Source organism: Triturus cristatus, chromosome 2_2 (genome assembly GCF_964204655.1).
Source record: "Triturus cristatus chromosome 2_2, aTriCri1.1, whole genome shotgun sequence".
Classification (NCBI taxonomy): domain Eukaryota; kingdom Metazoa; phylum Chordata; class Amphibia; order Caudata; family Salamandridae; genus Triturus; species Triturus cristatus.
Window position 1 is genome coordinate 249054895 of NC_140582.1, and position 72089 is coordinate 249126983.

The following is a 72089-nucleotide window of genomic DNA, read 5'->3' on the forward strand; positions in this document are numbered from 1 at the left end:
AACGTTGCAATTAGGGTTGAAGTGGAAAAGGGTCAATTTGATGAACGTCTCTATGTACAATGCACAGATTTAAACATGATGCACTCACTAATGAGGAGCCAATGCAGAGAATCAAAAGCTGCCATGGCAGAAGAGTATCAAGACAATGAAGCTGTGCGTTTTGCTGTTGCTGTTTGAATACGCTGTAGACATTGAATAAGATAGTTAGGACCACCCATGAACAAAGTATTTCCATGATCCAGTATAATTAAAATGGTACATTGGACTACCAGAGAATGGCTGCGAGTGGGCAACAGATGTAGTATTTTGCACTATGCCTTCATTAGTCCAAAGCAAAAAGAAGATAATTTTGTTAAATGTGAAGTAAAAGATAAGTTGTTATCAATATAAATGCCCAGATTCTGGACTGACCCAGCTGTGATGGGGTCAAAATATGTTCAGGAGACCAATAATCTCCTGGTATGTTCGCCCAGGGGATCCCAAGAAGCAACTCCTCACTTCAATCTTGTGCCTGTTAAACTTGAGAGAATTAAATTTGAGCCATTGAGAAATATCTCTCATTCAACTATGAAAGGAGGTCATTGGATCTGCAGAGGTACAACCTAGAGTTAAACTTAGCATAGTTTACAAATTTAAGGGCGCAAGATCCAATTTAACTAGCAAAAGGTGTTGGGGTTAGAGAGGAGCCCTGAGATACTCTTGGTTTAACTGTTCTATTGGATGAACGAAAGGAGGAAAGGCAGACTGCTTGCATTCCTTCCTCCAAACAGAAGACCAAACATTTCAGCGCTCTTTCTTTTATGTCTACTTCTGACAGGCTTGAGAGTAAAATGCCGTGATCTACCATTTCAAATGCTGCTGATAGGTCAAGCAGCACCATCACTTTGTGATGACCTTCACCTGCTGCCATACATAGGTCGTACATAGTCATGACCAAGGCACATTCCATACCATGGAGCGGGTGAAAACCAAATTGGTCCTCATCAAAAGTTTTTTATTGACAACATTTTTTTAATTTGCAAAGAGCAAAAGAGAAATGGACCTAAAGTTACTAAGAACTACAGGATCAGCATAGGGCTTCTTTAGAATTGAGTGCACTAGATCCAGCACCAATTCTGCCTGCAGCGATCGGTTGCATATAGTTGCTAGTAGTCATAGTTGCACATAGTCAGCCAGCTGCCTCCCTAGGAGATAATGGATTCAATGGTCAGCCAGATGTAATTGAGCCAGAGAAAGCAAGAAGTTCACTCTGTAAGAGTTCACCAAATTCTTCTAGCACACCTGCCATAGAATCTGTGTTTGAACTTGTTCCGAATTCTGGGTCTCTTAAATCTATTGTGATGTGTCAGGCTTGATTAGCTGGGAACCTTCCCTCTCAGGTCCCCCCCAGGCATGATGAAGATGATAGCCTGGGTTCCAGAATATCCACCCTTGGCTCAAGTAAAGTTGAGACTCTTGTAACTCTGCCATATTCCTCTCTGAGAGGGAAAGGGGAGTAATTTGAGGGGATGGGGATGCAACTTTTCTAAATGAATTACCCCTGAAATGCTTACCAACACATTATTTAATAGAGTTTACCAAGGGTGATGCCTTTGAGGCTAATGATCCATCTGTCACTAGTGCCCTCCCCATCACAGAGTGACCATCTAATGGGATTGACTGGTCATGCCTGCCCCTTATTGGGCTCACTATACGAGCTTTGCTGTGCCCTTGTTTTCCTCACTTTCTTTGGTCCGAAGGTTCTAGAGGCCATATTGTAGGAACAATATGCCAAAAAACCACGGTTGAGTATTGAAGCCTTTTCTCGCAGAGGTGGAGAGAGAAAAATGTTTTGCCATTTTATATATAATGAGAAGTAGGAATTTCCTTTACAGCTGCTCACAACCTCAACAGGATGTAGTCTGGGGGGGTGCTGGTAAGATCCTGGGTTTTCCACAGTGACTGCTGCCTCCATCATAGGACTGCCAATAATGATAAATGCACAATGAAATACATGATTCTTCAGTGTTATTCAATGCTATTCAGTGTATAATTGCAACCCCACTCTCGTGGGCCTGAGATGGACAGCAAAGTACTGCAGGTTCTTACCCCTAGTGAGAAGCAATCAAGGTGCCATCTCGGGCTATAGCCACATGGCACTCCACGGGGGCCAATTGACAACTGGGGATTTGGGGAGACCATGGCCTGCACCACCCACATCGCGCCCTATCTTGGCTTCCTGAGGCAGGCTGACACAGTTACAGCCAATCGTCCCAGAGACTTACCCCGATGCCTTGCCCACAGATTTTTCTCACCATATTTGCTTTGGTTCTGGGCGCATCCTCTGCCTTACAATGAAATGCTGGCTTCGTGGGGTCCTGCTATACTCTGTGGGTACACTGCAGGTACATCTACCCCTCCCCCTCAAGTGAAGGGTGGCCAATAGAGATGCTCTGAAACCTGTGTTTTGTTGTCCATAACTGTGGTAGCTTCAAAACTGCGATCTGTGGCCTAAACACTCTACGATTTTCCACACTGCACTTCCTGCTCCTTCTTGTGGTGTTCTGGTGTTCTGTGGCTGGCACGAGCATGGTCAGATTCTGTCCATTCCGAACTATCTTTCTTTTGCTCACCATGTCACCTCAGCTTGGACCCAGCCATGTGCAAATTATTCTTGATCCTGTTCCAATAGGACCTTGAGTGTTTATGGGCATACTCTTGCCACTTAGGGTGGTACATTACACACATAAAAGGTGATGGGAGGAATTCTTGCAATAAGTCTAACCACTGGAAATTGCTTGGGTTATCCTCCCAACATATCGTTCATTTTCCCGCCATGCCACCTTAGGTTGGACCCAGCCATGTGCAAAATATACTTGACCCTATTCCAATAGGAGCAGTATAGCCTGAACTGCCATGCTAGGTCCTCTGTGAATCAGGATACAAGCATCCTAAAACCAGTTTTGCCCTGATTGGCACTTGTCAGTTCGATGTAGTTTGTCTCCAGTGGCTAATTAGACTCATTAGACTTCTTGAGGATTAGGCAGACAATGTGTAACTTTTCAATAGTTACTTTTCCAAAATATTGATGAGAAATCTGACATCATCAGTAAAGTAGGCTTTAAAAAACATTCTAAACCATGGTTGAATAATTCCGGTAGTTTCTCCCAAACCAAGGATAGCTGAATTATTATTTTTGCTTACTTATTTACTTTATTTTTCCTCATAAGAGCAGCTATCACTTTACATGGTGAAGATAGATTTTGGGAGTTAGTCACAGTAGTTACATGCCAACAATAAATTCTTGCATGTGCCACTTTTAAATACTAGCCACCCTGCCTTGTAAATTATTAGGTCTATTTAGCAGTGATTTATATAATATTTAAAAATAGTGACTTATTTAATATTATTTAGCAGTGACTTAATTAATATTTATAAATACGTTTCTTTCCTGTCAAAAAGGGTTATCTTGAGAGGTGTGTCAGCATGTTCAAAAGCTGCAGCATTCAGGTTACACTTGTAGTACTGGAGACGTGTTTTTCCTTTTTAGTCTAGTGGATAATACAATAGATGCTGCAGTCCACATGTAACAATTACCTTTCCATGTCATTTGCTATTCTTCTGCATCATATATTATGGCCTTACTGGAAATCTAAATATGCCAATTACAAGTTAGCCTATTCTGTTATGTTTATAGGGCCAGAGTACAAATAAAAGACAGATCTTAATCACAATCACGAATAAAAAAAACAGCAGCATCATTCTACAAAATGGGAGTGACCATGCTGAAAACAATGCATTTTCTCACAGCGGAGCATCCCATTGGCTGAGGATATGCATTGAGTTTCACTTTATTCAGACAACATATTATTTATCAAAGAAGTGTGATTTAACCTATAACCAAACACTGGCACCTCGAGTGTATTTGAAGCGTGTCTGAGTTAGGAGTCAACTGAGCAGAGTCTTGTTTCTTTCCTACTAGCCCATGGCTGGCCCATGACAAGGCTGATCATGGGGGTGAGGAGATTATATCAGATTTGACTATCTTCCCGTACCTCGAAGTAAGGATATATTCAGAGCTAGATTTACTGGAAGGCAACCAGGGGATTGCCCTGAAAGCTTTGACATCACAGTCCTCTTTCTGGAAGATACTGCCTCTGGAAGTGATGAGGCGGATAGCATTGGCCAAAGTGGCATTGCTCCCCATCTCTATTATTATTTTGCCATTCTCCCAAAGGTTAGTGGCAAGCATTTTAGAGAGCTAGATATATTGCTAAGGGGCCTGATCTGGGGTGTGAGCAGGTGCAGAGGGCCTTCAAGAGACTTAGGGCCTGATTTAATGTTCGTAGGATGGGTTACTCCATCACAAAAGTGACAGATATTGCATCCAGAGTATGACAAGTGCATTATATCTAATGGCACTTGTAATAAAGTGGACGGGATAACTGTCATGTTTATGATGGAGTAACCAATCCGCTAAAACTCGAAATCAGGCCCTTAAACTCCTTATGAACCGTGGTAAATTGAGGGGGGGTGACGATTTTTTTATTATCGTATCTGGTGTCCCAGAAGCCCCAACTTGTTTGAGGTGTGAAATATGGGGAACCCTAACAATAGTGTGCAGCTTTACACTCCACTCCAGCCTAATGCCTGAATATTGTAGTCGCAACTCCAGTTGATACGAGTCACCTTAGATGCTACCACACAGGGTTATGTAGGACAAACTGGAACAAACCATATCCCCCGATGATTCTACTACTATCGCTCCCTAAGCAACAGGGGTTCCACTTTGTGAGAGAACTGTCATACTGGGAAACAGCAGGACTTACAATAGTGGGAAGATGACTCATTTATAGAACCCTGCCCACATTTGAGACACTGACAGGTGAGCTTGGGTTCCCTAGTAGACAATTTCTTCAACATGAGGCACTATTGCAAGTGTGTGCAAGGGGTTGGGAATTACAAACCTGGGACCATCAGCTCACAACTTTGTACATTCACTATATACGACAGGAAATTGGAGGAGATTGATAACCTGTCTGTATAGGCCCTCCAGGACTCCACTATGGGAAACAAGAGAAAAATGGAAGACAAATCTTGGTGGGGGCTCTACGACAATGAGTGGGATCAAATTTTGCAATACCCCATATCGTTTCATTACCTGCATAAGACCTAAAAAACGCAAAGCAGAAGCTAAATTCTTGGATCTTGCATTCTTGTTAGCTAGGAGGGCCATAATGATGAATTAAATGTCACTGTGGACCACAGCTGAGAGCCAAACATTGCACAGAGAGGAAACAAGGCAGCTAAGAATACACCACTTGCATGAAAATGAAATATCAAGTGCATAATGGGGCAGACACCTACAAAATTAGTTTGGGGAGACATTTATATAATTTGTGTTTGTATGTGTGATTAATACACCCATTAAGGTTTACCAAGGCAGAGACGGAGTGATGAGTATGTAAAGTTAGACACACAAAAGCATATGAGAGAGTACAGTTAGAATAATAACTTGAAAAACACTAAAAAGGGTAAACCTGTTATATCCGCTTCACGGCTAATGTAAATTAAGAATTACATTTTAAATACTCGAATACACCTATTGGTTGAGCTCCTGAATAAATGTATATAACTAAAGGAGCGTACATGCATAATGGGATTGCATTCTTGCAGTTCAGCAGTTCTGTTTTGTTCTTGAGATCCGGAGGCAGAGAGTTCCAGAGCTTGGCTGTGGAAGCAAAGCTGGTGTACATCAGAAATGTGAAGGTATACCTTGTCAATACTTACGACACATTTTAATGAAGTTGTTAAAAAAATGATGAGGCCTAATTTACGAAAAGATGTAGCCAGAAGCTATAGTTGCTATGAGTCACATCACTTTCTCAACTGGACTCTGGGGTGACCCTTTCTTTGCCAATTCATTAGACCCAGCACAGGTATCCCCTATGATCAAAATGCCACAATAAATAAATAAATATATAAAGACCTTCAGAGGTAAAATGCAGATTTCCTGTTGCCACTTTGCTACAGCCAAATGCTCTGCTACCCATTTATTTTATGTAGGTTGACACTTATTTCGTTCACATTGATATGCGAGGTAGTGTACTCTGCACACTGCAGTCTATTAAGAAATCCCTGAAGTGTTTAAGCGCCTACAATAAATCCCTGCAATGCTTGTCTTCTAAATATGATCAAATGATGCAAGCTACCATGCAGAATCATAGTGTGAAACACTAGGGTAAAATCAATTAGGCAAATGAATAACTCCAGGTTACACTACAGTGAGTCTATTAATTTGTTTTCTCTCTCAAAAAACATTAATATTTTGAAGATGACAGACTGTTGTGAATTTTGCTATTTATATGCCTGCAGAGGTAATGGGATTCATTTGTTGCACATTTCATATCTTCAATCTTGCAGAAAGATTAAAAAAAGTTTATTTAAAGAGAAAAAGGCAGGTGTATGAAATGACAGTGGTGAAGGGGTCTTGGTCCAAGGATATACAATAGTCCATCGCACGCGGGTATGGATTAGAATAGTTTTTAGTTTCCAATAAGTAATGAGAAAATATTGTATCTCTCAGTTCATCTCATTGCATGATTGTACTTCCGTGTTGTTTGCACCACCCGATCTGAGCCTTGTGGCTGCTTTTGCATGTGACAGCATCTTCAAAGGGTGAAGGGTAACAAGGCCTCATTTGTAGCAAGAGAAAAAGTGCTCTATGCTGCAGAGGCAAGGATACTTAGCCCAAGATAATTATTTAAAAAAAAATGCAATTCTGTTTAAAAACCTTCAGGGTCTCATTTGTGAGAAAATGCTACCATATAGGCAAGTCAAGGTCATGGCAGCCAGTCCTGCTCTGGATCCAGCCGGAGCCGGCAGCATATATGGCAAATGCCCAAGTGAAATAACTGATAGGTCCGGCTCTGAATTCTATGCACTAGATACTAAGGGCCTCATTTATGAGAGGCTTCCATCATGTTTCCACCATACAACGTGGTACATGTGACGCAAGCTTCTAAGTCAGATTTTTTAAGCCACGCAAAGAGTAACGCAACCTATGCATTGAATTACTCTGCCCTGGGTAGGCATTCCATGGGCCCTGTATAGGTGTTCTCACACAACTCCCATGGATTTTGATGCATCCCCGGATTTACAAAAACGTATAAACCTAGGGATCTGCCAAACAAGTGTACCTTCCTATGGGAGGTGTAACAAGGAGAAATATCTCTATTTCTCCTCATTTCTTTCCCTTTATATATGTGCTAAATTCTGCAGCCCACCAAGAAAGATAAATTAGCCCCCCAGCATTGTTTTTGTGCCGGAAGGTGCCCATTCCTGCACAACAACAATCCTGTATGCAACACAGGCACCCTTGCACCATGGTGCAAGGGGAACTGCGTTGCCACTAGGCTGCTAAACGGACGCAAGCACAAGGGAAAGGACAGGAATGTGTTGTATTGCCTTAAATACAGTACGCCCCCATGATAGCAGAATAAAGTTTAAAAAACAGCACCTCCAGGCAAAAGGGCTATATTTATTGGACGCATGGGTGTTATTGAACACTTCATCCTCAATGTAAATGGAATCTGTACTGAAGGGTTTATCTATTTGAGTTTAAAAATGAAAATTCTAGCACCCACTTTCAATTTTAGGGGAAGGAATGGCATGTACATTAGGTGAAAAATAGCACACAATTTCTCCAATAAATCAGAACATTCTAACCACCTAACTTAGAGTCACATTCTAGTTCAAAGGCTTCACAGGCTTCAATCACTTTTGGATAGGTCTTCTGAGTGCTTGTAATCATTTATTACATTGACATAAAATAGGGAATAATGTTGGTAAATAGCTTTAGCACATTTGCAGAACCAGCCGCTAAGTGATGTTGAGAGAGTGAAACAGGCCGGGGGAACATCCCATTTCCTTAATGTGATTTAAGATAAGGAAGGTGCTCGCCTAGAAAGTTGTTTTCCAAGAGGCAAAAGTAAAGCAAATGTAAAAGTGAAATTTCGCATTCATGCTAATTGAAGGCCTGCAGATTTCCTATGACGCAAGCATAGTGACCACACCGTCATCCGCTTCAGTCAACACGCATACACAGACATCACCCAAAGATTACACTGACACTTTATTTGTGGGTGAAGAACTGCTGCAGGTTTATTTCATACAACACAGTATGATAATAAAATTGGGTTATCTTACGGGCGATCCAGGGCAGGCAGCCCCTTGCTGCCCGCCCGCCTGGTGAGCCAGCACACACGGTGGGTCGATGCCCGGCAGTGTGGCACATAAATATCTGCAGATCATCCACTGGGTCACGTGATCTGCCTCCTACTCCCGCCCCTTCGGACAGGGGCGGAGCGTGTTGTGGCCACCCCCGGTTGGTCAGGCCCCCCAACCGCCCGAAGGACTAACGGGGCGCCGTCGCGGTCTTCCCAGAACCCCCTTCGGCTCCTGGACCTTGGCTCGGGCACCCTTACTGTGCCGGACAGGGGTACCCTTACTGTACCGCCTGTCGCAGGGGTACCCTTACTGTACCAGTCTGCATCCAGATCGCCCTGTAACTCCGCCTGCAACGCAAAAAAGAAACATTAAACATTCTAATAACGCGCTGAGCCTGACACGCGGGGTAAGAGGAAAGGGTGGGTGAACGCGTGTCCAGGCTGGGTGCGGCGCGCAGGAGACAGAGGAGGAACTGGGCGAGAGACCCCACTAAGTAGGGAGTAAGCCGCGCCCCCCGCCCCCCCAGCCTGCCCCCAGCTCCACGCGATAGGGGGTTTTTCCCAAGTGGGCGTAGGCCTCGCGCGCGAGGCAGCAAGGGGGGAAGGCTCCGACGGGCCGCCACTAGAATGCTGCCCTGCTGATGTCCCACTGCTTGGGACGCGGGCAGCGGCATAGTGACCACACCGTCATCCGCTTCAGTCAACACGCATACACAGACATCACCCAAAGATTACACTGACACTTTATTTGTGGGTGAAGAACTGCTGCAGGTTTATTTCATACAACACAGTATGATAATAAAATTGGGTTATCTTACGGGCGATCCAGGGCAGGCAGCCCCTTGCTGCCCGCCCGCCTGGTGAGCCAGCACACACGGTGGGTCGATGCCCGGCAGTGTGGCACATAAATATCTGCAGATCATCCACTGGGTCACGTGATCTGCCTCCTACTCCCGCCCCTTCGGACAGGGGCGGAGCGTGTTGGGGCCACCCCCGGTTGGTCAGGCCCCCCAACCGCCCGAAGGACTAACGGGGCGCCGTCGCGGTCTTCCCAGAACCCCCTTCGGCTCCTGGACCTTGGCTCGGGCACCCTTACTGTGCCGGACAGGGGTACCCTTACTGTACCGCCTGTCGCAGGGGTACCCTTACTGTACCAGTCTGCATCCAGATCGCCCTGTAACTCCGCCTGCAACGCAAAAAAGAAACATTAAACATTCTAATAACGCGCTGAGCCTGACACGCGGGGTAAGAGGAAAGGGTGGGTGAACGCGTGTCCAGGCTGGGTGCGGCGCGCAGGAGACAGAGGAGGAACTGGGCGAGAGACCCCACTAAGTAGGGAGTAAGCCGCGCCCCCCGCCCCCCCAGCCCGCCCCCAGCTCCACGCGATAGGGGGTTTTTCCCAAGTGGGCGTAGGCCTCGCGCGCGAGGCAGCAAGGGGGGAAGGCTCCGACGGGCGGCCACTAGAATGCTGCCCTGCTGATGTCCCACTGCTTGGGACGCGGGCAGCGGCATAGTGACCACACCGTCATCCGCTTCAGTCAACACGCATACACAGACATCACCCAAAGATTACACTGACACTTTATTTGTGGGTGAAGAACTGCTGCAGGTTTATTTCATACAACACAGTATGATAATAAAATTGGGTTATCTTACGGGCGATCCAGGGCAGGCAGCCCCTTGCTGCCCGCCCGCCTGGTGAGCCAGCACACACGGTGGGTCGATGCCCGGCAGTGTGGCACATAAATATCTGCAGATCATCCACTGGGTCACGTGATCTGCCTCCTACTCCCGCCCCTTCGGACAGGGGCGGAGCGTGTTGTGGCCACCCCCGGTTGGTCAGGCCCCCCAACCGCCCGAAGGACTAACGGGGCGCCGTCGCGGTCTTCCCAGAACCCCCTTCGGCTCCTGGACCTTGGCTCGGGCACCCTTACTGTGCCGGACAGGGGTACCCTTACTGTACCGCCTGTCGCAGGGGTACCCTTACTGTACCAGTCTGCATCCAGATCGCCCTGTAACTCCGCCACAGCTCTGGGGAGGCTACCGTCGCTGCCAGAGCCCCCCTCTCCTAACAAGTGCTACTGATGTCCCTTGCCAGCCAATGCCTCTTGCACATCCAGCAGGAACATGTCCATGCCTACCCTGGACAGGTGCACCCCGTCAGCCTCATAATACCCTTCCACCTTCTCTTGGATCAAAGCATGTCTGATGAAGCCCATGCCCCTGCGCTCCAAGAATTTCTGCATGGACCTATTAAGCCTCCTACGGGACCGCTCTACCGCCGCCGGGGACCTAGCCCCTCTCCAAACCCTGCGGGGGACGATTTCAGACCACCAAACCTCGCATGACCCCACGGCTTGGCTGATGGCCTGTAAGTCAGATTGCATTGACAGTAGCAGAGCCCTCCTCCCCCTGGCAACCAGGTCATTACCCCCCAAGTGCAAGATGATAACAGTGGGCTGGACCCCTGCAACTGCCAAGCGCTGCTCAATCATGCCGCGAGCTTCACTCCATTTCATGCCCGGGGAACCCACCCACACAAGCTGTGTAGTGGCAAAGTTCTGCGACCAGTTCCTGTGGGCTGCCCAGCGTTCCATCCTCGAGATGTAGGAATGGCCTACCAACCATACCCGGGAACCTGCCAATAAAGCGATGAAACGGCTTTTAGGTAAGCGTATCTTTATTGCACACACAAAACGATGCGTTCATGACAATGGACAAAACAAAACTTGGAGCGGGAACAACGCTCCGGGTTGTGCCACAGCATTACGGACGGACATACTTCTTGAAACAGTCCGATTCCCAGCGGCCTACCCCTTTTACTCCCTCTGAGCCCAATCCGGCCTTGGCCGCGGAAGTGGCAGCACCAATCCTAAAGGAGTGCGAGGAAAACCTGCGCCCGCACCCCGCTAGACCGGCTCTTGCCAGTGAAGCTCCTAGTAGACGCTCAAACTGAAATTTAGTGAGGGGGGACCCGTCCGCGTGAATCAGAAAGGGACCAGGAGATTCTGGACGCAAAGCAAGGTATTCCCTGACCCAGTGAACCGGGCAGTACCTGTTATCCCCTAGGGTCTGTAACACCACTGTCTTCCCCTTCCCCAACTGGTCTGTTTTGGATCTGCGGATACGTAGCTCCAGTGCTGTGTTGAGGGTCACGTCCGCAATCCCCAGTGCGCAATCAGACTGGTCTTCCTTAGATTTGGCCACCAGCTCGCTGACCCTGAAGGCGCCAAAGAATGCCAAGCAGAAGGCTGTGGAAAACAAGCTGGCCTCAAACGGTGAGAAAGTCACCAGGGGCAACACATCTAAGAGGAGTTGGAGGTCTCTGTATTCAATGGGTGCCCTAGTGTCCGGTTGTCTGACCTCCTCCCTGGCCCAGCCCTTCAGGGCCGCCCTGATCTTGGATGATCCCGCGGGGTCGCCCCTCCCATCTAGCTTAGCATCGTGGCGCACCGCTGCCAAGTGACCGCTGACCCAAGAGTGCGATCTGCCGGTCTCCTTGGCCCATACCACAAAGGCCTCCACTTGATCTTCCGCCCCTAAGGCTGAGGCACCCAGCGCCTCTCTCACAGCTCTGAAAGTCGCTAGCTGCGAGTCGTATTTCCGCCGTGTCGCCGGCGCCAGGGACCTCTCCCCCATCTTCCTCAGTCTTTCTCCCACTGAAGCAAGCGCCAGAGGTGGGCCGGGAATGGTGTCATCTCCGCCCTCGCCCGCGGCCAGGCCTCCCGGAACCGGAGCCACTGAAAGCGAGAAAGAGCATCAGCTGCCACATTCCGCACCCCCGCGATGTGCCGTGCCCTACACTCGACATTGCTGCGCAGGCCCTCCCTGACTAATTCCCTCAGTAGGCTCAGGACCAGCGGGCAGGAGGCAGTCAGGCCGTTGATGGCGTGGACAACCGCCATGTTGTCCGACCAGAAGACAACCTTCCTATTGCTCAGAGCCGCCCGCCAGAGGTGCAGTGCTACCACAATTGGGAAAAGCTCCAACACTGCCACATTCTGCGTCACCTTCTTCTTCCGCCAAGCATTGGGCCATCGCATCGCGCACCATTCATCCCCCAGAATCACACCAAAGCCTTCCCTTCCAGACGCATCCGAAAACAAGCAGAGCTCCTGACTGGCTATCCAAGGGGCCCTCCAGATCACCGTCCCGTTAAAGTCCCTAAGAAATTCCGCCCACATGGCGAGATCAGCCTTCAAACCGGCGGTCAAAGTGGTGCTTCAGGGTCACCTTTGCCGTGGCCCCTGCCAGTCTCCTTGAAAACACTCTGCCAGCTGGAATCACTCTCGCTGCAAAATTCAACTTGCCAATCAAGCTCTGGACAGCCCCGAGGGTCGCTTGTCCTTGCCCAGCAGCGCCTGGATGTCCTGTAACAAGCCCAGTACCTTCTCGGCGGGGAGCCTCGATTCGCCCTTTACCGTGTCCAGCTCCACTCCGAGGAAGGTCAGTACCTGCGCAGGGCCCTCGGTCTTACCTGGGGCAAGGGGAACACCCAGGAACTCTGCCAGCTCTTCAAACCGACTCAGACCCACTGCACACTCATCCGACCCACTCGCACCAAAAAATAGGAAGTCATCCAGATAGTGGGTCACCTGCGTGATCCCGTGTAGTTCCCCCAAGGCCCACTGAAGGAACGAACTGAAGGCCTCGAAGTAGGCGCAGGACACGGCACAGCCCATCGGCATGCAGCGATCATAAAAGAACTGCCCTGCCCACTTGAAGCCTAGCAGATGTTGACTAGCTGGATGAACCGGCAGCAGGCGGAATGCGGATTCAATGTCCGCCTTCGCAAGCCACGCCCCCTGCCCCACTCTCCTGACCATGTCAATGGCCATGTCCAGGGAGCAGTACACTACAGAACAAAGACCCTCGTCCAGCCAGTGGTTCACCGAATTACCTTCAGGGTAGGACAAGTGGTGGATCAAACGGTAGGTGCCCGGTTGTTTTTTCGGCACCACCCCCAGAGGAGACACTAAAAAGTTGTCCAGGGGCGGGCCGCTAAAAGGACCCGCTATCCTACCCGCTAACAACTCTTTCCCCACCTTTTGGTCCACCACTCCGGGCAAGTCCCTAGCTGATTTAAGGTTCCTAGCATCTCTAGACTCCATCGGCCCATTGTAGGGAATCCTGAACCCATCGATAAACCCCCCCGCCAGGAGCGGTCTGTCCCTGAGCAGTGGATACCTCCTAATGAGTGGAAGGATATTCCCCAGGATGATGGGTGAAGGACCTTTGACAGGGGCCATGGCGCTCTGTGGTGGGCCTTGGAAAGCGGGGTGCATGACTGGTGTGGGAGGGAGGGGTGCTGCCAGGGAGGGAGGGGGCCCGGGTGTGATCTCAGATACGGGCGTCAGTCCTGGTCGCTGCTGTGGGCTGCGGGGCACTCTGGCTGGATGAGCAGGAAGAAGCGGGGTGCTGCGCGCCGCACTTGCTGCAGTTGTGTGTGAACTTACATGACCTGCCCCAGGTGCAATTGCCCCCATTGTAAAGGCGGCACGTCCCAGAATTGAACCTCTTGCCCTGCCGCTGGCCCCGCCCCCTGCCACCCCGAAAAGGCTGCCTAAAGGAGCGCTTGGGGAAGTAGTCTTTCCTTTTGTCAGCTGCCTCACCCTGCCCTTTATAACCCTGGTCCTTCTTCTCCCTGGTGGGGCGGCACATGTGTTCTACCCAAAGCTGAATTTCTTTCTGGTCCCACCCCAGGTCTGGGCATATGGCCATTCTTTTCCTGAAATCCTGGTCATAGTAGAACCACCCTAACCCCACCGAGAGCCTCGCCTCCTCTTGTATGGTGCTGGCGTACTGCATTAGGGCCTCACTCTGATCGGGGAATTTTTGCACTATAACCGCTGCCAATATATTGAATGCAGATGTCCAGTTTTCGATGGTCTTGTCCGGCCACCGCTGGTACCTGACCCTCTCCTCCTCCTTGCGGCCCATCTTCCTCGTGTCCACCCCAGCTGACCCATGCATAAGTAATGTCAGGATGTCTATATATTCCCTCCTCCAGATCCCTTCTTTTGCGGCCTGCGGCACCAACCACGCCAGGGAGCAACGGCCCGATGCCAGCGGTGCTTGGGTAACGAGGGGCTTCAGGACCTGGGTTACACCCTCCTCGCCGGACGCCGCCACAACCGTTGATGCACCGGGCGCAGGCTCCGCGGCAGCGGGGGTGGGTGGTATGGTAACCGCCTGTGCGGGCGGGGGGGGTGCCGCCGCGCAGACCGGGGGGGTGCCTGCCGCCAGGCTTGTGGAAGGGCCGGCCTCCCCTGGTGTTGACAACCCCAGCGCTCCCCCCCGCTCACCATTGCGTCGTTCAGTGGTTGTGTTCTGCCCAGCCCAAACTTGTAGGACGGGCGCCTGAGCCGGTGAGAGGGCCGGAGCTGGCGGTGCGGCCAGCGCATCGAGGCGGCTCTGAAAAACAGACATGAGGCCAAGCATCTGGTCCATGGCTTTACCCATCTGGGCCAAGTCAGTTATTCCTGTGGCAGAATCGTGTAGCGGTGTTGTTGCGACCACCGGGAGGCCGGAGCGTGGTGCGGTCGCCTGCCGTTTCCTGGCCGGCTGAGCCTCCGGCATGTCCTTTGATGTGGGCTTACGCACCCGGGTGGACCTCCAGGGCTCAGACCCGGATAAGCTTGGGGCGCCCTCGGAGGGGGGGGGAGTGACGACAACGCCCGAATCCTCCACCCTGCGGCCCTCCAGAAAACCTTGGGCCCACGCTGTGCCCTTCTCTCGGGCGAACGCCATAAAGTCCGCCCAAACCCCTTCCTGTGGTGCACTCGACTGCGTCTCCTCGACCGACGTTTCTTGTGAGAACAGTGGACCCGGTGTCCCGATGTTCTCCATGGCGATGCTCCGACAGTACAGCTATGTGCGTCCCTTAGCGCCGTCGCCTCAGATCCTAGCCCTATACTCGCGGGCGTTCCCTCACCGATCTGTAATTTGGAAAAAGGAACGGAGATTAGTACAATGGCAAGCATCTGACGTACACACAGCATCATGGCAGCTACCAGGATAGGCCTCCAACACGGAAAAAGGTGAAGTAGTTAAATCTCAACCCCCTTCGCAAGCACCCAATGCGCCGGCTTGCCCTGCGGCCACCTCCAGGGCGGGGGCGATCCTGCATGTGCTTCCCCCCTGCCCCTGGGGTCACCTGAGCATGTGACCCGCCGAGCCAGCATGTCTGCTGGCCTCACCGGACTGCACCGCGTGAAACATTTGATGTCCCGCCCCCCGCTAAGATACAATTCCGACAGGGAGGAGTCGGGCAGCGGCAATCCTGGGCTCCCTTTGAATGCCAACCCTCCTCTACAGAATACCGGTCTGAAGGCCAGAATAATGGGGAATTTGCTGAGCAATCTGACGCCTCTAACCGCAACACAGGTTATTGGTGGCACCACCATCTGGTAGTAGAACGTCCCCGTTGTCGTTAGTGAGTTCGTACCCCAATACTTGGTGTACCGAATGGGAGGGATGCTCTAATAATGTTTGCTCAGAAATAATTTGTCATTAGTCAGCCCCATGAGTTTCTAGTTTATCGTTGGTGCAAACGTAGAAGAGCAGTAAAGCCCCAGGTCAAATTCAAACAGTGGCATTGTTTTAAATGGCAATCAGTAATACCCGCACTTCAGCAATTTGAAAGGGAGGGTACCATCGCTGGTGCAGATAATGGAAGCGTACTAGCAGCCCTCAGAAGCAAGCAAATACCCTGGAATAGTGAGTGATTGCATTTCTGTATTCGCATTCGTAAATTGTCCGTACAGGGTCGGTAGCAGAAGAGCGCGGGGCTGGCTATACGTGGCAGGGAGCCCACAGCAATGCAATACAGTACTGTCGATAACGCCTGGTCTGGTGAGTAATTGTATCATACTGCGGAAGAGAATGGGAGACTGACAGAGTAACCACCCCAAGACAGTGTGGCATGTGTGCAGCACATGTGGTTTTGTGGTTCTCGGCTATAGTGCATTTCTGACATGCGCCCAGTGCCCCCTTTAAAAGCCCCTCGCCCGAAAAGAGGCCCCCCCCCTCCCTCGCAATGCGTCCTACCCGCTCAGGCTATGCCTGCCCTGCCTTACAGGATTCTAGGGGCGAAGAAATTGGAAGCCGCCGTGCTCGGTGGCGAGAACTTATGACGCGCACCTGCCGTGGCCCAGGGCGTCGGCGGCCCGCCACAGCATCCGGGCTCTACCAAAACAATATCTATTTTATAGCAGGGTTATAAATGGCGTGGACTAGCCCCGAATCCAATCGGGTATCAGAGCGAATACATAGCACCAGTTACATTACTTGAGAACACACATTCCTGTATTTTCGTTGGGTGCGGGGAGATTAAGTGATTAGCCCATAACCACATGGGGTTTGGCGTCGTTACCGAAACCCAAAACCAGTTCCCCCCATGTCCGCGGTCTAGCGCCCTGACCGTTAGGCCGTTCCAGCCACCCCGCTACGGGTTCCCGCGCCTGCTGAAGGCCTGCCCTATGGTGGCTGCTGTCCGAAAGTCCCGCTTCCCCAGCTCCGCGGGTGGGGTGTTTAAATCGGCAGTTTACTTGCCCTTCCCCACTCCTATCAAACGGGTAAAATCTTTTCCCGTGCTACGCACACGCACCCTGCGAACCCTGTGCCCCGTCCCACTAAGGGCCCCCAGTAGCCGACTAGGTCCAACACCACGCGCGCGTCAGCGTACCGGCCCACATATCAACCTGCAGGCCGGAAGCATAAGCATACGCCCGGGGGCACGAGAGACGGAGCCGGGGCCACCCGATTGTGCGAATTAATGTACCGCCGTCATGTGGTGCTGCTGGGGCTGAACGCGCAACATGACCCGTGCATAAAACCGGGGCCCTGCGCGATCCATTCTCTCTCCCCCTACCTCACCAACGCGACGACTGACCCCCAATTACGCTTCGACTTCGCCAGAGCGCCGCCCGCTCCCCACAATCGATCAGCTTCACAATGTTTTTTCCCGTTACGCACAACTCTTGAATTGGGAAGGTGGTCTCAAAGTACCCCGCACAACACGCGCACACGGGCGCTCAGCTCTGCTCAACGATGCCTACTCACACTCCCCGGTCCCCCGCTCGGAACGGCCGCACTATGCAAGGCAGGAATGCCGGGGGACGGAAGGCGGAGGGGGGGGGGGTACACGCACCGATACCGGGAGGCACGGCCCGCACGACGACATCGGGGCCACGTGTCCGGGCCCAGCCGCAACCACTCGAAATATCCTGCACTCAGCCGGTCCCAGACTGGCCCTCCACTCGCTCTGCCCCCCCGCAGTCGCGTCGCGACACCCACCCATCCCCGTATTGCCCGCAGGGACACGGGCCACTGCTTGCGCCCCCCACACCCATGGCCATCCAGGCCACAGGGCCCCGTCAACCTGGTCATGCCCAGGGACAGGGCCGGGGTGGGGGAGGGTTAGCAAGACTCACCGGCGTAGAAGATCTCCCGGAACGCACGACGACGCCGAGGGGGGAAGCCGATCCGAATAACGACGAGAACGCATGTCCAGGCTGGGTGCGGCGCGCAGGAGACAGAGGAGGAACTGGGCGAGAGACCCCACTAAGTAGGGAGTAAGCCGCGCCCCCCGCCCCCCCAGCCCCACGCGGTAGGGGGTTTTTCCCAAGTGGGCGTAGGCCTCGCGCGCGAGGCAGCAAGGGGGGAAGGCTCCGACGGGCGGCCACTAGAATGCTGCCCTGCTGATGTCCCACTGCTTGGGACGCGGGCAGCGGCATTCCACACTCATATGGTTAGGGAATACAGGTGTAGACCAAGTGACACTATTACAATCATACATTTACCTTGTACATGCTGCACCTATGCCTGTGGGGATTTTTTGACTTCTTCCCAAATCCTGCTCTTCAGACCTGGAGGCGGGCTGCCATGTTGCATTGATCCTGTGATTTCCGTTGTGCCAAGCCAAGAAGGTGGAGTCTTTTGACAAAACTATCAAGATTGGCTGAGTTAGATAAACTGTAGCTGCCATGCTATATCTGATGAAGGTGAGTAATAGTGAAAACATGCCCTAATAACTTATTTTAAAATGTAAAGAGGAATGGCTCCTAAGTGGAATGGTTCATAAGAGTAGCCAGTTTATAAACAGGGCCAACCTAGCTTCGGATCTTAGATCGATCAGGGCAAAAGGTGTGCCTGGTGACACACGAACTTGCCGAGGTTTCCAAGCTACAACAACCGAGAATGTTTCTGTGATTTTTAGTGGTTTCAACTACTGCCTCTGAGACTAGATTAAGGTAAACTGTATGGCTATTTTTGGAAAAAACTATTACTAACGCCAACTCCTATGAGTAACTTTAAAGTAATTGGCTGGTTTTTGATAAATAATCAAACATGCGGAATTTCAAGAAATAAATGTAAATCCAGTATTTGTAAAGCGCGAACAGCTACCCGAAGGAATCCCGGCGCTGGGGTCCGTCGGGAAGATTAAGCAAGCTTTTGCCCAGAGTCACATGGTGCTCAGGTGACCTGCCTCCGATGCCGGGGATCGAACCTTGAGCCCCAGGTTCCAAAGTCAGTTGCCTTGGCCGCGGCGCCGCACCTCTTCCCGCTATTCCTTGGGTATATACAAATATGTAAACAATTGTTGTGATTTGTGAAATGCTTTATTGGACCCAGTATGTTGGCGATGTCACAACACTTATATCCCACATACAGCAGAGACAGAGCTATTTGCATCACTCCTCCATTCATTTTGAAGTGGGAGGGATCAAATCTCTGATGCAGTGTGAAGCCAACGTGGGGCATTGAGGGAACGGGCAGAGGGAGAGGCTTGCTGATATGCAATACAGAGATCACAAGATTAAAAAATAACAAATGCCCACTTAAGTGCCAGCACACACACAAACCTAACGCTGATCTGGGAATCCATGCCAGAGAAACGAGCAGTGAGCTCGCGCCCTTGGCATGCTTTATTGTGAAATGTTAGTTAGGGTGTGCGTTGGCAGTGTATCTGTAACAAAGAGTAAGACTGGGATTGTGGGCATGAATGAGTCATAAACGTAGAGCACAAAAGCACAATTCATGGGAAAACAAATGGCCGGGGCGACCTAATCAAAGAACTTAATGATTTAATTTGCCATTCTGGGCGCTTCCGTTTCTGTGCTCGCGTAACTTTCTGATTTGGTTCAGGAGGGTCCCGTTATCTAACCTTCTGCCCCTGCACTGAGGTCTTCGACCCTCACAGACAAATCACTACTTTGCATGTCTAAAGGAGAAGGTGGGGCCAGTAGTGTAGACGGGAGACCCTTGTTCTAGCATTGAGGTCTCTTCTTGTTTCCATGTCCTTTTGCTTTGTTTCGATTACAAGTTATTGCTGTATTCTTTATATTATGCCAAGAAAATACACACATTCTCGAATTAGATTACTAACAATCAGCAATATTCTAATGGTACATACAAGCAATATAAGACGAGCTGCCCGAGTGTAAAGGCATTGAAATACCCAGTCGCGGCTCATGCGGGGTGGGGGGGTCGCGCGGGGGTGGGGGACAGTGAAATAAATATAAAACAGAAAACTTACCTCACAGCCGGTCCGCGCCACCTCTGCTCCCCATGGCGCCTTCACGAATGGCACTGGAGTGGACTGGCAACCCCTCTCAGCCAGTCCTGGTGCTGCCAGCAGCACCAGGATTGGCTTAGGGCATGGTTACTACTCGCCCACCTGCCCATTAGGAGACCGAGGTTTGAGCCTTTGCTCAACCCTCGCTCTCCTAATGGGCATGCGCCAGCCAGAGCAGACACTAGTGCGCATGACTGGGCACGGCTGAAAAATTCACCGACCTTCCCCACTCATGCGCACTTGTGCTGCTGCCTGCTGCCCCTGGTCTGACAATCATGTCAGTCAACTTGACGCCGGACCGCCCACCCCCTTCAGACTCTGAAGGGGGTGGGCGGTCCGACGTCATGCTGACTGACATGAATGTCAGTTCTCCTTCGGTGTCTTTGAACTTAAGTAAACTGATTCAGTTTACTTAAGTTCAGAGACCCTGAGGGAGCTGCGGGCAGGGGGGCTACGCCCCAACGCCCCAATGGACGCACCGCGCCTGTTAGAGTTATGGAGTAAGTTCAGAGATCATGGGCCAGGTTTTCAAAAATATAGAATTGTGAACTCCTAATTGGCATTCTTAACAAATCACAGTTAGGAAATCCCAATTTCTCAGGTAAAAAAGAAAAATCTCTTGAATACTGATTCCTTGTGGGTTGCAAATTGACCTACCTCATAAATATTAATGATGTAGCTCCCAATTTGCAACCAATTAGGAATCGCAGCTCACCACATCTGTGATTGCTTTTTAAAAAAGCAAACTCTTTTTAAAAAAAAAAAGTCTGCCCTTTTTCAGTAAAGGAAAACAGGATGCATTTAAAAAGGAAAAAATTAAACCTTGATATTTGTTTTTTACATTCTCAAGTGGAGGGGGCCCATTTGTGAAAGGTTATAACAATATTTTTGTAGTCCTTAACAAACGATGCTTAGCGACCCTAATTCTGTCGCAAAACATTCATACATACCACTGCAATTCTGTATTTGGAAGGGATGCTCTTAATACGCTGCTTCCAAATACCAAATCAGTATGCATGTGCAAATCCAAATTGCAATTTGGTAATATGTTACTAAATTACGAGTTGTTCTTTGGGCATGAAAAAAACAATTTTTGCATTCAGAAACGGCCCAATCAGCCTGTTTCCGGCCGCAATAATGGTTTGTACATATGGCCCCATATCTCCAAAATCAATGCTTAATGCTTTAGGTCAATGGAAAGCATTTCTTAGTTATTTTCATAGAATCACAATTCCTGTATACTTAATATTTTATCAATAGGCAGAAGCTTGAAACAGAGAGAAAATAGATTTACAGGCCTGGAAGTTTTTGTGTAAAGTTACCACATGGTGCAAACTTCCACAGGATGAAAATATATGCAGTTTTCGATAATAGCACACTTGTACAAGTTTAATAGTAGAATTTTTAAACAATGTCACCAGTGTACTAATGGGAATGTGGAAGAGTGGTGTTGCAAGTTCTGGTTTAATTTAAACATGTGGTTACAGCTGGGGCCCACCTGCACTCATTTTTGGATCCCGGGTCTTATTTTCCATCATCAGACCTAGGCCATGATTAAAAGTTGGTCAGAATTTTCAGACTTTTGCATAATCCCCTGTTTGACAGGGATCAGAATTCCGAGTTGTGTGGCATTCACTGCAGCTGGTAATTATCAGGTGGTTAAATAGCTCACTCATTCTTATGTTTCAATATGTGAAACCTTTAGGAATTTTACAAGATAAAAGTGTGTGGTATTTACTGTACCGTACAGATGTATTTCCCCAAAATGTGTAATAGGTGCTATTTATTGCACCCTACAAATAATGTACTCAAGGGTATTGTTATTTTTGAGGTGCCATAAACAGCACTTTCATTCCTAAAAACTCTGAATTAGGGCCTTTGACCTGGGAAAAGGAAGATAAAGACACAAAAAGGGGAACAATTGAGAAAAAAAACACAGGAAAAATTGACGTTCTTCTAAAGATCTTCATTCATGCAGTGACTGGAGGCATTAGGTACGTGGACTATCTCAGCATAGATGGTTTTATTGGTATGCTGGTTGTGAGGTACATGGTCACTGAATGATGTAAGTTAGATAAACTGCATTAATGGAATAACTGGTTAATTAAAGAAGAACACAGACATATGCTTGCTTAACATGTCCAAATAAAATTTCACAGAATATAGGGAATTTTATAGGAGCATCATTTTAAATGTATAATTATGAATCGGTAAAAAACACGTTAATTCTCCTCTTCCTTTTCTAAGATAAATTATAAAGTTCTCTGTTGTGTTCTGTAATTAACTATTGCTGTGGCTGCCTCTGATACTAAGACTAAGCTGCAGTAAAACACATTTTATTGAATTCACTGCAAATTAATCAAACATTTTCTTATGGTTCTATGTCCAAACTTTCTTGCAGGACAAAAAACAGCCCTTATATTATATGAGCCTTATGCAAAAAGGTAAGTAAGTAAATATGTAAAACGTTATTCAATTTTTCCGGGAAATCACAAAAGTATACATGATAAAACCGCAGAGAAGGTACAGTAAAATACATCCACTCTAAGGTTAAAATAAAAAATATAGAAAAAGTATATGGTGGGTTGTACGTATCTGAAAAACATGGTAAAATCACGGCATAAGACCAAGCTAAAAACAAATCCCCCCAAAAAAGCTAAGGCACACTTAAAAACGCATGCTAAAATTCAGCACCCTTGCATAACCCCAGATAAATATCTAGGCAAGAAGAAGAAAATAGTATGGGATTTTAACATTTAGAGGAACAGAAAAGCAGTCCTCACTTGGGTAAAGTTCTTGGGCAGATCATAACAATGTGTAGGGTGTCAGGAATAGAGACATCATTGCAGAAACATGCCGGCAGCTCCGGAACCTTAAACCAAGACCTTTTGGGTAACAAGAGTTGATGGAAAAAGTTGAATCTAAAGAAGGTTAGCAATCTACAATGAAAGTTAGAAACCACTAGCGACAGGTAAGGCTCCATCTCAGAGACAGTTTTCAACACAATGAAGTGGCTCATAGTGCGTTTGTAGAGGGCCGCTGCCTCTCTTTCTGCAGCCTTCCTAGCAAGAAAGGCCTGCATTATCCATACAATATCCCTCCTTATTGTACAACCCAGTTCATTAAAAAGTTTGGGTGGTGACCCAGGATATTTTGAATATGCCTGATGTAAGAAAGCAGGGAAATGCTAGACAAGCCGTACAAAGCCAGGGAATCATGTAGTATAAGCCTATTAAGGGACAAGTCCTCCTTTAACCAGATAGACAGCCATAGTAAAAGGGGGTGAAACTCAATCAGATCGGAGATGTACCCCAGACCCACTTCCTCACAGAGCATCTCAGAGGGAGTGCTCTAGGGGACTTTGAGACGGCCTCTCAAAAAGGAATTCTCAATGACCTGTAATTGAAAGGAGGATGGATAGCCCCAGATATCACAACCATAGCTGGCCAACATAACAAACTTGGCCCTGAAAACTTTTAACGTTGCCTCCACATGTGTATGTCCCAAGTGCCTTGCTAAGGCACAGACCCCATTAATGGCAGATTTGAACCTCATGATGTTTTTCTTGATCAGTGGTTGCCAAGAAAGGTTAGAGTCTAATGCAATCCCCAGGTACATGAAGTGATCGACCCAGGTTATAGGCTGGCCCTTAATTGAAAAACATTTGGATCTGTTGTGCAATGGGCCAGCCACCATTATGTGTGATTTAGAATAATTATGTAGTGAGATCAAACCAATCCATATAGCTGGCAAAGAGATTAAGGAGATTCTGTAATCCCTTGGCAGTGCGTGATGTCAGGACAGCAGAATATAAAAAAACAGTCAGATGGTAACCACCGGCACTCAGGAAGTCCTGGATCTCTAGGAGTTAGAACCAGGCCAATATTGTAGAGGCTGAAGAGAAAAGGGACCAGAATACACCCCTGGCACACCCCTCTCTTCAGCCGAAGGGTCAGGGTGCATTCTCCAGCCAATCTGTATCTTACAGAGGCAGATGAACCTTCAAGCAGAGCATGCAAGAAGGAGAACAAGGCCGGCTCGACCCCCATAGCACCAAGTGCAACTCAGAGCTTAGCTCTGTTAACTCTGTTAAAGGCAGAGCTTAGGTTTGAAGGCCAAGTGGACTGCCCCCCCTTATGCTAGCATACTTTGCAGTCAGCCAAGTTAAGGGACTGGTCGATGGTACCATTTTGGGCTTCTGAGAGTACATTCTTTTCTTTAACCCTGTTGAAAAGGCGGGCCAGCAGGACCCTACCCAAAACCTTAACTTCACTATCCATCAATGGAATAGGGTGGTAACAAGCATGGTCAGTCCTGCTGCCTTTCTTAAAGATCAGGACTGTTAGACCTGGCACCTTGCGTGGATCTCCCTTCCATTTTTTGCTGTTGCCTCATGTGTTTTTGCTGGTGTTAGATGCTTTGGGCACTGTGCCACTGCTGTGCAGTGCCACAGTGCAAGTGCTCCCTATTGTAAATTGATGTATGGATTAGTGATTCCATGATTGGCTGATTTGGTTTACTTGCCAGACCCTAGTACAGTGCACCAGGAGTGCCCAGGGCTTGTAAATCCAAATGCTGCTGGTGGGCTTGCAGCACTGGTTGTGCCACCCACAAAAGCAGCCTCTAAAAGTGTGTCTAAGGCCTGCCATTGCAGAGTATGCGTGCAGTCTGGTACTGTCATGCTGACTGGACAAGTTCACCCACTTGCCAGTCCCTAAACCTTCCCTTTTCTTCATATCAAACACCCCTATGGTAGGCCCAAGGGCAGGGTGCATTGTAAGTATAAGGTAGGACATGCCCTGGTGTGTGTGGCATGTTCTAATAGTGAATGACAGCCATTTTCGTGTTTCACTATTGCAAGGCTACCTGTTCTCCATAGGCCAGAATGGGCAGTTTGATTATTACATCTTATAATCCTAACTGACTCAGGGTACATGGTAGAAATTCGAATTTAGTATGCCTGAACCCAGAATGATAAAATACATATTTTAGTGAAGTTGGTTTTAACATCCTGTGTTTGAAAATACCACTTTTAGAAAGTAGGTATTTTCTTGTCTAACCATCCAAACCTTTCCTCTGCTAGGCTGTGTATTCCTTGTCTGGAGTTGGAGTGACAGGGTCTGGGGGATTCCAGGAAACAGGGTGAGTCAGCACAGGGCTGAATAGAGAGATCTGCATCTAGATGGGTGGGAGGAGTTGCACCTGGGACCTGAATAGGGCTGTGCCTTCCCTCTACAATGCTGGCTCCACCTCCTGTGGTGCGTCTGATGTATCTGCCCTGCACTCTGAAAGGAAAGAAGGAGTCATGTAAACAAAGTGCTCCAGGACTGAACAGAACTGGGTTGGACTAGGCAAAGGCCTCTCTGCCTTCAGGGGACAAAGAGAAACTTGGTATAAATATTGGGACCCAAACCCAAGAACTTTAGATCACTTTGGGAAACAAGAAGAAACTTTTGCTGAGGAGTGGAACCAGAAGAAACTGAGGAGAAACTATCCCTAAGCTGAAGTGCTGCTTGGGGTTTGGCCTGGAGTGATTGCCTGACTGCCAAAGAAAGGAGAAAGGACTTTGTGTGCACTTTTATTCAACTTGTGAAGGATCTCCAAGGGCTTGGAAAAGAGCTTGCCTCCTGCTGAAGTCTCAGGGACAACAGACTTCACCCACCAGCTCCCCAAGAGTTCTCTTGAAGTGCCTTCAGTTCTGATGGACTTTTTGAGGACTTGCGTGTCGCAAGGAGCTGGAAGCGCGACTCAAGAACCAGAAGCGTGTCGCAGAACTGCTGCTGCTGCTTCACAACACGAAGCGGCTCGCATCGCCGGCGGAGAGGATCGACGTTGCCGGAGATGCCACCGCATCTCCGGGAAGCGGGTCGCAGAAGAATCGTTTAGTCAACACAGTCCACCGAAGCGCCTCGCATCACCAGGAGAAGAGGATCGACATCAGAGCAGATGCCGCCGCATCACTGGCTAGCGTGTCGCAGGGCCTGTTGAGGCTCATCACCGGAGAAGAAGATCGACGTCGCCGCAGACGCCACCGCATCACCGGGAAGAGTGTCGCAGGGCCTGTCGTGGCTCGCATCGTGAGGAAACATATCGCATCACCGGAGAAGAGGATCGACGTCGCATCAGGCGCCGCCGCATCACCGGGAAGCGTGTCGCATCAAGAAGAAAGCGCCATCTGTGTTTCTTTGCACCGGATCTTCAATGCATCACCGTCCTGGCAACACTTTTGTTGCCCTGCGTGTTGCATCTTAAGGTACATTGAACTCTGAGTGTCGCATTTACCATCTTAAGAGAACTAAGCTAAATTCTACCATTTTTAAGTAACAGTATTGTGGATTTTTGTTGTTTATGGTCTTGTGATAAGTTTATATAAAGAATACTTATTTTTGATATAAAACTTTTGTGGTGTCCTTCTGTAGTGCTGTCACTTGATTACTGCATATGTTCACAAATGCTTTACACACTGCCTCTGAGATAAGCCTGTCTGCTCGTACCAAGCTACCAAGGGGGTGAGCAGGGGTTATTTTGGGAGTGTACCCCCTTACCCTGACTAGACGCAAGGGTCCCTATTTGTCACAGGTACCTACCTATGCCAACTAGAGACCCCCAAATCTAACAGGGACTATGATGGATTTTTTCCAAATAGGGGGAAGGCCCCCGATTGCTGAATTAAAATTCTGAGTCAGCAAGGGGGCCCATAGATCCACCTCTGGTTAAATATATGACTGGGCATCGCATCAGGCCCTTGGGCCTTGCCCTCTAGAAGGGACATAATGGCTTTCCTGACCTTCTCCCACTGAAAACAAAGCCTGGTTAACACCTGCTCATCAAGTAGGGGAGCTTCCCCAGACTCAAGATCGTAAATGGAGCCGAAGTGGTCCTGCCACACCTAGGCAGCTATAATCAGGGCCTGCACACTTGCTTGATCTGAAGAGAAGAGAAGATCATTCACAACCCTCCAGAGAACCGCTCTATCACACATAGCACAGGACCCCAACAACTTGTCCCAAACCTCCCTCTTGATAGACTTCTTGACTTCTTAACGTAACAAGCCCTAGCCCTCTTCACCTCCTCCCAGTCACAAGGCTACCTGTGCAGGGAAGCCATAAGGGCACTATGGACCTTAGAGCATGCCTTATCAAACCATCTACTAGGCAGAGCCACATGGGCTTGGATGGAGGCAGTGAGGGCAGACTTGATATAACCAGTGATGTTACCAAAGGCAAGCAAAAGATAACAGTCTAGAGCGGAATCATCCACACAGATATTAAAGTCATGGAGATAGACGGAGGGAAGAGAATTATGAAAGCCAACTGGGAACACCTTAGTGCTCTTGAATCTATGCCCCTGTGCTATAGGGGAAACCGGTTGCTGAAAGAGGACATCAGACCCCTACCAAAGGCGAAGACCACCCAACGGCAGCCAAGAGGGGTTGTGGTCACTCTGCTGATGCTCCACTACCCTAAAATCATTTATAGAAGCAAAGAGACAGTTAGAGGCAAAAATCAATAATGGAACTCACACCAGCCCCCTTAAAAGCTGGGACTCTCAGATCATTAAGAGTATCCTACCTGTGAAAAAAATTGCAAGGAAGTGATCGATGAAAAGGGTATTAAACATATCTGCAATAGGGGTGTGTTTGAAATGGCCTGATGCCAAAGCGCTGGGTCACCAAATTGCACAAAGAAGACAGATTTACACAATTAGATTTACTCATGTCTGAATTTACTCTTACACTTAGGAGTACATTTTGTTTGCTCTTTACAATTTTTGTATGTAATGTAACTCTAGGTTCAGACATGCATGTACCCACCCCCTGATGTAGCATCCCAGAACAGGATGTTAGAGTGTGAAGTTACTAGTCACGGCTTTTCACAGGTAGGGGCAGAGATCATCCTATTGTAAAGTAAATGTATTTTTGTTTATTAAACATAATCAATTGTAAAAAATATAAATTTGAAATAATTTTATAGATGTATTTTATCTCTATAATTAATACAATAAAAGGCTACAGCACATTAACATACAATTGAGCTAAATAGATAGAAATATATATTTTTACTTAAAAAATGAAATCCTTAATAAATACAATTTCCTTCAATTTTTTTCGATATGTATTAAAAAGTATTAAAATGTATGAATTTCATAAATTTGTAGTAGTAGCAATTGTTTGTCAAACGTTTTGAAGCTTAATATAATCTTAATGATAAAATAACTTTACTATTACATTTACAGTAATATGGACATTTTATTTAAACTATTATGTATAAGCTTATTTTCTCAATTGTTTCCTCCTATCAGATTTGGTCTCATTCTTTCCATCAATGTACCCTGAGGAATTATCAATTCTTTTTGCATGGGCATGCCCTTCTGCCCTCGTTTTGAGCCATAATTCGCCTACCAGTCTTACATATATTTATCCTGGAATTTGCTCCGCTGCAGGAAAAAAAAGATTTGGGTGTGTTAACTATATTCTCATGATCTACACTATCATTGTTCTTGTGTTTCTCCATCTACTTTAGTGACATTTGTACTCCCCAGACCTCCACCATTATTCTCTTTTAAAGTTAAGAACATGGTTCATGGTACCAGCAATGACTCCTTTCTGTTTTAATTTGATAATAGAGGGATCTGCTCTCCATTGTTTAAAATTGGTCATGTCTTATCCATTTGTTCTTATGCACAAGGACAGATACACAGATAAACACTGTTTTGATATTATTGCCACATTCACATAAAATGTTATTTACTGATGATGGTACATCTTTCCAGACTAACAGTTGTCTCGTAGAGTCAAATAATTCAAAAAATGCCTCCTTCTCCGAGCAGGCTCCAGAGCCCTCAGTTCATAGAGCTCCTTTTTTCTGACAACCACACTTAATGGATAGCCTGTTAATTATGTTTCTTCTCCTACATCCAGATTTATCCACCACGTTCTCTGGAGAGTGTATCTATATGTTTGTTTTTACACGAATCTCATACTTAGCTAGCACTGCTTTCTTCTATCAGAGTTTTGAAATCTGTCAGTTTTCTTCTGGTTGATTATACTCTCCTAGGTGATCCACTGAGGATCAGATTCTTCCCACTAGTTACAAATGGGCCCAGATTATTCCTCTTTATCCTGACATTTCTTGGAAGTGATTAAAACAATTTTTCTTGTGGTTTGACATTGCTCTCATTGCACTTATCCATCAGGGCTGAGAAGATTGTAGTGTGCATGAATGAATACAAGGAAGCTATTATGTCCATGTCTGAAGAAAAAAAGCTAGCTATTGGGACTGAAGAGGTTGGAGCTGTTAGTCATAGCTTTTTTGCGGTTGGTTTACTTCTTTATGGGCCACCAGGTTACAATGATCTCTTCCAACAAATGCATTGATTCATTTTTGGGTATTCACATACAATGCTTCCTTAGTGTAGTATAAGAATTAATGCTGTTTTTAGGGTTTCTTTTTGGTGCATGAGCCTTCCCTTGCAGTCTTCCCTTACCAGGGGCAAATCCTGCACAGATTGATAAACAACCAGAAACTGTTTAATAAGCATGTTCAATCTACATCCATTTCGTTCCTAACTTTTAAGCCCCTGAGGATTAATGAAACATTTTGACATAGTATTGAAAACTGAAGACGTAGAATCTAATGTCACCTCACTGCTGGCATAAGTGGAAAATTTGGCACTATTCTAATGAGCAAGATATGGGAATGGTAGGCTCAATGGCTGCTAGATTAGGGTTTGAACAAACTAATATGAAATGTTTAGTGTTTTAAGCCAATGGTTCAGCAGATCAAGGGTACAAAGGTGCTGCGAGCAGGTTTGTTTCTATCTCTCAGCATATTGTGAATTTAACGCATTACATTGATTAATGTTTTACTATTAACACTAGAGGATGAGAAAGCTGTCATTTCCACACAGTACAGATTGGTACTTTATGATAAACTTATACTGGCATTGCTGTCTTCTCTGTTAATGACCAGACTCCGCCCTGTACTCCTGTAATACAAAATTGCATTCCACACTAAAGGTCTGCTATCCACTTCTCAGGTGTCTGCTTGGAAAGAGAGGGCATAGTCATCTCCAAGCCCTCTGACTGCCTTTGCCAACACTTATCAGAACCCTAAATAATCTTGACTCCTCTGGATTTACTATAAGAAAATCTGCCCCTCTTCCTCTTACAGAATTCACAAGGTGCACCACTCAGTTCTCACCTGCTCCTCTGTTTCCTTTCCTTGATGCACTTCACATAAATCTCCAGAAGCCAAAGTCAGGTTCCATAGGAAGCAGCCATTGATGAGTTTGGTAGATAGGAAACTGCAATGCATGAAACATCATCACAGGCAGGCATGCATGAACCTGTGATTTGCTTATACCAGGCTTGTGATGATTTCCACCCAGCCACCATCTCTCATTATTCAATCAACTTAAAGTTCAGTATGAGGAAAGAAAACTTCAATGATCTGAACTGTAGATTTCTCAGAGCAATGGATACTGAATTATTTGGAGAACTGTGCCCCCTTGCACTGTATCTGTTCCTCTGAAAATGTGTTGATGATGTTTCAACATTTGTCCCTATACAATGCTTTCAATAGCCGTTTTTGCCATATACAGATACAGTGATTTCAGAAGTTTCTGCCATATGATGTGCAATAGGGATTTAACACTGTCTGATTACAAAATCTATCTGTGAATTCAAGAATAAAATTCTAAGTCTAGTTTTACAGTTTTTTGGGCTAACACACACTGACATTGGTTGGGATATTGATAATGATAAACATGATATTGTGAACTACATAATTACGTAATACACCAACTAGTTTGTAAGTACAATCTCTCACATACATTACTGTCTTGTGAGGCGCTAATCGCTGCAAATAGGATTCAAGATTCTTATTTACATTGATTTTTTTTGTCAACTTATATTAGGGATGCCTGAAACAAATAACAATTGACATTCATATAAGTAGGACTATGTATCTTGTTATAGACAAGTTCGATCAGATATTGTTATATGCTTTAGCATTGGCCATTTCTGTACTTTGACTTGTGCTGAGCCAAGGGACCCTCTGCTTCTCAGGCTCTAAAAAAACATTTTGAATGTTCTCATGCATTCCAGGACAAAATGAATAATCAGCTTATAGTCACAATCCTTTATGAGATTGACGTTTTGAATACTAAATCCTAATATGTGGCTATACTGTATTGTAATATGTGACGTACTGCAATCCACAAGCCAATCCCTTCAGTCTCTGTAGAAAATAAAATTATCCAAATTCTGGAGGAAGGTTTAAAAATATGACCAGATGTACAAAGGTTTTTTTTACAAGTCATTAGCCACTATCCACTAAGCTAGATGTTTCAAATGTACTAAACACTTTTTGACATTCAGAGATCTTTTTCAGAATCACAAAAAGAGCATAAAAATTGTTACTGATTCGATATTCGGAGGATGAATGATTTGACCATCCTATCAAAATTCTGAATTAGAATTCTATGTATCAGTAATTTTTTTCTTCTAAGTATCCCCTTTTTAGGTTAATTTTGTTAATAATTTATGTTTAAATGATAAATATAAATAGATGTTTGTTTAATGTCACTTTTCCTTGCAACATAATATGTCTGCTCAAAGTATAATCGCTATAATTAATCTAAGCTGAATTGTCTGTTCTAAGATAATCGTTGTCAAGTTATGAACAAAGATTAAAGTTTCATGAAAGATAATCATTTGATTTCTCATGTGTTATGATCATCCAAAGAAAATAGTTTGACAGAAGGAAAATAAATAAAAAAGGATCAGAGCACTTCCCGCAAATTGTTTATTTTAAAAGATTCAGAAATGACCAATGTTATATAAGTTGGGATCAGAGTAATGTGACAGGACAGGCTATGCAGAATTGCTTCACTTACTTCTGCTGAAGGAAGCAATTGAGCCTCCATTTACTCGGGACTGATCAGCCTTTGTTCCAGCAGAGACAAGAATAGCAGAAAAAAGCTCTGAACCAGTATCTTTTCAACTCTAATAAGGCTTTTCATTGGTGTTGAATGTAATCAACAAAGCCAAAGATATGTGGGTGGGGTTGATCTCAAGTTTAAAAGAAAGTATGTTTAAATATATTCTGCTGTTTATTTAACTCCTAAACATTGTAGCTACTATTCTGTTAGTTTTTATTATAGTTACAATTCATATTGTGTAAAATAGGATAGGAGTTTAATTTAAAAATAACTATTTAAAATATATCTATTGTTCCTGAGTGTACCTTTCTATCATGAAAGTGAGTTTGGGATCCAGTAATAGCTCCATGATATTTCACAAGATTGATCATTACCTGAAACATACCCACTCAAGTACTGTTTAGATTGTTATGGGTTGGTTGCATTCCAACTGGCTTTCTGGTTTGGGTTGGCCCATGGACAAAGCTCTTAGTGCCAGAAGGTTTAGAAATCCCATTTCCTGGGCAATCTTCTAGAAGAAATAGAAAGCATATCATTATTGAACAAATCGTAGCAACAGAATATGGGAGGAACAGGGGGAGTATTATGCTACTCCCTTTAGGATATTTTTATCCCCCAACAAGGCCTTACCAGCAAGATTATTCCCATCAGTTGAGAAGGAGATTTCCCCCTAAAAGAATGGTATTTCCAAACCCAGTCCAGCTGCTGCATAATCTTCCAATTTTTAATATTTCAACTGGTAATAGGTTCAGTCCCCTTGAGGGAGTGGACGGACTGGAGGGACCCAATACAACTAATAATGAGGGAATAGCCTCAATATCACTAGACCTAGACAGTCAGGGCAGCCCTATAGGACCAAATCTTGATTTTGAGGACGGATTGGCTAGAGGGAGCATGAGCGGCTCCCGAAATCTAAACCGCCCTCTCTCTCTGGGTTTAACCATTCCGAAAACTCTGAACAAATATTGGAACTAGAGCCAAAGCCCCCAGATGCTATTGGATTAATAAATGTCTCTCCAAAACAGCCAATATTGGTGCCCCCAAATAAGAACATATTGAACACCCAGGCAACAAGGGTTTTGTCTTGGAATATTGCAGGTTTAAATAGTATACTAGAGGACCCCGAATGGGGAACTTTTATTGATTATTTTGAGATCTGCATGTTCCAAGAAACCTGGGCAAGAAGAGAGGTTTCCAAATTAGGCTATGCTAGTTTTAACACTCCAGCAACCTCGGGGGGAATAGGGAGAACATCCGGGGGCCTTACAACCTGGGCGGGATCACATCTGGGGTGTACAGCGGTTCAAATTGACACAGGGTCAAGTGACATTTTAAGCGTCTTGTTACGGTTTCCTTTAAAGCCTCCTGTTGTCTTAATAAATGTATATTCACGACCCACTCTTAATGGCAATGAATCCAATACAGTGGAAGAGTTAACTACTCTCCTAGGTTCTATTGACACTAATCAGATGATTCTAGTAGGTGGGGACTTCAATTGTCACTTTGAGCCGCTAAAGGGGTTACCTCCTGATAGCTTATTTGATGAGGACCACTTTTTGAAAATCCCAGAGTCAGGATGTCCAAAAGTCAAAAAATGGTCCCCACTGGCCATTCAGATGAGCTGTCTCACTTTGAGACACTCCCTTCGAGCTTGTAATGGGAAATCCCTATCCGAATCATCGAATGGTTATACGTTCTACAGTAAAAATCGTGGGTTTATATTAGACTATATTTTTATTAATTCACACTACTGGGATAGGATGATGGATTTTAAAATAATCCCACGTCTAGATAGCGACCATTCTGCACTAGTAGTAGAACTTAAAGCATTGAACACGGGTAGTCTGTCAGTTACAGATAACCCTATTGATTCTAGGGTGGTGGTTTCGATCTGCAGGAAGAGAGTGAAATGGTCAAATTTTAGCCAATCCGAAGACAGATTGGGCAGCTTTTACGATGCCTTGTTACCGGTTCTTACAGACGCGTCCAATATATGTAGGCTGAGTAAGGATAGATTTACAGCAGGCCCAATTGAATCATGTCAACTTAGGAAAAGTCACTTTTGAATTTTTTTATCCAAATAAAATCTTGAAACAGGACAAGTTGCCCTCCCACCCTTGGTATAATACTTCTTGCCATAAGGCTAAAAAGACACTAGTAACATCCATCAAAGCCAAAGATAGCCTCTCAATACGGTCGGCAAGAGCAAACTATAAAGCAGTTACACAAGAAGCTAAGCAAAGGTGGGAAGAAGAAAATTGGGCCACAATGAAAACTGCTTTAGGGGAGAGAGACATGAGGACATTTTGGGGACTTGCTAATTCTGGTACAACCACCCCCCGAAGTGCGGTTGAACCAAACCTAGACAAACAGGTTTAGCGGGAGCACTTCGAAACCCTGTATGCTAAGGAGCGATTGCCCGGTGATGATTCTGTTTATGGCTGTGACCCATCAGTCGTTTGTCCTGCAGTTAATTGGGATTCAATCCCCTTGACTGATGGAGATGTGGACCTGAGTATAAGCATAAAAGAAATAAAGGTCGCACTAGCAAGAATAGCTCCGGGCAAAGCCCCAGTTCTGGATAAGATACCTGGAGACCTCTTTAAGAGTGAACCCGCTATTTGGGCTCCATATCTTTGGATGCTTTTTAATTCAATTATGCAAGGTATGAAAATTCCTCCAAGCTAGCTTGGTGCGGAAATAATTCCGATTTTTAAAAAGGGCTCCCCACTCCTCCCAACTAACTACAGACCCATAAGTTTAATAGACATTTCTCAGAAAGTTTTTGCGCAAGTCTTAGTCCTTAGATTGCTGTTGTGGATGGAAGAGAGGAAGGTCCTGTCCGCCCTGCAGGCCGGGTTCAGGGAAAAGTTGTCGACCCTGGACCATGTACTAAGACTACAATTGCTGTACTGGAAGACTGCAAGCGTGCAGGGGGTAGTCTCTTCTTAATCTTTGTAGATTTGAGATCTGCATTTGATTTAGTACCTAGGGAGAAATTATGGTTAGTTTTGGGTGAGATGGGGGTCCCCGAATATTTAATCTGACTTTTTAAACGTTTACATGAATGCAATTATGCGCAAATTAGGTATGGTAAGGACGGTAATCTCACAGCCCTTATACCCTTTAACCGTGGCGTACACCAGGGGTGCGTGCTTGCGCCAACCTTATTTAGCCTCTATATTAATGGCCTGATTAACGTCTTGCTTGCAGAAAAAGACCTTGATGCCCCCAAGTTAACCTCCCACAGAATCTCGGCAATGATGTTTGCCGACGACACCCTACTGGTAGCTAAATCGCCTATGGGGATGCAAAGGGTTTTGGATTAATTTGAGATGTTCTGTAGAGATAGAGGCCTAGAAATAAACCTACAGAAAACCACATTTAAGGCATTCAATTGTCCAAAAAGCACACGCCCTAACCCATCTTTAAATGGTAAACCCCTTGAGAGAGTGTCATCCTTCGTGTATTTAGGCATTACCATCTCCGAGTCTATGGAATGGGGGGCGCACATCAAAAAATCTACGCTAAAATTAGCACAATCTTCAGGTGGCATCATGAAGGTCTTCAATAAGTCTAGCAAAAGAATTGTCAGCCCAGCAATAGAAATCTATAGGGCTCAGGCGAGAGGCGGGCTCTATATGGCGCAGAGCCATGGGGCTACCTAAACTTGAAGAAACTAACACAGGTGGAGAACCAATACTTAAGACAGTTATTTAGACTACCACGTAGCACCCCGTTGGTCCCGCTACGTCTTGATATGGGTATAATTCCACTAGCTGAAGTAGCGAGTCTTAAACCTATAATGTACTGGCGTCGCCTGTGGACCACCCCCAAACTCATATCCTACAGGGAGGAATTACTAGAGGTATTGAGGGCACGGGGTGCTGCAAAGATACCGTGGTTTGACCACATTAAATCTCTGCTAATTAGCATGGGTTTAGGGGATTGTTGGTCTGAACCTGAGTCAGCCTGTTTGCTAACATCTAAGGATTACATGAAAGCATGTTATAAAGAGTACAGACTGACTCAACTTCATAACTTTTCCAGAACTGGGAAACTCACCAGTGGTTTTCTAGAAATAAAAGATTTTCCTTGCTTTGAGCCGGCAATAGATCTCATAACTCCATCAGCGGCTAGGAAGCTCTATTTACAATACAGATAAGGGGTGCTTCCACTTCGCTGCTTTACATCTAAGTGGAGAGACCAACAAATGATTCAGTGCCCGGCATGTGACCACCCTGAGGAAACTGAGCTCCATGTTTTCTTTAGCTGTCCAGGCTATCAGAAGGCAAGGAGACGCTGGTTGGCCAAGATTTGTAGGAATCTTGGCAACAGGCGCTGTCTCGAAGTTTTCAGGATATTGAAATCTGATTCTAGCATCCCAATAGTAGATTCGGTCGCAGGTTTCCTGTTTTTAATGTGGTGCACTAGAAGGGTTTACCTGAGATTTTGAAATGTTGCATCGATTGCCCTGCCCTGTTGTGTAGCAATTGTGATAGTATAGTAAACTCTCTAATTATTTTGTATATCATGTATAGTTTTAAATTCAAGAGCTTTTATACACGTTTTTTTAGCTAATTTATGTATTTATTGCACCACGCACTTTTCGAATTTAATTGTGCAAGCTTTGCCTATTCTTATATCTCAAAAATGTGTCTACAATTACCATTGTTTTTATTTATTTTTTAATCATGACTGACCGCATGATGCAATTTCAGACGTAAATGTTTGCTGTTGCTGCACTTTTTAGGCCATTTTGACCGAAATAAAGTCTTTCTGAATTGAATTGAAGAAAGCATATTAATAGATTCCGATCCAGGTACCAAAATAAAAAAGCTGCAAGTGCCCAAGGTGATTTAAACCAGGAAAAGTTTCAAATTAAAAGTGAGTAAAATCTATAGATATTTTTCCATTCCTGCAGAGGGATTGGACAACATCATGTGTGGGTTGACATAGGTCACAGAGTTAATTAGTGATACACTGTGACATTCTCTAGCACCGTATGTAGCTCTCAAAATAGTTCAGTGAGTGTATTTGTCTGTTGCAGAGACTTATACAATATGCACATTACATGTTCAAGTCATACTGCAGATTTGAACAGCCTTACGTCTCCTAAGGCAACAGAAATAAGTATTTTTCTGTTGTTCTACAGCATCTCCTGTTATTTGAAGTGGTAGTAAAATGTCATGTTTGCAAACACTGGCAGAGCCAATAGGTCTGCATTTTTGTTAGGGGAAGTGTTTGGTAATAGTTAAGTGGTTTTGTGTGTTACCGCAGCCGACCTAGAACGGAAATCCAATAATGACACAATATCTTGGGCTACAATAACATGGAAACTGAGAGCAATGTCTCTTTCTTGAATAGACTCCATTAGCAGATTTGAGCTATATACTCACAAAAAAGAGTTTTGGAGTGTCAAAATACTATGGGCCTGATTCACAAATTTCATTTTGCACTATAAACAGTAGTACTACAGTAGTACTACGCTTGCACTGCAAACTTAAATTCCCTAACCAAAGAATGGAGAGGTGTGCCTCTGACTTTTCCTATTTTTTTCTGTGCAGAGATCTCCACACAGATAGGCATAATACTTTTTTTCAAATGTGGGTGGGATAACGGGGAGTGGGAAAATGAGGAATACACACTAAAAACGAGATGAGCTTAAGGGAAATGTACTGAGGGTTCTGGAAGTGACATGCTACTACTAAACACACATCTACAAAAGAGTAAGACACATGCAATTCACATATTACACTTCTGAAATTAATACAGCCTTAAAAGTGTCAAAATATGCTTATGTGTACTCCAGCTCTTCCTTGCAGAAATCAAGCAAAATAATTGGCCACTCAGCTGTACTGCAAAACATTGCCACAGAAAACACTTGAGGCACGTAATTAAAACCTCATACGCTCTAAATATGTTTGATATTTAAATATTAAACTTTTCTGAGTCTCCACACCATAATTTGAGGGGATAAAAGCATGTATGTCTATAGCAACAGTAGCAAAACTGCGGAGAGTTAAGCTTGATGTAGGTGCAGACCTACAGGTGGGTACGTGAGTAAATATTTACCTTTATGAATCAAACCTTATGTTTGCATTGTAATTGGTGAACTTAAAAGGCATACATAAGAAAATATTGAAGAATAGACGTTTTTGAGTGAATTTCTGTAAATATGCACAAGCATAAAGGTTTTCGTAAAGATACATCTTCAAGAAAGCTCATGGGGTACACATTTTCTTTTTGGAAGAAAATGAATTGCAAACCCAATATCATATTAGCTTGAGAGCAAACCTTAACACAGTAATGTGCAAGGATGATTAGTTGATGGAACTGTGTCTTCTTTAAAGTAAAAGGTAAAGCTCTTAATTAACAAAAAATCCTTATAATGGCAATATTCAGATTTTTCTGATTTATCAAGCTGTGAGATGGGTTTTATAAAATGATTACGGAGATTACATTATAGTGCTCTACAATACCACTGGTTCTGGAGCAAGTGATTACTGACATTATGACAACTGCTAAATGAAGATCTGTCTCCTACTGGGTTTGGACTTTGGGGGGCATCTGAGTCAGGTAATTATGGCCTTGTGGGTAGTGCTAGGCCTCGAAGGCAGTTAAACATTGGACTGGATCAGGCATGTTGGTCCTCTCCTAGGTAGATGAGCACTTCTTGCCGATTAGCAGGTAGCCTCGCCCTCCACCAAGAACCAAGGCTCAACCAGACCGCTGGACTTTGCCTGTCCACCGACGTCAAACCCAGGGCCAGACTCAATCTGCTGAGGGACCCTGCCTCCGCCGGGGTAAAATCTTGACTGCAACCAACCATGCGTTCCACTGAGTTGTCCTGAAACTTTGACTTTAGACCAGACTTTCACGTTCAAAGCTCATAGACTATCCCTAAAAATGAAAAGCCATGATTGACAAAACATTTTGGAGTGAATTTTAATAACTTATGAAAAATCATAACTCTTGTTCCCTTCATCAGATTTTTATCATTGTTATATCTATTTAAAGATATATAGATAATTAGATGACATGGAAGTGGGGGTTTCAATGTGTTGTGTTACTGACTTACCAACTGTTTTGGTACTGATAAACACTTTACACTTAGTATCCTTTGAGTGAAGCCTAAATTCCCTGTGCCCCAGCTATTGAAGACTGAGCTGAGGTCTGATTAAAAGAAATCTAACTGGGTCTAATACGGAATTGTGGTGCTATTACTTTGTAAGGTCGTGCAACCACCCCAACTAATAATCCACTTTCTCACCATGTCAATTACAAATGCTGTGTCTACAAATGCTGTGTCCTAGGTGGAATGCCATTCAAGCAATGTCAAATGAGAAAAAAAAATTATGAAAACTAATGATTGAAGGGGGTCAACCCAATGCTGACTATCTTCCTGTACCTATTACGGTTCTTTTTTAAGAACTGGTGACAATAGATCTTCCAGACAGCTAGCGTAGTCTGTAGCGAGACCTAAGAACATAATATATCAAATTTCTAACAACATCTTCAAGCAGGTTCTCTGTGAGAAGAACACCTCACAATTGGCAACTAAGAAACTCCTACATTTCTAAAAGTTGTAATTTTGGTCTTCTGAGATTACTGTGGATTCAATTCCAGAGGACATGCAGTTTGCACCTTATTTTGAAGAAATCTCCACATTGCACTTCTGAGATTAAAGCATATTCGTTTCTGTGACTCCTATACACAGTTTGATAGCAATCAATGCCAGTGCTTAATTTGAAAAATAATAAGTGGCGGGCCCAAACTTTTACTCAGAAGCTGCAGCCGGCGCTGCAGAAGGTCCTGAGCCGAATACCAAGGCTGCTTAGCCTTGATGTCATCTCTTTTATCTTTCATCCTTGACCAGACAGTTCCTACTCCTCAAACTCACTGCTTTCTCCGTTTATCACTGTTTCCCCCACTTTTTCTTACTCCTTCTTTCCCCCTTTTGTGTTTTACTATTTCCTGCTGTGAGCCACTTTGATGAGGAAAATAGGTGCCGAAAAGAAAAGTGCCGGTGGGCCCCACTTTCAACCACCGGTTCAAATTAAGCTCTGACACGGATGGACACTGAAACTTATACTAAGGCAAACGTTATCATCACTTAAAATCCTAGCAGTAGATCACTAGAATTTCTCGTCAGTACCCCCAACTGAAAAAACGCGCGCACGCCATGTTTTAAGAAAACTACATGTCCTAACAATTCCAACACGAATTCTACCCTGCATTTTTTTCTACCTGTAATATCCCGGGGCAACTTGTAATAAGTACATGTGAACATCATTAAATTAAAAAGAAACTATCCAATAGCCTCAAATGCCTGCACATGTTACATATTTCTATATTTTCACATGCCTCTGGGAGAAAACACTTGACCTTGTGGATAGGTTGATCGTCAAAGCTTACGTTAGTCGGAAAAGGTATACCGAGGCCCCAGGGAAATGTTTCTGGTTTGCCATACTCTAGAAAATTGAATGTCAGTATTTCCTTGTTTGCAGTCAATCAATAGAAAAAACAGGGAACATGTACATATTTTTGAAAAAAACATTTAGACATGCTTTAGAAGCTGTCACTTGCTTGGTGCCCCTTCCCAAACTGACTAACCTGTTGAGCAGTAGGTAAAACACCACATTTGTGACTGAAATATACCTCCCACCAACCTCCCTACTCAGACAATACAAATGCAATCGATATTTTCATTTCCATGTATCTACTGATTAAAAAAAAATACAATACGTATTGTTGTTATTTATATCATGTGTAATAAGAGTGAAGGCGGAATCAGGCAATCCGTTGTATTATTCGAGATGTTAACTATGATTACTAAGGACTTACCAATAACAATCATGTCCAGTAGCAGTTTAATTACATATCAGACTCTCTAAATTAGTATTTAAACTTTAGTATCAGCTCCTCAGACATGTCTGTCATTTCTTAACAACTAACTACATGACCTTTGGTGGATTGATGAATAGCGCTTAGACGAAATCCATGCACAAACAGCGTTATATAAATGTCCTAACTAGTGCACTTGCTCAATTTGGTAACTTTGGGACATATTTATGAGGACTTTGCACCGTGCTTGCACCAATGCAATGTAGTACATCCATGACGCAGACCTCTAAGTTGTATTTATGAAGCCGCACATAGCCACTTTGCGTGGCTTTAAATGGCTTTAAAGATATAGAATAATGCAACACAGCGCAAAAGCTGCATTGCATCGCTCTGAGCGTGGAAGGCATTCCATGGGTATTGTGGTGGGTGTTCCCATGCAAATCCCTTGGTTTTTGATGCATTCCCAGATTTACCAGACCTGGAACACCTGGGAATACCCAATAAAGAAACGCCTCCCCATGTAAGGTGTGACAAAGAAAAATATGTTTATTTCTCTTCATTTTTTCCAGCATTTTCCAGCACACATAGAAAGAGGAAAACACCTCTATGGATTGTTTTTGAACAGTAAGCTGCCCCTTCCTGCAAAAAAACAATCCTGTCTATAACACAGGCACCCTTGCACCATGTTGTTGTTGTTTGTAGGTGGAGTTGGTGCTAGGCTGCCGAAACGGCACCAGCACAGTGGAAAAGGACAGGAATGCACCATATTGGATAAATACTGCGCATTCCCATCCTTTCCCTGTAATGCAGGGCAGCGAAGCAAGGTAATTTGCTGAGCTGCCCTGAACCACAATTCTAATAAATATGCCCCTATAAGTGGCAGAAATGTGTGTAACTTGCATTTCTGTCGGAAAGTGAGGTAGCAGGTCATGCCACACCAGCTATTAATTCCAGTGGCCTTGCGATTCATGGTGCATGACACAATGGATATATTGGCAGCCTCAGAGGGGATTCCCATTGTAGATAACCACTTAAAGCCATTCAATTTGTCAAAGACAAAATCCACATGATCGAAGAAGGCACAAAGCAGAATCTAGTGCCACACAAATCTGAAGGACATGAGGCATCCAGAATCTTTCAGATACATGTCTATTTAAAGAGCACTACTGTAATACATTGACTATGGTTTCTACTACTATCTCATACTAACATTGCCATGCCCACTTTGCACTTTGTCCTATTAGATAGCAGGATCACAATTTTACAAGACTCACATGCATTGACATTTCTTTGTGGAGTAATTTAAAATATATTTTTTGTTTTCCACAATATTATAGGAACAGACAAATCGATCATATATTAAAAATATAACATCAATATTCTACCTCCAAACCGGCACAATGCTACATCTCATCATAGCATCCTCTTTCAAGGTTACCACAAGACAAAAAGTACAAAGAAACCAAGAAAAAAAATAATACTATAATATATGGGCCAGGCATATGGGAACATACTAGTGTGGACTCGCCAACATCTCCACTGTTCAGCTCATGACCCTATAAATCCTTTATGTCATATCTATCACAGTCTGAGAGCATCCATGTTCTGCAGGATGGTCATCTTGCTTATCTCCTCGATAATGCACTGCCTGTTGCTTATTTCCTCTTCTGGAGTTATAGCTTTCCATGGCAATCAGATATATTCATCTACACTGTATCCCAAGGAAACACTGTCCAGATTGAACAGGGTTTTAACTGCCTTGGCATCTGCAATAATGCTTCAAAACAAGGGCTTGCAATGATGTCTTCTTAAATAAGCAGCAATACAGCAGAAAGTGAGTCAGACCATCTGTAGGCCTCGGTGAAATTTAAATTACGTCAGTGTAATTTGAATAATTTCAGGAAATTTCCTTAATATTTGTTACACAAAATCTCCGAGATTATGCGTTATGCCCGTTCACATATTTAGGGATAATCTTAGGTGGGAAGCCTACTGTGGGAGCAGAGGAGCAATGAACAAAGAGGCCATGACCAGCTGCTGGTGTTCTGTTGCATTAAGCACTATGTTCGTAGTACAAAATGCACCTTCTTTTCCAACTTGCCTGCAAAGGTGTTTATAATTTAGCTGAATTTTCCAAACATTTTGTGTAACATAGCCTGAGAAAGTTATGCAAATTTGCACCTTCCCCAGTCAAGTATGTCAGACTAAGTACCAGTGCCAATTTGTGCTAATAGTTGAAGATGGTGGGCACTGGGACTCATTATTGAAGACTGAGACTTATTTTTCAACTTTAGACTTTGATCTTGAACATGAGAGAGAGAGAAAGGCATAAAAGGGAGAGGGAAGGAAAGGGAGAAAGGTAAACAATGGCAAAGATAGAACACAGAGATTAGAAAGGAACTGTAATAGTAAGATAAAAAGACAGAAAATGTAACGTCTGGGAGGCATGGGGTTGAAACCAGGCTTGTCAGCCATGGTACTTGGCAACCCAGACATTCACCAGCACCATTGAATGTCTCTGAAGACAAAAATAGTTTCAGAAAGAATACAATCATAATTCTAAACACCAGGCCCCTCCTACGCCCACTTATTTGTTCTGTATCACTGCATTCACTAATTGAGGTGTATTTTAAGAGTCACCCGAAAATAGGGACCCAAAAATGTGATAAATTGATTAGTTTGAAAAGCAATTTATTTAACAACAAATTATGTGACACAGAGCAGCGCATTGGTTCAACTACACCCACATCCCAGCTTTTCCAAAATCCAGTTACACCCCTTAACCAATTGTACTTGATTTTATTTTACAGACTGACATCTGAAATGTGAAGAACATTTTTAAAACAAATAAAGGTGAAAATGTGGCATTGGAAACAGACGATCTTCAAATATACTGGCCTTCTGATATCTGAGAACCTTTGCACCTCTAGCTCAACATGTCAAACACTGAATTCCTGATGGCTTCATAGCCTAGCAATGGAGACTATGGGGCATTTTACAAGGGCATAGCACCACCGGAGGGTCACTTTTCCGGCGCTCCAGTGGATTAACACTGCCTTGTTAATATGGCTACTTTCTACCCAGTGCCCTGCGTGAAATGGGAGTGCAATGGGTGTTGCTGTGGGTGTTTCCATGCAGCATCCATTGCATTAGATGCTGTCCCAGATTTACAAGGATCTGTCAAAAACGAATGCCATTGAAAAGCAACCGTTAGAGTGGCTCACTGAGGAGACATTTTTTATTCCTTTTGGAAACGCTACATTCCCTTGCACTGGGAATGAGTCAGCAGGTAGATGGGCCATTACCTAACTCTGCCCACCTTTTTTGAGAGATAGACTGCTCTGTTATCAGTGTCATCCATGCCAGCCCTTCTCACCTCTATACACAAGGCTGGCTGATCTCTGCATTCGGGCCAAAGATAAGTATCTCTCATTCCAAAAATTCCCTAAAACTCTACTGCGTTAATTGTAAAGCACAAAGGATGTTCCTCTCATGGTTAAAACTGCACCAATTGCTCGCTGTTGCATTTGACAAAATTATTGCTCTGCTAAGATACTCTTGTATACAAGCAATATTGTAAAATATATATATTATCTCTCAAAATTAACTCTGCATCTTTTCGACACCTAAATGAGAACCACTAGGTTCTTCGACATAAGACTTGCATAAAAAAATCAACTTACTAAGTGTTTCCCTAGAATTTAGCAAATTTAGCAACCTGCTTTCATACAAGGGATTTAAAAATTCAAATAGCACATAGCCATGTCCAAGCAGCTATGGGGCATATTATCAAGAAACGGTGTTAAAATTATCGCCGCTTTAGCGGCAGAAAACTGCCGCTAAAGCGGCGATAATGGGCTTGATAATATGCTCTTCATAATTCCCATAGAAGCCCAGGTTCTGGTGTCAACATGGGCTTCCATGGGAATTCTCTGCGGCATATTATCAAGCCCATTATCGCCGCGTTAGTGGCAATTTTCTGCCGCAAAAGTGGCGATAATTTTAACGCCGTGCTTGATAATATACCCCTATATTTTAAACACTTTTCACTACAAACTGTTCAAGATAGACGGTGTTTTAGCCTCTCATCGTCTAGAGTCTAGAGCTCTGCCAACTGGGGCAATTGTCGTGAAGTAGTTTTGCTCTCCTTTAGGGTCCACATGCGACTATCTGGGCATAAGAATAATCTATTACAGGAGGATACCATTAATTCAAATAAAGTTAAAAGCTACAAGCACATACAGAGTATTAGGGTTCCACTTCATTGTTGTCTTATTGTTTCTGTCTGACTCCTGTTGGGAGTGAGTCAAAGCCAAGGACTTGAACCCTTTCACCACATCTATGTTGTTAGGACACACCAATGATATCTATTGCAACTCTAGCAAGCTATCTGAATTGAGTTCTGCCTATCTATTGTGAACATTTGATAATTTGATAATCAGTATGTTCATATCACATTCACTAGCTATGTGTGATGAAAGGGCGATACTATCTGCATAGTTTTCCTCCTTTCCTTTTGTGCGATCTTTTATTGTGGAATTCCATTTGGAGTGAGTAAATGCCATCGAGAAATTACCAACTGATTTGTAGGATCTTTAACCAATACATTGATCTTGTTAGACTCCACCTTGGCAACCATGGAATGGAGGTTCAACAATACACCTTGCTTATAGCCAAATGTTTTCAGTCTCAAGAACCACCTGAAAGACTATGGGGCATATTATCAAGGGCCATATTGCCGCTTTTTCTGCTTTCAAAGCCAAAAACTCGGCGATATTTCCTTCGCACTGTAAACAAGCTCACGCTAACCCTTGTTAGTGCTTGTTTTCGCACGATGGCTGCCGTTTTTTACCGCAGCGGTATTAGCAAGCCGGCAGCAGACCCACGAAGCGATGTTAATAATCGAGCTAAGCCTCTTTTATACCAGGAATTTAACTCCTGTTTTAAAGTTGACTTAGCCGTCTTAGTAATGGGAGGTGGATTGCAAGGCTGAGACCAAAGGGGCGTATTAGCAAGGTTTCCATTATTTCCCAAAATATATCGCAGCTTTTCCCGCGCTTTTTGCTGCTATCGCTGGATTTCCTATCGCCTTTGAGATAAGCGTTGATAATAACGCGTTAACTCGGCGAGGAAATCCAGCGATATAATAAAAAGCGCTAAGGTCGCTCTGCGATATTTATCGCATTATGTTGATAATATGCCCCTATCTGTTTATCCGCCAAAAGGGTATCTTTATTGTCTCATTTAAGAGGAACTTGAACAACATGGTATTAACCTAGCTCACTAACAGCACCATAATACCAAATCGAGTACCGGCTGTTCAACATTCCTCTGGAGGGATTCACAAAAAAACACATTACAATTAAGCCAAAATAAGTCTGCGTCACCATGAAACCAATGTCACGACAGAACAGAGAGCCTGATGCCAACTTTCACTCAATCACAGAATTGAGCTAAATTTCTCTGAAATGGACATCAAAATCAACTTTCAAACATTAGTTCTCTGCCACCTGAATAGTGAAAATAGACTGTCACAAGCATCCTGATACCACCATGTCACTAAAGAGTTTGCTTTACACCACCACTCCTCTAGTGAAACGACTGTGGGGAAATAAAATGACATTACTACCACCTTGTGAACCTGCGTTACCTATCATTCCAAGCCGACACTGCCATCAAGAGTTGTTGTATTGCCCACAAATCAGTAACGATCAACATCCTGGTGCTATCAGGTGGGAAAAGGGCAGTTTTCTTGGGGACAAGGTAACAGAAAAGGGAATGAGATTGACAGATTGATAATCAAGAAACAGCCACAATGTTACAAAAGGCGATCATGTTTTAACTGTGTGTCCATAATATGGAACCGCATTTCACCACCAGCCCTGTTGTAGTTCAGAAAACAGCTAAAGATGCAACCCTTCAATGAATAGCACTTTTTTTTTAAAGACATGAGCATGTGCTATGTATCGACACAGCATTGCAATACTGACTAATAAGGAAACTCTAAATTGTCACATGTCTTAAGGCTGAGGTGACTAAGGGGCATATGTATCAAGCAAATTTTTAGTCGCAAACGCTGCGATTCGCAAAATACAGCGTTTGCGATTAAAAATTTGCAAAACGGGATGTATTAGACAAATTCCCAACGCAAATTTAAGGAATCGCTAATTTAGCGATTTCTTAAGTTTGCGTAAGCATTTAAGAAATCGCAAATTGCGATTTCTTAAATGAAATGTAACACTCACCAAAGGATTGCGATTAATCCTTAAGAAATCGCAAATTACCACCAACTACTAGTTGGTGTTAATTTGCGATTTCTTTTAAAAATGCACGTTTTGTAATTTTACAAAGTGCCACGTGATGCACATACATGCCCTTAGGGCATGTATGTGCGCCATATGACCACACATGCTAATTTCAGGGGTGTATCAGGGTGTCATCTTGACACCCTTGCACCTTTGAAATTATTCTCAAATTGCGATTAGCAAATTGCAATTCGCAATTTGAGAATTACTTCCCATACATTCCTATGGGTCTCCTGGCCCATAGGAATGAATGGGCAGGTATTCCTTAATTGCGATTTCGCAATTTGCTAATCGCAATTAAGGAATTTTAAGAAATCGCAAAAAGTTTGCAATTTTTTAAATACATCCCGTTTTGCAATTCTCAAATAGCGATTCCTTAAAAATCGCTATTTGAGAATCGCAAATGGTGATGTTGATACATATGCCCCTAAGTTAAGAAGTGGAGGGCCAAATTCTATGACAGAATTTCAGGCTATAAATATAAAATGAATTTCCGTGCAGTGCATCTGAGTTGCACTTATCCTGACAATCTGAAATGGATCCAGCATTGTATTCCTGTGTGGAATACCTTTGTTTTGAAATTTCCAGAGGCCTGTTCCAGAGGCCCTCGTAAAATAGCTGAAGTCTTCTCAACTCCCAATGTTTTTCCCTCTGACATCTGCTGTTACCAGCAAATAGATGACTAAATGCTGCCCCAGAAGAGTGGAGCTGCTAAATTAACCTACAGATCCTGGGGCAGCAACCTTTGTTCTGAACAATAAAAGGCATGACCTGTAACCCAATTTTGATGGAGTAAGCACTCTACAAAGTGTGGCAGCTCAGAGCACAGACGATGCTCCCAAATGCGGGGGAAAAGGGGGTGTTGGGTGTGGCAGAGAGCTTCTCTATGTCAGCTGACTGCTTTTGAGGAATGTATGAATGCCTTTGTGACAAGAGAACACTGAGCAGAAGTCCATATGCTTCTCTGCCTTCTTATTTTGATTGTGGCTTAAATAATTTAGGTGGGCTGTTCCAGGTGATCAGAGTAGGTATTTTTTCTTGTTGATACATGTTGATACATTTCTCATTGCTTCTGTAGTCAGCCCCATCCCCCTTCAATGAATAAGGCCCATACAATCACCTGATTTGTACAGGCAGGTCCTGCACAGAAAATGACTGTCCATTCCATGAGGTGTGTTACCAGAAAGTTTTTCTCAGAATATCTCCTGACATAACAAAAATATCTGGAACTTTGTGCTCAGAGTTACCAGCCCATTAGAGTCAACGACAAAAAATCGACACCCAATGGTACAAAACTTTGTAAACAATATTTGGGACAAATACTTTACAAGGTCTGGACATTTGCAAAAACTTGTGAAGCAGACAATTCGTCTCATAATACTTTAAATTAAATGCCCCTGGCTCCAGCATAGTAGGGTCACTTTTTGTGACCCCTAATTCACCTACAACCTTCCATCATCTTAAGCAATGGTACACCACAATCCCTGGATATAGAATAAGACAGATGCAACCTTAGCACATTGTGCTCTGGCACAAACTCACCTGGCTAGGTAACTTCCTTTCTCAGAGTCAAACTAACTGGCTAAGATGTGGTAAGTTAGGCGCTGGCACCTGACTTGAATCCTCGTGTCACATTTCGTCAATCACCATCCTCCCAGCGCCGATTGCCTAAATGTGCAGGAGCAGGTGCTCACAACAACTGTAGTTTTCGCTAACTGGCACAGGTGGTGTAACTTTCTGTTTTAAGGTCTGCACTGCAGCAGACTGCAGTGGTATTACACTGTGGCTGCACCGCTATGCACAGCACTGGTGAAATCTAGTCCCCATAGTAATTCGGCAGACCGTAGAGGCTTGGTGCACCTGTATGAGTGAGCCCGCCTAGTGAACCCAAGACCTGCGCACTAGTGCAGCAGTCAAGCAAGTCCAGTAGAGGGAGCCAATGTTGCTGACGTGTGTGAAGATGAGCCTTGTCAAAGGCCCTTTGAGTGACCCAATGCAAATGGCTGTTTTGGTTTTCACAAAGGGCGTGATGTGTTTTAAGTTTGAAAAAGCTTCATTGAAGTTATAGCGACAGGAATACATAGTAAATATAACTTTAAATTTAGTCAGTGTTCAAACAAAAAAATGCCATTTGTAGAATGCAATAAAAAACAATAATCTAAATAGAACTATACGACTATAGAAAAATTATAAAAATAGATGATGTAGTACGTAAATAATATAGCAGTTTATATGTGAATTATAGGAAGGGGAGAAGAGAGCAAGAAAAGAAGAAGGAGAGAAAGAAGAGAGAAAGAAAATAGAGAGTGAGAGGAAGCGCAGGGATTAATAAAATCATGTGACCTTACTTGTAACTGATGATTAAAATGGTTATCCTATAAATAATGGAAATATACATTCACACAGTATTGAATAAAAAAATAATGTAACTCATGGAGGTTTGAATGTGGTCGTTGTGTCCGATGTCTAACCAGGCGTACAGTTCCAATAAGTGGTGAGAGGTAACCAAAATAAATCCTTTATAATGAGTTGTTGTGTGGAGACAGCATACGCTCTATCAAGTGTTTGATGATGATAAAGTAAGTTTCACCATTTAGTAAAGGTGACCATAGCAGCATCTTTCCCACTGGAGGAAATAATTTGTAAAGCAACAGCAATAAGCAAGTCCAAAAACTTAACTAGTTTATGATTGCTAATCCAAAGAGACGAGCTACCCAAAACAATATGGTGAAATTCAAAACAAAAAGTAATTCACATTTTTTTTAAATTGTAATCCAAACTTCCAACCAAAATGTTCTAATAGAAGGGCAATGAAAAAACATATGCATATAAGTACCTTGTGTTATTTTACAGGTCCAACATGTGTTGTCAATGTTAGGTGTGAAGAGAAACTTGGGTTGAAAAGAACCAATTGCAAAAATTGTATAAGGTTTGTGTGGTGCTCACTGTGCAGGAAGTATGATGAATTTTGTACTAAATTAGACTTCAGGTTTGTAATGAAAACTGTGTTGTAAGTCTGATTCCGACAATAACTCAAATTTAGATTTAGAACTAGTGACACATGTGTATTCTAGATGGGAAAGGGTAAGAGTCTCAGGAAGCAAATTTGAAATGGATAAATCTACATGTGTAAGAGTAGATATGTACTGCAATATAACATTCTTCAAAGACTCGATTATAGTGGATGCAGAAAAAAGACCATATTTGCATTGGATTTCAGATGGAGAGAAAAGTACTGTGCCCTGAAATAACTATTTAAATTGAATGATATCTTTCTCCACCCTACCTTTCCAATAAATTGCACAATTTGAAAGTTTAATGTATTTGTTGTCCCAGAGTCTAGAAATGCCTGCTTTTTGATAGTGACCTAGTAAGAATGGGTATTCTAGAGAAACTGAGTTCTTAATAGTGGGAGAATGGAAAGACCTCAGGAATTTGAGAAATGAGCCACTGAGCATAAAGAAAAAGGCAAAATCATCAAGTCTTCTAATTTATGACATGCAGTGAGAGGGAATCCCTGTCTCCATCCAAATGAGGTAACATTTGTTTCAAGAAAAAAGAGGAATGATAGTGCTCGAAATTACGTGCTTACCCGCCATTCCATAAGAATTTACTGAGCAGACTGTTGAGAGATTTAAAGAGCTTCAGTGGATGCTTCACAGGCAGCATAGATAAGTAGAAATGTATGACAGGTAACATAATCATTTTTATTGCATCTAATCTGCCCCACCAAGACAAGTACAGAGGTGATCACTTCTCTAACATATTAAGTATTCTTTGATGAGCATCAGCCAAGGTTATCCGAATGGTGTCAGTGAAGGAGGTGGAGGTGTCACTTAAAACCAGTGTCTGCAAACTGACCTTCTACACAATAATGATTTAAAGGGAGAACCTCTGATCAAGCAATGTGTAGTCTGTAACAAGTGATCAAGACAAATAAACCCCATAACCACATCAAGTGAACCCCGGCTGTGGTCTGAGATGTCATTATACATAACTAACAAATACCGTTAATATATTTAAAACATAATTTGATTTTATGTTGTGTCAGTGGTTTTAAGATATTATTTTCTTGAAAGATTTATGTTATTTGAGTCAGGAGAAGTTTCCCATTTGTTGAAGGGCTCACTTATTGTCCCTTTTAGTATTTACTGTTTAATGAAAAACATTATTTACAATTCCCCTTGAGGAAATTTCTTTGTAGCTCATAACTGTATAACCAGGTTCTGAGGGACACAGCGTAACACCATTATATTCAATGGAAGAGATCAACAAAGGCAGGTATGGAGGATTGAGTAATTAACACAAAAAGTGCTACATCATTGGCATTAGCAGTGAACGTAACTTCTGTATCCTTATGCATGAAGCTATGAAAGGATAACGAGTGACAAAGAATCTGAAGAAAGGGTTGCAGTGACAGTATAAAGAGTAAAGGTGACAATGGGCAACCTTGTCATGTACCCCTTAGTAATGGAAAGTAAGAGGATCGGTGGCCATATACATAAATAGATGTTTTAAGTGACTAGTGAATCAGGCTGATATATTTGAGAATTCCTGGACCAAAACTGTGCCACTTTCGCGCACGCATCTTAAAACTCCAATTAACATGATCAAAAACCTTTTCCGCTTTCAATTTAAGGGCAGCAACAGTACCCTTTGACTTGAGATGTAAATTATCAAAAAATGCTCTGCAATTGTTTGCCATATATCTGCCCTTCACAAAGCCTGTGTTTTCTAATCTAATAAACTATCGGATACATTTATGAATACGTAGGGTGAAAATCTTACAATCTAAATTGATAAGGGATATAATTGGTACAGGATGATAAATCTTTGTCTTTTTTTGGAATTAAGCAAAGCATAGATTCTAGAAAAGTGCCACAAGCCTTATTATGAGAGAAAATGTATTGAAATAAAGATAGCAAATGGAGTAACAGAATATGGGAAAATCGTGAGTAAAATTCAAGGGAAAACCCATCTGAAACCGGGGCTTTGTCTTTGGGTATCGTAGCAAGGGCTATCTTTATTTCAGGAATAGAGAAATCGTTATCCAGTGAGGAAAGATCAGGTAACTTGTTTGGTGTTTTGGAAGACAATCAAAGACAGTGTTTAGGATGTCAGCGGATGGGAAGTGTTCTGGTAAAATCCTGTAAAGCCTTTTTTAATTTAAGCATCATTAAAGTGTTTCATATCATGTTTTTCGGTAAAAGTATCAATTTGGGATTTTTGTACTTGAACCTTCAAATAATTTGCTAGCGTTTTGCTTGCTTTCTTGCAAACTCCATAGTATTTAGCATCGATTTTTAATAGTTCACCAGATGCGTTTTCAGTCAATTTTTAATTGTATTTATTTATTGAATTCTAACTGATTAAGACGCATCAGTGTAGTATTTGTATTGGATGCGTACTATTTGTGCTCAAATTGTTTAATAGAGGTGAATAAGATTCTTTAAGGGTTTTTTCATTTTAGTCGCATAATAATTGATAATGTGTCCTTTAGCTGTTGCTTTAAAGGTATCCAAAACTAAATGAAAAGCTTTGTATGGGTTGATATTTGAATCAAAGAAGTCTTGAAGGAAGATACCAAACAATTTTACAAATACATCATCCTTCAATAAACTACTATTGAAACACACCGAGAGGTGTAAGGCGACAGCTCTAGGTTGACTAGAGCATGATCTGAAATTGAAATAGAACCAGTTTCAGCATTAGTTACTGTGGTAAGTAGATTGTGTGCTAAAAAACATAGTTAATCCTTGATATAGAGCGATGTGCAGGAGAAAAAAAGTATCTGGGTTTACAGCCAAGCATCAACAAGCCCCTTAGATTGAAAATATTTTTGTCATTCTTTTTGTATTTTGATTGTATTTTGTTGGGGTCATATTTAACTGAGGAGTGTCTGGCAATAATGGAATACAACCCCTCCAACAACAAAAATTGCATCTGAGCAAGATATTATCTTGCTGGACATTCGTTGCCAAAATTGTACATCTATGTCTGTGGGGAAATACATATTAAGAAGAAATATTGGAGTGTGGTGGATAGTAAGGTGCCCCACCCTCTAAGCCTCTTAGAAGCAATTTATGGAACATTATGACAACTCCATTCTTCTTTTGTTTAGCAGGGGAACAAAATAATGCTCTACCCAATTCATTTGTAGAGAACTAATGTCCGTATCTGTGAGGTGAGTTTCTCATAATAGAGCAATTTTACATTTCAATCAAGATAAATGTGTAAGCACTCTTTGCATCTTAATAGGGTTACGCATACCTTAGGCATTCCAGAACACAAAGATTATTTCTCATGCATGTAAAAGGAAATAAGATATATAGTAAACAGCGACATTCAGTTTATTTTTTTTGTTTGAATCTGTTTTTATAATTTTTTTATTAACAACACAGACATATACAGTATCACGCATGTTCTGCCCCTGTCATGATGGGTTAGCGGCACCGGTAGAGAAAGTAAAATGGTATAGAGATGATTGGGACATGTCAGCAATTGGCAATAACAATGATCATGCACTAATGTGCAACATGAAAGGAAAATCATATCACAGTTGACTCCGGATTTTAACTTTTGAGCGTCCAGGTACAGCTTGCCAGTAATATCAGTGCATGTCTAATGTGTAGTGGTCTGCTAATAGGGGAGGTGGGCAATAATGACCTTGACAAAGGAAAACATAATGTAGGGTTTGTGAATAGAACTGAAGCACTTTTCACCTCCCAATTGTCCACCCAATCTACCCACTTGCTGCGTTTGAGAATAATTAGCCGCTGATCCGTCACAAGCATAGCAAAAGCATGCACACCTGCCATCGGCCCTCCGTTATGGTTGCATCAGGTCCCTTGTTAGTCCCTAAGCACATGTAGAGAGGCGGCGCCATCATTGGAATCAAACACATCCAACTCAGCACTATGTATATTTTGCAGTTCAACCATTACTTCATCCCAATTTGTAGTAATTGGGAGCTTGCGGATGCACAATACGTCCTCTTGGTGTAGTGCGACACACTCTGCTTTAGCCTATGTCAATAGAGAGCGCCTCCAGGCCAGCACATGCGGGGGCTCGGGAGCCTTCCATCTTCTTGTGATCAAGCTTTGAGCTACTGCCAAGCCTAAGTCTAGGAAGCAAGAGGTTACTTTGTGCCTTTTACTTCTGCTATAGAGGTGAAGGAGGAAAGTCTCCCACTTAAAAGGAATGTTGCACTCTGTGCAGCGGAAGTGGACATCCTCAATCACGTTCCAGTATCCATGAAGGAATGGGCATTCCCATGCCTTGTGTAGGAGGTCTGTATCGACAAGGTGACAGCGAAGGCAGATGGTACTGGTTCAATAAAACTATCTGTTGATCCTGGGGTAAGGTATGCACTCTATGTAGTATAATACTGAATCTGATGGAAAAGCATGTTTCGGGGAATGTGCGTGGGGCTCTCTAATACTGTCGCTCATTTGGGATTAGTGAATGGACGATTGGTCCCCCTCCCAATGGAGCCTCAGTGGTGTTAGTGTGATGCCAGTGTGTGGCCTAAGGGAAGCGGCAAACCACCGTGTGAGGTGTACGCCATGATGCATCACATGTAGGCACTGGATTGTTAGGTACGTTGGGAGTTCATTGGTCATACCTTCCCATATGGTAGTCGAAGCTGCCAGGAGTGGACGGTGCAGCAGGAATGCAACCCGTCCTCATTGACCAGAGTGGCATATGGTATTAAGACCCCACCTCAATACAGGTCTCCCATGCCCTGGATTCCCAATCCCCCCCCTGCGCAGGTCAGCAGCTCTGGTGACAGCATGACCCCTAGGCGAGCCATGGAACTGTAAGGCCAGTGCATATGGTGCTATGTTCTGGGTAATATATAGGCACGTGCAATAACATCTGTACGCCACCCTGAGAAGTAGAGGTTCAGGAGCATTGGATTTTGCACAAGGGTTAAATAAGTGGAGCATGGTGGCTAGGGACCAGGAGCGTCATGTGTTCGTTGTTTTGCAAAGTTGGCCACCCACTGCAGCTGAGATGCGAGATAATATTGTTCCGTATTTGGTGCCGTAATGCGACCGTGGTCTATAGGAACAAAGACATTCAGTTTATAGAAATAAATAAATCTGAACCAGCACACGGTCTTTGAAGCAATGAGAGTGTAAGGTGAACAAGAAGGAGCATATAGAATGAAATTATAATAAAAGATAAGTAAGAAATGATAGGGAAAGGGGAAAGGAAGGGATAGAACCTGATAAAAGAAAGAAATGAAGGTAAGAAGGCAAAAACGCTTTAACCATGATGAACAGCAAAACATGATTCAATAGCAATGCAATGATGGGGGTGGTGAAAGGTAAAGAAGGCAGGCAGCCAACAAAAGTCAACAAAAAGCTTACAGAGAAGCACCCGGATGCATATATACAACAGCAGAGATGTATACAATAAAAGATTAAATAAAACAATGACTAGGACAGCATCATTTGGAAACTAGAAGCACTTACCAACATGAAGGGAACAAAGTGTCAACAATGGGTCAAGGAAAGGATACATTGACTATGAGAAACATCTGGGATGAGGGTTTAGGTATTAGACGTAAGACTCCTGTAAAAAACAAGAACAGGAGAAGAAGATATTTAGGTAAAAGGAATCTCATTGAAAACTGTGTGCATAAACAAATAGAACAAAACACAATGAGACATAAAATCAGGTTTTCTCAAGGTCTATTTCCTCTCTTCTACAAAGAAAGACAAATTTCTTTAAGACTTTCAGATATTAAAAATACATGTTTTTTTCTTTGTAGGTAATCCTAAACAAGGGTGTACACAAGGCACAGCAGGCATTCATAGACTGTTAGGCAGGATGTAGCAAAATAAATATTTTTAATCTGCTATCTGTGGCTCTAGCCACATTCTACACAAAGAAGACCGTCTGACCTGGTAACAGCATTTGTTTTCTTTGTTTGGCTACAGCAACAACCCTCATCAAATCAGAGTACTGTAGAAAAAGAACCATAGTTCCTCTTCATGGATCAGGTAAAGATGCAGTTGAAGGTTTAGGGCGGACACATGTGCCCTTTGAAGATTGAGATCAGCTCCTTCATGAAGGCCAACAATTTTTGGCATATATCATTTTAAAAAGCAATGTTGATGTACGATGTAACAACTGTATGTATTATGATGAGAATATTGGTAAATATGATATTAATGACCGCCATGTTACACATGCTTGCACCTTCAAACTCATATTAATGCTGTCGGATTCATCCGAGATGACGTTCCCAACAACCCCAAGTCAGAGATACATGGTCAGAGAGACCTTGCGACTCAAAACCAAGCCTACTGATTGACAGGTCAAAGGTGGGGTTACACTTAGCCCAAAGACAAACACACACCCAGGGAAAACCCTGATCGATCCCACAGATAGGTTGCCACACCATAAACAGGCCCAAGGAGATTGGCCCCAATAAAACACATTGCCAAAGGCGCACATTCCCAAAATACTACAAATTTAGATGCTACATGTAGTTAGGAAGACTCAGTCAATCAGGACACGACATGAACACCGCAAAAGGTGATCTTGCGCTGATCACAAAGGACATCTGGACACACACACACACACTGGCCCACACTGGCTCTCCCTGAAGTCGAGAGCCATCTGCGCCCCCCTTATCAGATGACTTTTCTTGTTATTTATGACTGTGATGCTTTTCAAAGAATGTCGAAGTGTTCTATTGTACCCAGAAAATATATATATGTGCGCCCGTAATTTCTAGAGTTTGAAACTGTCTTCAGACACGCCTCTTTCGATACTCACCTGACCGATGCATTTAATTAAACCAACTTGTTCCCATTTTGCCAACGGCCTCTTGTCTTTTCATTTGCTTAAGGTAAAATCATATTCGAGGAACAAAAGTCAACAGTGAGATCTTGTCAGGATGTGGTCTTTACAAATATAAACCTTTGGGAAAAGATTCTCTCTCAGTTGTGCACATTTTAATAAAGAGGCTTTAGGACCCATTTCCAACCTCAGATTGCATAGAAACTGGGATCCCTAAGGTAAGTTCATTTGATACCTTGATTATAAGAGTGTTCACATGGTAATGGAGTTCCTCATAGGAGCAATGTTACCTGAAATAAAGAGTTTGCTTCTTGCATTTTTTCTCAGACTCATTTTATGTTCCTACCACCACCTGTTTGTTATTTTTTTTGTATAAGTGATCCTGAGGCTGGAAAATTGACAGTACTATGGAGGATCACACATGGAATTAATGTGACATTACTTGATTGTCTTGATGGGTTTGCTCTGTTGTCCCACTAGTAGAATGTGGCTGTTATCTATGAATGGCATTTTATATTGTCTTTAATATTTTTCCATAACATGTATAACCAAATAAAGTTTTAAGAGCCCCTGTCAGCAATGGAACTTGCCTTCTATCAAAGTGGGAGATTGTAAATACCCATTTCAAATTGCAAAAAGCGAGTGAAGCGAGGAAGATTAACTTTCTCCAGGGGGCATTTACCCCCAAGAAAATTCTGATAAAGAAGTCAGGCAGTGCTTTGAAGATCACAAACTTACTGCTGGAGTGCATAAAATGTTCTACTTAAATCTTTTGGATACAGTGGCTACCTCAACAGTTTGATTCAGTTAAAGTGAAGCTATGGTTAGCTGTGGTTATAACACCCTACTGTAGCAGAGTCTCCAAACCGCTTTCTAGTTCTGATGTCAAAGGACAATGTAGAGGAAGATAATGTCAGATGCTGAAGAAGGCCTGCAGTTAGAAAAACTTTTACATCATGATACTCCCTCCAATTATCAAGGAGGAGACTCGGAGTCACCTCCACAGGGAGAGATAGGCGGATTGATAGCTTCACTAATGAAGGAAATTAAATTGGGCTTTGACAATTCGGAAAAAAACCAGGAAAAAATACAAGCATCCTGTGAAGCATTAGAGTTAAAAGTTAATTATCTAATAGACGCGGTATCAGAAATGGAAAACACTGTGGAGTAAACTAGGGAAGATGTAAAATCAGCAAGCTAAGAATTAGTGAGAAAGAGCTTAGGGATAAGATCGAAACTTTAGTGAACAATTCACGGAGAAATAATTTAAGTATTTTAAACATTCCGAAAGGCTTAGAAGGACAGAATATAACATTTTTTGTGGTAACCCTGTTGAAGGAATGGTTTCTGGAACTAGAAGAGAAAACGTTGGATGACGACATCCAAAGAGTGCATACAGATCCCTTCAGACAGAACGCATTAAGGAAAAATGCCTGGAAAATACTCGTAAATTTCAAAACTTATTCCCTGAAAGAAAACATACTAAGTATGGCCTTGAAAGTAGGTACTCCAGGAGCGATTATAACTTCAAAATTCGATCTGATGTATCCAAAGCTACATTAGATAGACAGTGGGCACTTGGGAACTACATGCAAGAATTGAGATCACAAGAAGCTACAGTCCAGATGAAGTTCCCAGCTCTACTGAGAATCATGTGGGATAACAAAACATACAATATTAAAGAACCAAAAGAAGTCGAGACACTACTTGAACAAATTAAAGCAAAACAATAAGGGCTAGACACGGTATACAGAACGCCTCATGAAGATGGTGCTTAAATAGGGCAATTAGAATTGTCCAATGAGAGTAGGGATGGTTCTCCAGGGGAGGGTGACAAGTGTGAGTTTTTTTTATTTTTTATAGAGCACAAGTTTATGGTTTATTTGGTGGGGAAAATTCAGGGAAAAAAAACAAAAAAAATATCTGTCCTATATGCAAGACACAGGGAGGCCAAGGTCCCGGTCAATACCATTAAAAGCTTGGGAGGTAGAGAGGAGAAAAGTGAGTAGAAAATACAGATGACAGCATCGGAGGGTAAAATAAAAATATACCTTGGAATGCAAACGGGCTGAGAGTAACGAGAAGACGACAATTTTTTTAAAATATCTTAAATTACTTAAATGTGACGTTATGATCCTACAGGAAACTCACCTTTTAAAATCAGAGTGGCCCGAAATTATAGAACATGAAAAATGGGTGGAAAAATATGTCTGTTCAAATCAGACTTGTTGTATTAAAGGAGTGGCAATAATTGTTAAAAAAACCTTCAAAAATAAATATTCTAGAAAAGTATGCGGATTCAAAAGGTAGATGGGCAGCTGCTAGGATCAAATTAGAGGAAAAACTCCTCCTTGTAGTTGGATATTATGGTCCAAACACGACCCAGCTCCCCTACAGTCTTTAGAATCCCAGTTAATTAATATATCCATCCCAATTATTTTGGGTGGAGACTTTAATCTAATATTAGACCCAATAAACGACAGACATCCGCCAGGGAGAGCGTTGAATCATCCTAAAATGGGGAGTGGATGAATAGGTTTAAAGAGGATCTGGGGTTAGTGGATATATGGAAGAGTAAAGGAGATCAAAATAATAGATTCACCTACAAAAACCAAAAATATGGCCACGCGTCAAGAATCGATTTTTTTTTGACAGCTAAATTACTAAGTAAACATGTAAAAAAAGTACAACATGTACCAGCTCATCTATCTGACCACTCTTTAGTTCAAATAGAATTAAACCAAAGGTATTCATAGGTAGGCCTGGGCGGTAAATTCCGTTCCGCTTGCGGAATTTGCGGAATTTAGGTGATTTCGATTTCCGCGGAGAACGCGGAATTGACCAAAATTATGTGTTCCGCGGCTTCGTGGAATTTTTTGCTTGTTTGCATTCTTAAAATGCGTGTTCACAAGATATTTCCCCCCGAGCACGCAAACAGTATTCGGGAACAGGAAAAAAGCATCGCGAACATGCAATTCTGCGTGTTCGTGGAATTTCTGCGTGCTCGCGGAGATTTTTTACTGTTTCGTGGAGCTTTGCATAGCGCGACTACGCAAATTCCGCCCACCCCTATTCACAGGGGGAGGTTAGATGGACGTTAGACCGCAAACTCCTGTTTGATGAACAAGTTATAGAGAAGTTGAAGGTTACAAGAGATGAATATTTTCAAATTAACGCCAACGGGGAAGTTTCAATGCAAGTAGTGTGAGACGCATATAAAGCGGTTGTCAGAGGATCTTTGATTGGTTTAGCTGCAGAAAGAAACAAGGAAATCAGGCACACAATAACCCAATTAGAATCAGAAATATGAGACCAATATAGGATTTATGAAGCAGTAGCTTTTGAAATAGATCGAGAAAGAGTAAAAGAGGAAATCTCCAAATAGACATATGATTTGTCAAACTACTTGGAGGGAAGGATAAGGAAAAGATGGGAAGCCAGTCGATTGTCAAATTATGAATATGGGGAAAATAGTGGGGATCTCTTAGCATGGAACATTAAAATGGACAATAATAGGCACAAAATTATGGCAATATACAGTGACCTGGAAGGCGGAGAGGTAGAGAGCAGGATAGAAATAGAAGAAGCCTTTGAAGATTTTTTCCAATCTCTATATGATGAAAACCAAGCACCCTTAGGATATGTCGTAGATTCCGACTTGAGGGAATCAAAGGCACCAAACTTAGGGGGTGAATTTAGTGAATCATTAAACGCAGAAATTACCATCGAAGAAGTATTAAACATTTTTAAAAATCTAAAAAAGGGAAAGCAGCAGGCCCAGATGCCACTCCAATCGAGCTATATGTTGCCTTAAAAGAAACATTAATTCCTAGACTAGTGGGCCTCTTTAATAATATATACTTGGAAGGTTTTGCACTCCCTAAATCATGGAATGATGTCACTATCAGCTTAATTTTGAAACCAGGAAAATATCCCCTTAGGTGTGAGTTATACAGACCCATATCCCTCCTAAACAGTGATTCTAACATTTTTACGCAAATATTGGCTGTACGGGTAGGAAACATTACAGGTAAACTTATACATATTGACCAAAATGGGTTCATAAGAGGGAGACAATTATATGACCTCACTCACCAAATTATTGGAGCTATTGATACAGCTATTCAAGAAAAGATACCCCTAGCAATTCTCACCTTCGACACTGCTAAAGCGTTCGATCGTGTGAACTGGTTTTATTTGCAAGTAGCCATAAAACACTATGGTCTAGGAAGAAACATTTTAAGGGCAATAAGGAACATATACACAGAGCCAGTAGAAAAAATACTTATAAATGGCAGCTTATCAAAATGAATCCAGATTAAAAGAGGGACGAGAAAGGACTGCCCCTTATCCCCCCATCTCTTTAACTTATACATCGAACCCCTGGCAAATATGATAAGGAGAACTCAGGAAATCGTCCCATTTCAATTTAAAGACTGGGTCAATAAAGTGGCTCTATATTACTGATGATTTAATGGTTTACACGAGTGATCTAAATAAGACCCTCCCCACTATTACAAAGTTGCTAGCAGATTTTGGAGACATTTCAGGCTATCAAGTAAATATTTAGAAAATAGAAATAATGTATTGAAACTTCTATACATCAATAGCGGACACTAAAAACAGAATGAAGTACTTGGGTATAGAGGTCTTGAAAAATATCGATGAAATTGCTCAGGTAAATCTGAACTTAAAAATTAAGGAAATTAGGAAGTTACCAAAATCCTGGAGCTGTTTATCTCTTTCCTTTCTGGGGCGATCCAACGTAATAAAAATGTCCATTCTACCAAAGTTTGCGTTTCTATTCAATGCTATACCATTATAATTTAAGATCCCATGGCTAAAAAAGATTCAAAGTGAAATCAATGGATTTAACTAGGCCTCTAAAGGGGTGAGAATAGCATGGAGAAAATTCTGCCAAGGAAATGTCGAGGGGGTATAGCAAGCCCAGATCTGCTTTCTTATTATAGGGTTATTCAATTTAAACACATAGGAATTATTTTTGGATCTCACGCCGAATATTCTCCTTATTGGAAAGCTGTAACAGAGGAAGACCACTGTCTATATAAGTTCGGACACCCAAAATACTTTAAAAAGATTACATTAAAAATACTTAATACAGCATATAAGATATGGTATGAAATGAGAAGAATATGGAAGATTCCATACTACAGCCGGTTAGCACCTATATGGAGGTCACCGGGAACCCCCCGAGTGTCTAAAAGACATCTTAGCAACATCGCTGACAGAAACAGGTATAACAAGATGGGGTCAATTGCTGGATTCTGGTAAGCTAAAAAGTTGGAATTTATTACTCGAAAAACACAGGGGAAGATTTCCAGGTTTAAATACTTTCAGTTACTGAGCTGGTCAAAGGATCAAGAAAAAAGCTTAGAAACCACAGAAAAACAAGAGAATGAAATACAAAGTGGTTTACTGAGGAAGGAAATATCGAAGTGGTATTGGCACTTGATACAAACAGGAGTCAACAAATTTACAACCCCAGAAGAAGTATGGAAGAAGATCTTCCCAGCGCAAGACTTGCAACATCTTAGGCAAGTATCCTGCACTCTTTTATGGCAAACTATAGTTTCTGCACCTCTTAGGAGAAACCATCTTTTTACTTTGCATAGGTCATACTGGACATCGGAAAACCTATCCAAAATGAATAACCGAGTGGTGAGAAAATGTCCTAAATGTGGGGAACCAAAAGCGAACGAAATCCATATGTTTTACCAGTGTCCTCAACTTGAAACTGGGAAGAAGTGAATAAGATTATTGACAAAGTTTTAGAAACGAATATTGAGGTAAGCCAATTTATTATTATTTTTGGCATTTTGGATAGTAATATTTCTACCACTGTATTATGTAAAAAAACAAAAATGTTTATTATTCACCCTAATTTCATTAGCTAGGTGTGAGATACGCTTAAACTGGATTCTTACCACTTCACCTAAAGCGTTAGAATGTATTTGCTCAGTAAGAAAGGTCAGGATATTGGATAAGTTAAGAGGGAAGAGAAATAAAACTAGGTATTGGGAATTTTGGGACAAAAATATGAGGTAGGGCAAGGAGTAATATCCAATGATTATACACAATGCGATCTACCAGATTCGGATAATCATCACGGGGGGCGGTGACTGATTAATCAAAAGAATTTGAAGGTTCTAAGACATGAACCAAACCTCGGTATAAAACAAGGCGGTCATCATCCTCTCGAAAGAAATCACAACAAGAGGTCTTGTCTACCATAACCTTAAAAATCGCATAAATGAGGAAAAAATAAAAAATAACACCTTACTTTAGTGGGTCCCATGTTTTTAGAACTACAACCCACTTTTCAGAACAACAAACTTTTGTGACCCAACTACTTTTAATGGACATGGAGCAGGACAATTTTTGAATGTAACTAAATTGTCTTGTAATTTACAGACAGCACATTTTCCATTGAACTGGACACGACATTTGCACAGACAAAACCATCCAGCACACAAATGATAATGGGTGAAATCTGGTTCTGTGAAGACTTATCATTAGTGCATTACCAAGTAAGTGTCTTGATTTTTTTTTATCCTACTAAAATCTACAAACAAGTGCTTCATTATTGCTTTCCTAACTGCTGGATGTATATAGTTCATTTACAGATATTTACATTGTGTTGTGTATTACAAAAAACAACATCCTACATTGTCACAAAAATCCACTTGAAAAGCTCTTCTAATTTTGCAGTCAGAAAAAGAAAAGTAAACACCAATTCTAATGTTAAAAGAATAGATCAGCCAGACATTTGACCTCTGTCTGAGACAGAATTTATAGGCATCTTTTTTTACCCACAGTCTGGAAAACACTGCATAAATGTATGAATAAAATCTCTCAGACATCTGTATGAAAAACCAGTGATAAAGCACAGTCAAAGTTGCTAATCAAAACTGAAAAGCCACCCCTATCTTTTCAGGCAGCAGAATTTATTATCGCTCAATTTTTGGTTGTACATATATATTTTAACACATAATAATAAGGTTGCTAAATAAAAGAAATCAAGTTCAAATACTTTGTTTGCAAGCACACCAGCAATTATATCCTGGTGTTACGCGTTCTACACTGCATGTGTCTCCTGTGCTTCACTCAGATTTCACTCCTCCAAGTTCAGATTTTAACCCTCCAGCCTCAGTTTCCAGTGCACGAGATGACCTCTAAACACAAACACAGTATGATTGACATTCCAAGGCCCTGTAATACATATATTCACACTCTAAGAAAGATGCACACCCTGTCATTGGTTTTGGAAAGCTGGTGGACAGTGTTTGCTGACTGAAGAGGGGCGAGCAGTGACAAAAGGTTCTAGCTCTCTATTAGAAAAACAAATTCATTAGTGATTTGAAGGTCACAACCCGAGCATGTTTTATGGTCAGAATGTGTCGCGCTGGCATATTAGGCATGCAGTTTTTTGTGCCATAGATATCACCCCCAGGTTCTGGAGCTGTTCAGTGGTGCCTTTATTAAGTTGTATTTCACAATTTCAAAACCTGAAACCCCTCCCAGGCATGCAAGTTCACCCCTTTCTCCCTGGCCATGCCATGCACCATCCCCCATTCCAATCAATCAGGGGACAACAATTTATGGTGCATAAAGGCCACAGTTTATTAAAAAAAAAATGTATCATATATTTTGCAACTTACTGGTCATTCGAGACCCATGTTTGTGTGTTACATCTCACATTTATCCATCAAAACATCATGTCCCAATGGCTTTATCTCCATTTCTGGCTGACCACAGTGACCTTGCGTGAAAGCCCCTTTTGCAGGTATCTCGGGATTCTGCGGGTTCTATGCTTACCTTGCTACTGACCTTATGGGGAGTCATCAGACCCAGCCAGGGCTGCAAGTGCAGCTTGGCTCCCCTGGAACCTTGCTGACCACTTGCCTGCTCCCCATGTCTTGCTGTGTGGCATCCCAAGGACAATGTCTGAGCAGCTCATCTATTCTGGCTGTCATTGTGTGCTGTCACCTGCTCCCCGTGTCCCTGCCATGAGGCATCCCAAAGACACTGTTTGAGCAGCTTTTCTACCCAGGTTACTCTTTCCTCCAAGTCTCTTTCTGAGCTGCCTCTGCCTCACCCTTCTCCACAGTCCTTATCGCTGCGACAACCGTATTATTTTGGTGTGGGTTGGTGGGTTCCAAGGCGATGAGGTGATGATCAGCTGTGGCCAAGAGGGGGCCCATGCCCTCTTTTGACCTCCTTTGCCTCCACAGCCTCCTTCCTCTATTGGGCGGTTCGTGATTTCAAGAGGTCTGCCCAATCGTTGCGCATATGTTTTTGCAGGCATTTACTCGCAGTGATTCTGGTGTTCCAGCCGCTGGTAGGGGTTTCCTGCTGGCCCTTATCTGGTCTGACTTTGCCTCCCCGGCCTGCGTCATAAGTTGCAGTTGAAAAAATAGTTGTGACTCTGCACTCGTGGAGGCACAGCCACTGCCATGACTGGAAAATATGATAATGGCATCAGTAGTTAAAACAACATGCCTTCTCATTTGAAGCCTTTTATCCACTTTGCTCTCTAGTATGAAAATCATTTTTTTCTGATGGTGTGTGTTGCTCTTGGCCCATTTGGCAGGTTCACCCTTAAACTTTTTGCCTTTTCTGTGACCTGATATTGGTAGATTTTGACCCCTGCGCACTTTAGCACTGTGGCCCTGTGTAAAGTGCGTGCGCACTCTGAGTGCGTGCCCTCCCATAGGTAGGAATGCATGGGGAATATGTGTGTCCATGGTAATTCCTGTTGTGAGAGGAGTTCAGGGTTGAGTTTAGCATCTGCGAACTCGGGAGAATAAATGCTGCACAATGGTGTGCACTGTTTTATTGTGACTGGTGGAGAAGTGCCCGTTTTAGAAGTTGGCATTTCTGTGTGCTGTGTGTCTGCCTGCCTGATGTGGAGTGCATATCTGGCTTGTGATTGACAGGTGCTGGATGGTGTGGGGAATTCCAGGAGCCAGGGTGAGTCAGCCCAGTGGTGAATAGAGAGATCTGCATCTAGATGGGAGGGAAGAGTTGCACCTGGGACCTGAATAGGGTGTGCCTTCCCTCCACAATGCTGGCTCCACCTCCTGTGGTGTGTCTGATGTCCCTGCCCTGCACTGTGAAAGGGGAAGAGGAGCTGGGTAAACAGAGTGCTCCAAATCTCCCCTAAACCAGTTGCATCTGGTTTCCCCCCAGCCCTGTGCTTACAGACAAAGGAAAAGGGTGTATAAAAGAAGGGGCTGTGACCCCATGAAAATGTTCTCTGCTGGGCTGGTCCTGAAGCTGGGGGCTGCTGCTGCTGGTCTCCAGGATAAACAGCCACGAGGGACTGTCTCCCTGCTGGAGAGCCCTGTGTGATGGCCTGCCTGAGCCCAGCCTTGTGCATCTTAAACTTTGCCTTTATATGGAAGAAGCGCTGTGCTCTTTATTACTGGGGAGAGTGCTCCATTTTTGTCCCTGGACTTAGGACTTCAAGAGCTTGTGAGCGCTTCATTTTGTCCTTTTGAAATACTTTTATTGTGGAGAGCGCTTTACTTTTATTGCGAAGAGCGCTTTGCTCTGGGCAGCAGGTAAGGAGCTGGCGGTGTGCAGGGCTGAACTACGATCATTTTCGAGTGAATACCGACATAGGGATTCCCCCACTTTTTGCTGCATTTACGGAGGGTGCCCACCCCGCATTTTTCCACTCTGAGTGGGTGCCCACCCCGCTTTATATTGTGATTTTAGAGGGAGCCTATCCCGCTACTGAATATATTTGATTAGTGGGAGCCTACCCCGCATTGCCGCCACGAAAAAGGGAATTACCGACCCGGCCCGGGCAGGAAGACAGGCGTCTTGCCTGACCTTGGGCGGTGTCAAGAGCGGAAGTTGCTGACAGGAAGAGAGCGGGGCTCCCATGCTGGGAGAGAGCCCCGCATTTTGAAGGGAAGCCGCTGCGCTGCCTGAAGTGTCCCAGAAGAGGACTGGGCCTCGGCAGAAGTCAACCGGAAGTAGGTGGGTTGACCCGTGGGACTCCTGTGCTATTGAAGAGCCCCGCGTGTACCTGGGAGTGGAGCCTGGGCCTGGCGGGAGCCCACCCCACCTGCGGATTGCCGTGCCTGCGCCCCAGTGCAGTCAGAAGAGCCCCGTGGTGGGGAGCCTACCCGCGCTGGGGAACGCACCTGCAGCAAGAGCCAGGCGGGAGCCCACCCCTCACTGGCAAACAGCCAGAAGACAACGGAGACTTCGCTCCGTGAACTGAAGGAGACTGCCTGAAGAGGAGACGGCCCCAGTGCAGGAACACCCGAGACAGTCCTGGTGAGTGGGGCTTGATTTTTCCTATGGAGGGTGCCTCCTCCTGCTAGAGGGAGCACCCGAAGAGCCTGGTGAGCGGGGCTGGGTGGAGAGCAGCATTGGGGCCAGAGGGGCACCAGAAGTGCTAGTGTTCTTCCCTTTACTCCACAGCGGCACCACAGTTGCGGGCCGCTGCAACGTTGTGGGCAAAGTCTATTTGTAGAGTCCCAGAGTGGGGCTGCAGCGTGGACCATGGTGCCAGTGTCCTTTCATGTTTGAGGGCCAGATCATCTCTAGAAGTCACAAAGTGAGACTTGGGGACAATAGTGGTTCTAGCCTGAAAGGGGTGAGAGGCCCCCCCAGCGCATTGCGCCCTTTGGTGACCGCTGCATTGGCAGCTGAATTCTGACTGTGCTGGACATGAGGCATTTGCTTGGGTGACAAGGAGGGGCTCAGGAGGCACACTGGTGCCAGGGCTCCTTTGCACAGCTGCCCAGCAATTAGTGGGCAGCTGCCAAGTTTAGGCTTGAGTAATTGCGCCTTCTACTTGTGCTGCATGTGCAGCCAGCCCGAACATTCTGGACATTGGGCATTTGAGCTCCTGTGAGAGGCCAGTTGGCCTGGGGCCAGGTTCAGTGCGGTGTGCCCCCGATTGGGGCACACTGTTTTTATGCTAATTTATTACCTAAGGTGTTCACGCTTGTGATGCCTAATGTGATGCTATGGTGCTTATGCATAATGTATTTATGCCCCTGAGGTTTATGCAGGATATGTTTTATACCTAATGCTAATGTGATAATGCTGAGGTCATTATTGTGGTCTACGTCTATGATAAATGTTACTTTTACTATTTCTTCTAAGTGATGATTCTGACGGTGGTATATGTGGCCCTGTCATGTGTATATAATCCCCTGTAAATACTGCCCAGTGCCAGTTGGCACAGTGTATATTGTGTGATTACCATCTAATGTGTTTCATGATAATACATAGGCTATTTTTGATATAACCTTGTGTGGAGTTCCTTTTGTGGTGTGCCTAGTGTGTTGCTGCTGTGTGTGTGTGTTGCGCAAACGCTTTACACATTGCCTCCGGGATAAGCCTGACTGCTCGTGCCAAGCTACCAAGGGGGTGAGCAGGGGTTATCTTGGCGTGTAACTCCCTTGCCCTGACTAGAGTGGTGGTCTCTGCCAGGCTTTGGCGCGAGCCTTAGCCAACCAGAGATCCCATTTCTAACAGTGTGTAGTTCAGTTGATTCAACTTACCCTCTCTTCTATCAGTGCTTTGTCCCAGCTTGTGAACAACATGCTACAATCAGCCTCAAGTTCACCAGATGTCCCAGTATTAAAACAATATGTTATCACTATTAGGACAAAACACAGCATTGGGAAGCACTAAGGCTGTATTGTGCCTTTAAGAACCCTGGTTTTTAGGAGAAACCTTTAGTTAAAGTAGGATAAACCTAAATAAACCTTTATTGCTTTCTAATTACATCAAGTGACTGGTGCAGTCTGAAGGATCATTAAACTGTTCTTGGCTAATATGATGATAATAAAGGCAATGTCCTTGGAGACATAGGTTGTAAAAGTACAAATTACAATTATTGAGCTTGAACAAGTGCACACAGAAAATGGCTCATTAGGTTAAAGGGAGATTTGTAAGCTTTATGTGGAAACAAGCAGATTAACCTTTTCGCAATTACTTAGGAGTACAAAGACAGCAAGTAAGATTTTGATCTATGTCTTGGGTTGATTTTATTTTCTCCATCTCCCCCACCTAAAAACAAACTTTTATAATTCTGTTCACGTTATTTGCTGTGCTATTCGATAGGTTAAATAATAATATCAGTTGAAATACTTTATACTACTATTATTATTACTACTACTACTGCTAATACTACTACTAACAATAATAATAATTTGTATTACAATGTGATTACATATAATACTAGTAGTAGTAATAATGATAATGATGATGATGAAAATATTAATAATAACAACAATGATTGTTATTATTTTATTAGGTATTTCAACTCCTTAATAGTAATTTTATGGAATAGAAGGACAATTAATGTGGAAGGAAAAAATAGTAACAATACAATTAATAATATTAATAATATGAAGACAAATAAGAAGGGAAAGTAGAGGAAGAAGAAAATGATTAATGTTATTACCATTATTATTATTATTATTATTGGTACATAGGTTATCATTATTATCAGTGTTAGTATCAGTAGTAGTGCAATTAGTTCTATTTCTGAATTACTAATTTGCTACTAATATATCACTATTAATTTTGCTTTAAGTTATAGTCATAGTAGTAGTGTACTTGTAATAATATATATTGCCTCACAAGCGGATTTAATGCTAGGTACCACAATAATTGGTGATTTTTTTTATACAACTCAGTAGTACTCAAATGATATCACTCAAAAGATAAAAGGATGTGCAATTAACTCTGTGGTGATGGTGTTGGAAGGAGGCTTACCCCCCTAGGTAATGCAAAGTATTTCAATGTGAAACACAAGGAGCATACATCTGTTCATGCAACACACAATACAAAAGTGCAAAAAAAGTAATGATGGAGGAAGATCTGAATTTAGTAGAGGAATGAAAGTAATAAGTAAGAGAGTCTTACGCAGATGTGTCCTAGGTAAAAAGAATAGAGAACATCTGAAGGATAACAAAGTTACTTCTGTGAAGAATAAAGCAACAACTACCACTAAGGGTCAGAGTAAAGATATTTGTCCCTTGCAACCTGTGTAAGTGTTCAGTCGCTGCCTTTTTCCATTGTACTCAAAAGATTCCTGGTCTTCAATTTTGTAGCAACCGTTTCTGCAGCCCCTAATCTAGAAACATAGGTCAAATTGCAAGTTAGTTCTCTTATGAATCACAATGTGTTGTTGCACCTTTAGAAAGATGACCGTCATTTGGTTTCCCAAGACGGTAGTCTCATGATGGCACAAGACCTTAATCCACTCTGCAGAAGGACTGATTTATGGGCAGCATAATTATAGATTCAGGGTGCAGTAACTGTACTCAGGGAAGCTGCATAAAATCCTGTCCATGTATATTAAACTCAGAGGTAAAAGCCCCTTTTGCTTTTTATTTTTTGATTGTTTGGAATACTCACACATATTATGAGTAGAATGTTTTTCAATTTCTTTTGTGATCATTTGAAGATATGCATATGATACGTGATTTGCATACTCAGTCATCTGTATATACTTCATAACATAAGTTCGGCTTCTGCTCTAACTTGCTGCGCAAGTTTTGATGTGGATCGGCACAGGTTCTACTGCCATGAATGCGTCCAGAATTTGTTCATGAGAGCTTCTGATTTTCTACTGGTTAGGCCCTGATGAAGCTGCTCGCTCAGTTTATAGATGTTGATACAGGTTTTTGAAGCATTCTCTATCACTCACCAGAGACTGGAGGAGTAGTGCCCAAGAAAACTACTGCTGAAAGAGCAGGAAATGAATGGTGAATCTGCAGGTTAGAGCACTCCCTTACTGCACCACATCATCATCATCCAAGCTTGTCCTTACTTGAGTGAGGAGTTACTGATTAGGAGACTGAATGTCACTAAGTAGGGAGGGATCCTTTCTTTGGGGATCCAGCACCACTAATACTAAACCCAGGAGGTAGGTTAGCCTTCCCATACTCAACTACTCAACTTATCTAGCTTGGTTTTTGGACCAACGTGCTATACTGAATACACTTTTGTATCAATTGCTGTCCGCTTGGACAACTCATAGTAACAGGAATTCTCAAATCTGCTCCCAAACTATGAAACAACTACCACTTAATCTTGTTCATTATAAAATACTAAATCATTTTCAATAACAACAGAGATCAACAACATTACTCGTAGATAGTGGAACTAACTTAACCCCTCTGCACTCAACATCCATTTTACTACAATCTTACCCTCCAAGCAAATGGTGAAGGTGAATCATCTCTGCTTAGGATTTCGGAAAGCTTTGACAAATTCATAGACTTGAGGGTTCCCATGTACCATAGACATAGACCCTGGCTTAATAACACGATAACGAAGACAAAGATTGAAATCAGTGCATTACAACACCAATGGAAGAAATCAAACGGCCAAAATGAAAGACATGTGGTACCAGTGCCACAATAGGATCTGCAAGCTTCAGTAAGGCAAAAAAGAAAACACTACTTTGAGTGGATCACCACAGCCAAATGGCTTTCCTAGTTACTACATATGATAATTCCATAATTCGACAACCAACAGTGCACCACCACCAAGATCCCATGCTCCCAAGCATTCTCCGACACAGTTACAGACCAGCTGTGATAAAAGTTGTGTAGTGGTTGAGGTCATAAGCTGTGCATGGCAGGGGTGCAAGTTATAGTTAGCTAAGTAAACTATAGCTGGTGAATTCCAGTGTTGTTTTGGTTTTTAAACTTTAGTTTTCATATTATTACATTGCCTAACTATAAGAGCACGAAACCTTTGTTTTTTGTTCATGAATATAGATAGATAGATAGATAGATAGATAGATAGATAGATAGATAGATAGATAGATAGATAGATAGATAGATAGATAGATAGATAGATAGATAGATAGATAGATAGATAGATAGATAGATAGATAGATAGATAGATAGATAGATAGATAGATAGATAGATAGATTCCAGGGACATAATATGTGAAGTCATAAACTATGCATCACAATCGGTAGGGTTGTACTATAACTGGTGAATACCAGTGTTTTTTGTTTGTTTTCAAACATGTATCTTTTAACAGAAGTTAAAATCTTACTATTTTCCTCACTTATAGCTCCACTTTAACCTCTGCAGTTTTAGTGAATTTGTATTTATTTTAAATGTAAAATAATATTTTCTTATAAATTGGGTTGTTGACTTAAGGGGTGTGAGCCCTTCCCATAAAAGTCACTAAATTAACCTGTGCTTAACAGTTTGGTGGCCAGTCACAAAAACAGTCAGACTTCACCTAGAGGCAATGAGTAAAGTATTTATGAAGCACACAAACAGTAAAAAAGTGAAAACACAACACAAGAAAAATACCACAACAATTTAGAAAAATAGATCAAAATGTAATAAATTATTTGACACCAAAAT